Source organism: Cuculus canorus, chromosome 4 (assembly GCF_017976375.1).
Source record: "Cuculus canorus isolate bCucCan1 chromosome 4, bCucCan1.pri, whole genome shotgun sequence".
Classification (NCBI taxonomy): Eukaryota; Metazoa; Chordata; class Aves; order Cuculiformes; family Cuculidae; genus Cuculus; species Cuculus canorus.
The window spans coordinates 7,984,668-8,045,615 of record NC_071404.1 but is presented as its reverse complement, the minus strand read 5'-3'; the positions used below and the strand labels follow the sequence as shown (position 1 = coordinate 8,045,615).

At 36.6% G+C, this 60,948-nt stretch overlaps 3 protein-coding genes across 5 annotated transcripts; all 3 read left to right on the top strand.

The window, feature by feature from the left end:
* Positions 1–1,184: 1,184 nt before the first annotated feature.
* Positions 1,185–7,277, top strand: LOC104054930 (spondin-2). 2 transcript variants are annotated; one of them, XM_009556001.2, is made up of 6 exons: positions 1,185–1,693; positions 2,467–2,692; positions 3,054–3,277; positions 3,545–3,736; positions 4,754–4,928; positions 7,088–7,277. In XM_009556001.2, the coding sequence occupies exons 1-6, from the start codon at positions 1,553–1,555 to the stop codon at positions 7,264–7,266; spliced, it is 1,137 nt and encodes a 378-aa protein (XP_009554296.2). In that variant the 5' UTR covers positions 1,185–1,552; the 3' UTR covers positions 7,267–7,277. The 2 variants fall into 2 exon arrangements, with proteins under 2 accessions (XP_009554296.2, XP_053922418.1); XM_054066443.1 differs by having other exon boundaries at positions 1,187–1,693; positions 2,464–2,692.
* A 2,432-nt stretch (positions 7,278–9,709) lies between these two features.
* Positions 9,710–19,011, top strand: LOC104054929 (transmembrane emp24 domain-containing protein 11). Of its 2 annotated transcripts, none has more exons than XM_009556000.2 (5): positions 9,710–11,175; positions 12,072–12,172; positions 12,912–13,037; positions 15,237–15,383; positions 16,231–19,011. In XM_009556000.2, exons 1-5 carry the CDS (start codon positions 11,046–11,048, stop codon positions 16,378–16,380), a joined length of 654 nt encoding a protein of 217 aa, XP_009554295.2. In that variant the 5' UTR covers positions 9,710–11,045; the 3' UTR covers positions 16,381–19,011. The 2 variants fall into 2 exon arrangements, with proteins under 2 accessions (XP_009554295.2, XP_053922480.1); XM_054066505.1 differs by lacking the exon at positions 9,710–11,175 and adding an exon at positions 11,576–11,671.
* Positions 19,012–19,792: 781 nt separating this feature from the next.
* Positions 19,793–38,311, top strand: RNF212 (ring finger protein 212). The gene is made up of 12 exons (XM_009555998.2): positions 19,793–20,061; positions 21,838–21,899; positions 24,823–24,897; positions 27,634–27,690; positions 29,826–29,884; positions 32,005–32,069; positions 32,159–32,228; positions 33,027–33,072; positions 33,827–33,890; positions 35,524–35,596; positions 36,364–36,563; positions 37,978–38,311. Exons 1-12 carry the CDS (start codon positions 19,950–19,952, stop codon positions 38,013–38,015), a joined length of 921 nt encoding a protein of 306 aa, XP_009554293.2. The 5' UTR covers positions 19,793–19,949; the 3' UTR covers positions 38,016–38,311.
* Positions 38,312–60,948: the final 22,637 nt, after the last annotated feature.

Below are 60,948 nucleotides of genomic sequence, written 5' to 3'. Positions count from 1 at the left end.
GTTCTCTAAGGAAACTGTGAGTGTGGAAATTTGTGCATAGGAGGGAGTCAGCTGGATGTAATTCAAACATCATTCTTCAACAAATACTCAAAGAGCTGGTATAAAAGTGTCCTTGAAGCCTCTTTGCTCTTATTCTTAGAGGAGTCTCACTCCTGGAAAAGAAATAAATTATGGAAAACATTGCATTAACATCGGATGGAGGAAGGGGCCTTAGAAATAAAGGGCATGTCCATGTCTAGATGGCTTAACCTCCTGCAGAATTCCCCCAGTCTATCCAGATATACAGAAATTGTGATTATGGGTGCTGAATCCATCTATGTTGAATATTGTAATAGATTCCGTTTTGCCAGGAGAATAATCAATGGAAATTCCATTCAGGAATCCCAGTTGATTCATCTCTTGGCTTTTCTTTTTGATTTACCATGTGGTGGGGGGCAGAGGAGAAGGATAGGTCTCCGATTAAAGTGCCACAAAACTCAAACTGGTTGTGTGGTAACCCTGTCCTGGTGGATACTAGGATGTCACTCAAGCTATAGACCTGTGGTGGCCTGGCAGTTTAATCTGAACAATATTTTTTTTTCCATATGCTGTACCATATGAGATCTGTGGAAGTACTTAAGTGGCATTCCTCACAGTTTCAAAAGAAGACTCTAGGAAAGACTTTCTTCATGGTTTATTGTAAACTGTGAATTTAACTTCCTTAGCCACAACAGCATCTGTTAACCTTACAGGCATGGCTCAAAGCCCTTTTTTTCCCTTATTTGAAAGGTAGTAGGGAAAATAATTTAAAATAAATATTAAACATAATTTCTTAATTGGGACACTATGTTATGCATAATTTTTCATAGACAACATAATTCTAGTGATGTAAGTATAGGTACTGTGCTACAGAGGAAGGGTGATTTAACTGTAATAATAAGATTTTTATTTGGGATTTTCACTCTGGAGACAGCTGAGAAAAATCTCAGAGCTTCCCAAAACCACTCTTTCCAGAGAAACCACAATGTTACAGAGCCCTTTCATCATCCAGCATACGGTACTGTAGAACACAAAAAAATACACTGTGCTACTTTAAATCAATTCATGTTTGCAGGAGACACAGTCTGTGTGAGTATGTGCAATTATGAAATGTAACTTTTTTCCTCTTGACTTTTTTTAGCTGCCTCACCCCTTTTATTTGAACACATACATATGGTGTGTGAGAGTGAGCAAGCTCTCTGTAAATGTTTGGAAAGAGCATCTGTCAGACAATAAAACTTACAAGAAAACATGCTTCTCATTTAAAAGTGTATTCACTAGAACCGATCCAGCATTGGAATCAGTTCATTTGTGTAGCTTGGAGGCATTAATAAAAGCAGAGAACTGTAAAGGCAGCAGAAAACTCAAATTGTTACTAAGAATCCAAGGTATTTTTTAAAGGATTTTGTCTATTCGGCATCAAGGTCTTCTGACAGGAACTTAAACCAGTTGACAGACAGGAAACCTCTGATAGACCGTCCAAAAAGATTGCAAATGAGAAGATGGCATTCTTTATGCAAACCTGGAAAGTCTAATGATTACAATAATTGTTGGACCAAAGGGACCCTCTTCAGGCATAAATAGCAAGACTCCTACTGTCTTCTCTTGCAGACCAACTCAGCTGCCAGCAAAAGCAGGTGCTCTCCTCCTACCAGTGCTCCAGAGGAAATATTTAGTAAGTATTCACTGCTCTTTTTTACAAAGTAATGTATTATTAACATTTTAGCTGCATTTGTATAGTTTTCTCAAAGGAAAGAAGCATTTAAAATATGTTTTTAAGCCTGTTATTTTAAACAATTGCTGAAGTTCAACAGTCTGATGCAATTACTGTATAAATTTAAAAACAAAATTTGCACAACCTGTGACAGTAACTTTTAAGAATATCAGTTTTTAACAACTGTATAGCTTAAACAATCACAAGCAATTAGAATCTTTTTTAAAATGCACAGTTATGACAGCAAAGTAATTTATATAAATATGAAATGTATTTGACTTTAAATGTTATGCTACAAAACAGCCTTTGTAGAACACAAATTTTAAATAAATCATTTCTTTCGGCAAAATAACCTGCAATTTAATCTTTAGAAGAATAAATACACCACTAATGTTTTCCACAGAAATAGTTGCTACTCTAATTAATTCAAGATGTGGCTCTAATAAGATTTCAAAAGAAAATGAGAAACAGATTTTCTCAAAGGTAGTACTATGGACTTTTTCATTAGAAACACTTGTCCCAGGTAGAGTTACAGATTTGTAGTATATAGCATGGAAATATCAAATCTGAAAGCATTATGATATGTTTTTAGAAGCATAACAGTTTTCAGTGTTTCAGACATTTGCTTTCTTTTTGGTTATAACTTATGGTATGTGACATTTTATTAGGTAACTCTTATTTAATGTTGAGTTTATTGACTAATATGCCTAACATTTTTTCTTTTTGCATAGAAGGGAATGGAAAACCTGATGTTTGTCTACCACTCCTGTAAAGTTATCTGGACATTACTTGTAACAATACTAGGTTATGCCAGCAGCTTGCCTGTCGGTGATGATTCTATTTGTGCAGCAGAGGATCTTGCTAAGTACAGCATAATCTTCACAGGGAAATGGAGTCAGACTGCTTTCCCTAAGCAATATCCACTTTACAGGCCCCCAGCACAGTGGTCATCACTTTTAGGTAAGTGAAGTGTGTACAGTTTTTAGGAACAGATAAAACTCCTGACTGCTGTGATTGTTTTTCTTCTTTAATAGTCAATTTTGAGATAACTAATGAAAAGAGAAAAAGATAGCCAAAGTTATTTAGAATGAAATTCAGAAATTGAAGTATGCGCAATGCTTTCAAAAATCTACATCTGTTTTCAATTGACTTCTGTTTTCAGTTGGCTGCAGCTGACATAAACAGTGATAAGCCAAATGTTTTAGTGCTCACTCATTTTTATACGCATTTTTTTTAACCTCAGAAATAAAACAGAGAAATTGAAGAAATAATGACAATCTAACCCAGACTTTTATGTCATGCCATGTATTCACTCAAATAGGTGTTACTCATAGTTCTGACTACAGCATGTGGAAAAAAAATGAATATGCCAGCAATGGTGTACGTGATTTTGCTGAAAAGGGTGAAGCATGGGTATTAATGAAAGAAATAGAAGAAGCTGGAGAGAAAATTCAAAGTGTACATGGAATCTTCTCTGCTCCTGCCATTTCCAGTGGTACAGGACAAACCTCCACTGAATTAGAAGTGCATCCAAGACACCCCTTAGTAAGTAAATATATATATTACTTTGAGTGCTTATTTTATATCACTTGCACCCAAAATTAAATATTTGAGTTCTCACTTGTAGGAACAATATAATGCAAAGATTGACTTAAGAACATGCCACATTGCAGGGAGCACTGTACAGGTTCTATAAAGTAGAAGAGCGTAGCAACATTCCTTTCAAAAATTTTAAGTTAAAATTACTATAAACTGGACTGTATAATTTCAAAATAAGTGATGAAATCCCAATGGATCATTTTGTTTCATTAGGTTTCATTTGTTGTACGAATTGTTCCAAGCCCAGACTGGTTTGTAGGCATTGACAGCCTGAATCTCTGTGAAGGAGACCACTGGGTGGAAGAAGTATCTGTAGATCTATTTCCATATGATGCTGGAACTGATAGTGGTTTCACATTTTCCTCCCCAAACTTTGCCACTATTCCACAGGACACAGTTACAGAGGTAGGTGTATATACATAGTTTAATATGTCATCCCTATATGTTTTGAGTCCTTCTTTCGAAAGGTAATTTTCTTATGATTACACAGACTCTTGTGAAACTTAATTCAATATTTGAGAATCTCTCTAGGTGGATTTATTACGTAGCTGATAACCCTACTGCTTTTGTTTATTTTCTGCATCTTTCAAATGTATTAGGTAAATGCATATGTTTCATGAAAATCTGAAGTATTTTCTGTACGAAGTTGACTAGGTGATTTTTACAGTTGTTAATAGACCAGTAAAACATAAATACTTGTAAAAGTCCCAGCATTAATTAATATGTATCTCAACAGGAAAATTCTTAGTAATGAATACTGATGTGCTGAGGAGCTTTCAGTTAAAATCATTGCTGAAATCTGAAGCAGTTTCATTTGAGGGAAGGGAGTTAAGGGAAAGCAGAGAACTTTGCTTCTGAGGTGACCCCACTTTCAATTTCTTTTGCTCTCTCAATACTCCATATGCCTTCTATTTTCCTTTTTGTCATTTAAGAGTGGCAGGGAACAGAGGATTTTGATTCAGATGGTTTGAATACTGTAAGCATTCAGTTAATACTTTCTTTAAGGTCAGTTTTTCTAGAGTCTGATGCTGTGCTGATGAGTAATGGGAAAAGGAACAAAGAAGCTGGAAAACAATAAATTTGGCCTCCTATATCAACATGACAGCTGCTACAGCATACCTAATATTATCATTTAATACACTTGTATTCTTCCTTGTGATAACATCTACTTCTTTCCTCTGTGTTTTCAGTACTTCCCACCACAGTCCTCTATCCTAAGGTTGGCACAATTCATTGTACACAGTCTCAAAGTACTACAAAAGTTCTGGGATTACCAGTAGTAGTAGTTGTGTAAACTGAGGTTCATAGAAACCGGTTATGTGCATTGTCTAAAAGTATTAGCATTATGTGTAAACGTGATTTTTCACTATCTTCTTACTAATATGACGTAGTTTCTTTAAAGTCTCCATTTTGATTTCACAGATTACTTGTTCCTCTCCAAGTCATCCAGCAAACTCATTTTATTACCCCAAACTCAAAATTTTGCCACCTATTGCTCAAGTAACGATGGTGAAATTAAGGAAAAGCCAGCTGGGTCTTCCTGCACCTTATCTTAATGTTCAAGCTAAAAGCAATGAAATAATAGACACTGTCTCAGGTAAGTGATTAGTACTTTGATATGCTCAATTCTGTTATATCCATTCACTGAGAAAAATGGGGAAGTCTGGCAAGTGATATGGATGAAATAGGTGTTTAGGCAGAATATTCTCCTATCTGCATATGAATAGTTTGCAGGCTCACACATGGGAAATAAAACAAGCCAGTTGACCCAAAAGAGAACCCCCGAAAGACTAAGGGAGGGGTTACATGTTTAAGCTGTGGTTCAAAGGTTTTGGTTATATGTACAGTAAGAGCTTCTCAAGCCTTAGTATTAGCATAGATCAGCCAATTTTACAAGAAATAAACACCACTTGATCAGGGTCAGAGTTCCCAAACTCTTTGCAATTTTGAATTAAACGTTCATCCTTAAGATTTTACATGATGAAGCAGCAGAAGAATTATTATTGTTGCCTCTTCTGGATCAGAAGGCTCAATAGTTTTGTGTAACAAGAATTGATATAATTCAATTGATCTGGACATACTTGTAATAGAGACAAACTTCCTGACAAGAAAATAATGTTCTCTCTCATTTTTCTTTACTTATAAATATTAGCCAATAATCTTGTTTAGGTAGGAAGACATGCAAACTACTGAGTCAAGCCAGTCTTAAGGGTAATTTCCAAATCTCCAAATTAACAAATACATAAGGAACGTAATATTTGCTCGAAGGCAAAGATAGCTATTGGACGATGTTCAGTGAGATTTTATCTTTCCACTTTTTGGTGGTTTTTTACAAAGTGTAAAAGGAAGGGTTAAAAATAAGAAGACTGACATCCTAATCTAAATACTATTTGAGACACAAGAATGGCCTAAATGCTCAATGTATTCCTAGAAGAAGTGCCATGTTCCAAGATCATCTCCAGAATATCTGAAGATTGCATGACTCTAACTCTGTACTGAAGTCACCTCACAGTCACTAAAATAATGGTCATTCCCTACACAGCTATTAACTTGGTTTATACTTTAATAAATGTATTTCTCTGTCAATTTATACCGTTTTCATATATTTCTATTAGTAAGCAAGACATATTCAAAGTGAGTATGACATCTCTCATTTTCAGTCACATGCCTTTCCCACAACATTTAATAGGAATATTTGGCCCTCTTTAAGATACAAATTTAAAAGAATAAATATAAATTATGCTATTTCATTAATATTTTTAATAATTTATCCCCACTTTACTGTATATTAGCCAGTAAATCAATCTACTTATATACATGCTCCAGAATTAAAAGGGCAGATTTAATTACCAGAGATCAAATTGTTCCCTCATTCCTTCTAGAAACATGGGAATGAGTGATCACAATAGAAGTGGTGGGTTACAATGTAAACCAGAAATTTACACCAGAGGTCAAAGATTTAGTATGGCATTTAAAGCTTGTTTTGTGCACAGCTATTTTATCCACAAATCCTGTCATTCACAGTTTTCATGCAATTTCCTGCGACAAAAAATATTTTTGTTTTCCCAAAAAATAGTCACTTATATTTTTATGAGCAATATTTGCAATCAAAGTACATTGAAATCCCTTTTTGTGTTAAAGAGCTTCTAGTGGCAGAATATCTTTGTAAGCAAAGGGAACTGTAGTGTACATACTAAAAAATAACAAGATGATGTAATGATGAAGAAATGGGACTATTCTTTATTTCTGAAGCAAACTGAAACAGAAGTTAAATGGAATATGATATGAATAACTATAGGGACAATATCTGCCTGCATAGAAATATAAATATATGTAAATAAACCAGAGAAAAGCCTTAATTCTGTTGGTTTTAGTGAGTCACAGAAAGGCAAATTGCTTATAAAATTTACAGTGTATGTTTTGTCATGCAATCTTTTGAATACAATTATTTTAAGCATAGTTTTCTTTGATAGGAATTCTGTATTTTCAGTTCAGTAGATCGTCTACTGCACTACTGTTATAATACCTAAGATGGTCTCTAAACTGCCATGATAATAATAATATCAGTGTCAATGCTTAGGAGCATAAAACAAATAATTTTATTTACAAGGCAACATACGGATTTTACTAGTATCACACATGATTTTGTGTAAAAAAGGTCACTATTCGATCATCATGCCTTCACCCTTTGCCAACTATGTATTTGCCTTAAGCACAAATTTATGTAAAGTTACCTTTTTATTGTGTATCTTGCAGAAACACCACTGGACTGTGAGGTTTCACAATGGTCTTCCTGGGGTCTCTGTAGAGGTGTATGCAGAAAAACAGGGACCAAGATCAGAACTCGTTTTGTACTTCTTCAGCCTGCCAATAATGGAATGCCTTGTCCAAATCTGGATGAAGAAACAGGATGTGAACCAGAGAATTGTGTCTGAAGTAAAGAAATGATAATTTTAACTGAATCTAAACTACATGTCAGTGAACTTTCCTTATAAATTGAGTATGATGCACTATTTTGCTGAAAATGTGTATTAGACTGGTTTTGAAAGCTGTCGTTTAATATTAAGATTTTAGGGGCTTAAGTTCCTAAGGTTTAGTATGACAACAGTACTTGATCGTTTACAGACCAAAAAAACCCGAATAAATCCTTGCTATAAACATACTGTAAGTTCTTTGAGTACCCTCTAGTGGCAGAAAAGAAGACATTTGGAAAGATTATACTTCATGTGTGTAGAATCCTTTCAGCGATGAAATCTAATCTAATAGTGTTCTTAAATATTGTAATTTGTTGATATACAGCTATTTATAACCAGAAATTAATTTTTTCTCTAAATTATGTTTATATAATTTATTGGCATTTTTGTTATCTTTCTGAACATGTTTAATGTGCATTTCTTCAGAAACTACTTACATAAATCATCATGACTAGATGTTTGCAGTATGGTTAAGACAATAGTATAACTGAGTAAACTTGTCTTGAGACTTATCAATATCTGAAAATGTCTTTTTCTTTCTTTTTTCTTGAAAGTGAGAAGAATATTTGTCATGAGGATATTCAGCCAATAAAATTACTAGAAAAAATTCAGAAGTGTGGATACTAGTAGGAATCCTCTGAACTTCATTAAGTGTTAGCTGAGATTTACAAACTGTTTAGTTGCTCGTTGTGCGTTCCTCATGAGATAAGTCTCTCAAAGTTAACAGAGTTGACTATACATAAATTATATCATTGTCTTAATAAATGCAGTAAATGTGTAAATGTTTCTTTAAATGTTTGCTGCTATTTTTGTCGTCACAAATTTTTACAGAGAAAACTTAACAATGTTCTAATATTATCTAAAACTGAGGTACATACAGCTATACCAAAACCTATTATGTCAGTAACTGTTCCTGACTGCAAGTTTTAATGCTTAAATAACCATTATGAGTGTAACATATGGCCTATAAAGAATCGTGGCTACCAAGTAGGAAAATAATTTTGGAATAACACTGTTCAATAGATGTTTACAGTCACCCACAAAACTTTTACTGCACACTGCAATTTTACACATACTTAACGCAGATATTGAACAGGACAGCTGATTTGAGAAAGTTCTTTTTGGAATATGCCAAATATCAGAAAATTTATTATGTACTTAAAGGAGCACATTGTATTCCTTAGGGCTGAAACATTTAAAAGGTTCTCTATATCTTCTTTCCAGGTGATAAATCCTGCAAACACCTAAGGAAATTTGAAACTTAATCACACTAGACTAAGTTGGTCCTGCAAATGCTGATAAACACGCCATTGTTAGAGACAAATGTAGAAATTTCTACATCTTGCATTCTTCATATTCCCACATTTGCTTGTTTTTCAAAATTGTTTCACCTACTCTTTTTGTTATACCAATTTATTTCAGATTCTCCTGTTTCCATTCTATGACAGAAATGGTGTTATTACACTATCAGTTTGATATTTTGTTTTTTAGTTAATTTTGTCACCTTTTGAATTTTTTTCTTTCTACAGTTACACGATTACCACCTCAGGGAACATAAGTGCATATTGAAGTACACATTTGAATATTTTCTGAGGAAGGGAACTAATTGCAAATTGATTGATCAATGACTGCTAAACTAAACTCGATAAAAGTCTTGGGCAGAAGTCAGATGCCTGTCTAAATTATGACTGACGCAAAATAAATCCACAAACCACAGTGTGTTCTTGGGGGAACCTTTCTGGAAGTTCTGTAAACACTAGAGTTTTTCTTCTTTGCATATTTGGAACAACTAAAGTGCTTGGTCCAGTAGAAGAGTTATCTGCATTTGTAATTGCATACATGAATTGAATCTCAGATTTCAGTCCTACAAGATACGATTTGATAGTAGAACAGTCCTCGTGTTGACTTACACTCCTAAGGCCAAAAGTTTCCTAGAGGACACTGAAGGAGAAGAGGTGAGATGGAGAGGTGGCGTAGAAAGGGAAATGAATATGTAAAAGGTCAACATACTTCAGGAAATTCAAGTTAAAGATAAATAATTTTCTGTTTTAGAGTGTTTACATTCATGAATATTCACTGCAGATTCCTTCAAGAATGTTCCTATCCAGCCTGTTACCTGGATAGGAAAATTACACTTTGCAAACAGCAGGGATGGAGACATTTATTGGCAAAACTGTGGATAAAGTGAGTTCTAGTGAAGCACATTCTAGTGATGGAACACATATTTCATAATGTATATTTATTAAACTGATTAATGAGGTACATGATACTTGTGTGGGTATGGTTAGGTCTTTGTGGCTTTTACTTTCATCACAATCTTGAATTAGTCTTAGAAATTTTGGGACAGCAAAGAAACAAATAGAAGTTCTTTCTTCCTTCTCCCTTACATCCAGTGTTAGCGATGGCTGGCAGCCAAGATGTAGTGATACATGAGATTTAGGTAAGGAAGTAAGTAAATTAATTTATGGGTTAAACTAATCTCAGAAAACACTTTGTGAGGAAACTTGAAAGTGATTCATAAAGAAATCTTTTTTAGCAAAACCGTTTTGTAGGAAGAGTCATCTTTGATGCCTTGGCAGATATTCTCACAGAATGGAAGACACGGCTAAAGATAAGTGTATCAGCAACAGAGTTACCATAGACTTGAACTGTGGTCCTTCAAAACCCATGAACACCAAACTCAATTCCTGTAGAGCCATAGGTTACCTCATTACTGAGAACAGTTTGTCCAGTACCTTAAGGAATTTAAGGACAGTCAGCTGCAAACACATGAAAGATCTTTCTATTGTCTCTTAGTAGGTAGGAACACCAACTGAAGATGTGGACATAGCTATGCTTTTCTATGGGCTGTGATTTCTCTGGAGACACCCAATATAACTCCTTGGTGGTTACTGACTAGGAAAAAAAAATAGAGTACTTCTGCTGATAAGTCAGGATATAGGAAACCAAACTGAAGAGAACTGAAAAGCTCTCCATGGTACCATAGCATAGATAACAGATGTGTGAACCTTAGGTGGACTAAAGGAGAGGGCAGACATTTTATTCTACCTAATAAAGATGAACCCTGAGGTCAACTAAGAGATTTATAAAAGAAACATTCAAGGATATGACTGAATGGTCTTATCTGCAAATGCCAAGTGCTGCTGAGGAACGTGGCTGGGTTGGAGAGGTGGTGATCAAACTATAGAGCCTTCAACAGGACTATGGCAAGCTTCTGAAGGAGGAAATGAGCTCAAAGGTGGTTCCTCCCTACAGGAAGTGATCCAATATGGTGGGTCTTCCCTGCTGAAAATGGTCATATAACCTCTCACGTTGAGGCCAACCTTTCAGACGCACAGGCATATCAGTGTATAGGACAAGGAACACTTGCGTGGTTGAAAACTGAGCAGTTTATGGAAAAAGATAGCCTGTGTGGTTGCTTACCATAACCTGGGAAACTGATCTTGAGTACCTGAGAGGTCCTTTGCAGTTTCATGGTCTTCCATGTGTACAAAGTAAAATTTTAATATAGGTGCTGGAAAGATAAAAGATTTTGCAAGCTATCTTTTCCATGTTATCTCACTCTGCAGAACATACTGTAGTTATTTTTAGATGCTTAACCACCAGCTGCCTTTTCTCATGTTTTTTTTTTCTCTCTAAAAAAATACACTGATAAGCAGCAAATGAAGAACAACCACAGGACTACATACATTTGTAAATAGTTACCTGCAAAAGCAGTACGACTGGTATACATAAAAACCATGAAAAGCCAATTAATAGGATTTCTCATGAACTTTTGGGCTTCCTTTTCACTTGCTTTATATTTTCACAGTGGAGAAAGAGAAGAGAAATGTATAATTGAAGACATTCCCAGTGACACACTGGTAATTGGTATGTACCTGTCAATGCTATACAATGACCTAATCTATGCAATAATAAAGATAGCCTGTAATGTATAAAGGAAATCTGTGATAGTTAAATATAGTAAAATCATGGTGACAAGAAAGAGGATACACCTAAAATAACTCTCCACAGTAAGCACTAGTCGTAATATCCTCACATAATGTGTGTATGCATCACACAAAGAAATGCAGGTTTCCAGAGTGCTTAACTGACTAGACAAAGAAAAAGACTGTCTAAATCTAGAGCTGTGGAATTGCTGCTTCCGTGTGTACTTCAGTACGTTCTGACTGATTTAAGCTGAACTGACTGATACCAGAACTTCTATAATGTGGTCTTCCTCATATGAGTGGGAGAGTTACTTTTTTGATTAATGCTGGTCTGGAAAAAGGCAATTCAAGATGTACTAAAGTTTCATTTCACCTGGCTTATCAGAAGCACATTATATTCATCTACAGGACTGTAAATACAAGATTGAAAGGGGATGGTAAAAAATAATATATCCTCAGCTTTTTTATAAATAATGTTATAAATATGAAAGACAATCCTGAAAATGTAATTTGAATACAGCACATTTATGCTTTTGGAAGTCTCTGCATGCCTTCTGTACATTAATCTTGCCAGAGCATTAGGAGCAATCCGGAACTATTACTTGTTAATTGACCATTTTTGTAGTATTCTAGAACATTTTCTATTGTAGTAAAAATTTATTGCATTTCACACTGTTACAAAGTGTCCCCTAAGCAATTTTAATCATTAGCACATGAAATACATACATTATTTTATTGCTAATCGTTTATCTTTATATTTTTGCTGGAAAAGCTATAAAAGTGTTTAATATTAAGCTATGTTTTATTTAACAGATTTTTATCTGTGTTTGCATTCAGGGAATTACAAAGTACAACGCTGGGATATGCATAGACAAGAATTTCTTGAATCTGCTCCTGGTTTGGGAATGTTTGTGACTGTTACAGCTCCTAATGGTGAGGTAAATATGCTTTACGAATGTTTCTGTAGGATATATGAATTGACTTTTTGGCACTGGCAGGCAGCACTACCTAAAAAAAACTAGATTCTTTTGGGGAAAACAGAAGTCTACAGTCTGCCATCTGGTTCAGTATTTTGATGCTGAAAAATATAAGCACATTGTGATTGCTAACAAAGTAAATAGAAATGACAATGTTGGATAACTATTTATGCAGATAATTTTTCCATTATTATCAGATTTGAAAGACAGTGTCAGTAACAGTAAGTGACAACTGAGAAAATAGGTTAGACTTAAAAAAAATGAAAATTCCTTAATGAAGTAAAATGGTACAGAATGTACACGAGTGGCAGAAAGGAATGCTAATGATAAACTAAACTGCAAAAGTCAAGATTACCATGACGCTGGATATAAACATCATGCATAGCAAGTGCCTGGTTGCCATGAAGTCCTGAGCTTTTCAACAACAGGACAATTTATTCCTGTGCCTAGATAAGTCTGGAAATCTTAAATGCTTTAGAGAACATTGGGTTTTGTACATTGCAGAAATCTATAGCATTTTAGTTTTCGTTATGAGTTAAAATTGTTGTTTTTCTCTAAATCTGTTCTGAAATTCAGATAAATGTTGTCATTTTAGGAGATTAATTGATTACTTTTTACATACAGTTCACAGTACTGTTTTTTATTGTTTTATTTATATTTATAACGCACACACTCAAAATATATAACAACCAAACTGCAGGTACTATTGTCAAAACTATATGGACCACAAGGAACGTTTTCTTTTACATCCTATCTCTCTGGGGAGCATGCTATCTGTTTACAGTCTAACTCCACAAGATTCGTGGCATTTGCAGGAAGTAAACTGGTAAGTGTATTTCTTAAATATTCTTTATTGTAGAACCAGCAGTTTTATACAAATGGCAGAGTTTGCATACAAACTTCTAGCTTAGAAGTTGGTCTAACTTCTAGCAGATAATTCAACACTTACTAGTCATTAAAGAAGACAAACATACAATTAAGAAGATGAAGAGATAGACTGTTCTGATATTTAAGAAGTGCAGTTAAAGAGGCAAGACTAATAACTGTAGAGTGATTTAATGTCTGTACAGTGCTTTAAATGTGAAAGATTCTGATCCATAAGAAGAACAACAAATTGGCTAAAAAAATAGACACTGAATTCCTAAAGAAAATGTAACATTTTAATTTTTGAAATATATTCAAAATAAGGCTATATTAATGCACTTAATGTTGTCTACTACTAACAAAGTTGTTCTTAATGTAAATTTGGGGAGGAGGAAAAGAAGAAGACATCAGAAGTGATATCATGTCTTTAATCTATTTCAGTAAACAATTTCACAAACAAGGTTTTGAAAATTTTATCTATATGCCTCTCCTCAAAAGGCTATTGAACAGGTGAGAAGAATGGTTCTCTAAAGGTGCTTTTTTTCCCAGTGGACTGCCAAATAGTTGTATAACCATCCAGAGAGAAAAATCTTGTAAATATGTAAAGTGAGTTAGGCCAAATTTCATCCTAGATGTATGCCTTGGGGACACACAGTAAAGTACAGATTTGAAAACTGTGATCAGTACTGAAGTGGGACTATTGCACTGGAAAAGGAATGTGTCCTTATTATGGATTGATTTATGGATACAAGTGAAAATTTAATCATAGACATTGTAAAAGCACATGAGTTGTTATAGTGAAAAAAGTTGTGGAGCTCATCAAATAGAGAGTGTAAAGGGGATAAAGCATTTGCTGGTCATAACTGCATACCATGAATAGAATTCAAAGGATACACTAGGAGATTTTTAACTGGTATAGATGGAGAGAAATTTATATCATTTTATGTGATGCATGCACCATGTGTAGTTCTGGTCATCTTATTTAGAAGAAGGGAATATGTGCAGGAAAAGAAAACATTAATAGCACAAATATTACATAGGATGGTTTGTTTAGCTGAAGAACATAGAAGTAAATAAGGAAAATACTGCTCTTTATAATTATATTTACAGGAATGAAGATCACAAAAGGAAAAACATTCTTCAGTTAAATTAAATCTTTAAGCAGTCTTCTGTAAGAATCAAATGCAGCGGTGGTCATCTGAACTGCCTCAAACAGAATTTAATAAATGAATGGACAAAGGCTACCATAAGGTTGCGAGTTGGATTTCTAGATGTTCAGTTCGCTAACTCTTAGGGAGCTGAAGGGAGATGTGCTCTTCATTTGTGGCTGATGTTTGAGTAGACTAAACCTCTATCATGGTAATACCACACTGTAGAAATTCAGAAAATTATCTGTTTGGCTAAACGTCTTTTGTTTTCTGCTAGATATAAATTGGCTTCTAGGAGAAATTCTTCCTGTTAGTTTTAGTAACATTTTCATTTATACCAAAACAAGTTGCATAATATTGCAAGTTACATTCTTTTCCTTTCTTTCTATGTGTCTATTGTTTGGCGTTTTGGGGCATTTTTGCTATAGATCATACAATAATTTATGGGATATTGGAAGATCTTTCATGCCACATAAATCATGTGTGGAGAAAGAAAAAAAAAAGATTATCCTATGGGTGGTTATGCTTAAATACCTCCAATAAACTGCAAATAATGATTCAGCTGGTCTACTTCCAGTCTTACATTCCTTACTGTTAGTGGAGGAAACCTAGATGTGCGTCTATAAAGTCCATACTCTGGTAGTACTGAATAATGTGATTTATGCAATATTCAGATGGAATGTGAAATACAATGAGCAGTCCTAATGACGCTTATTTTTTTAATTATTTCGACAATGAACAGAAAATATTTTCATGATGTTTGAATCAATGCTAGTATAAAATGATGCCCCAATAGTACTGAAGTTCTAAAATTTGTGTAATTAATTTAAAAATAAATTTAAGAAACACTTTAAATATCCTACCCGATTCTAATTTGAGGATAGATTTCTCTAAGCAAATAAAATTATTTTCCTGTAAACAGCTTAAAGAGAAATTATTCATTGTTTCTTTTTTCCTAAGGAATGTCAAAAACACAGAAGACACAGTAATGAGAATATTTCTTCTGTTTGCAGCGTATCCATTTTGACATTAGAGTTGGAGAACATTTTTTGGATGAATCCGTTGTTCAAGCCAAGGACAAAGTGAATGAAGTTAACGTTGAACTAGAACATCTAATTGAGCAAATTCATCACATATCGAAAGAACAAAACTATGAAAGAGTATGTATGTGCCCTCATGGAAATGTTAAAAATATTGTATATATGCTTATTGATTGATAAAGTATTGTGATGTTTATTATTTAATTGTGGTGTTATTTTTAACTAACTCATGAAAATCTATTGGCATTTAAACAACACAGTCTACTTTATCAGGCAAAATATTTTTAGGCTGCAACATAAAAACTAATTAATCACTGTGAACTCATGCTTATAGCAACAGGTGATATTTTAAAGCACAAATTTCCAAATATAATTTTCTTGATCAGAGCCAGTAACAGTAGCTGAGCAGGTGGCAAGTATCGTTGCTATTGATGTTACCAGCTGTTGTTTCCATGCTGGTCTGCGTGCATAAAATTTATTGGAGTAGGTAAGGAAATTACTGAGCATATATTTATACATCTCTGTGCAGTTAGAAATAAAGCTCTCCCTCAAACAAGTGAACACTGTCGTCCTCACTTTTCTGTATGTATGCAGACACTCAGACCATGTTTGAAATATATCAACTAGTCACCTAAAAAAAGGGACTTGGTTGCAAAAAGGTTCTTTACTGCAATATGAAAGTGACTGTAAAGCTAAAAAAGCTTAAGCCTGTACTGTGAGAACTTACTTACCACAATATATATTTTGTGAACAAGGGAAAGTTCTGCTTCCCTTTCTGCTTCAGGGTACAGTGTATCTGCTTCTCAGATTTGATTCGTAAAGACGGATAAGAAACTTTCATTTTTATGAACATGAAAAAATGTTTTTTCACTGCCATGCAGAAAAGGAGTGTTGTTTAGTTACCCGGAAGGCAGCATGAAACATAAGGATGGAAAAAGTTAATTAAGATTTTCCTCTTTTTCTTCAGGAGCGTGAAGAAAAATTTCGGAAGACAAGTGAAGAAACCAACAGCAATATTTTGTGGTGGGCTGTTGTACAGACATTAATCCTCATCTCCGTTGGGATCTGGCAAATCAAATCTCTCAGAGATTTCTTCATATCTAAGAAGCTTGTTTAAGCCTAAAGTAAATGCACAGATTTGAAAATTCTGCACCATATAACAACTGCATATGATTCTCGAGCTTCTCTCATCTTCTGCTCTGGTTCTTACTCTGGCTGGTTTCTCCATCTATACTGCAGCTTCTAGCATACCCTTATATTTTTTTCTCCTTGAAACTCATCTTTTATCCATTTCTTTTTCTCTGCAGATGTAAAGTTAAGTCTAGAAGAAGGGCTCAGTGGCTAGGGCAACATCCAAGTTCAACTCAGGATTGTGACATTTAACACAGAAAACCAAAAGAAGTTTCCTAATTTTTCAAAGTTCTTCACTGTCATAGTCTAACCTTGGCCAGTAACTAAGCACCACAAAACCTCTCACTCATGCTCCTCCTGCCCCCAGTGGGATGGGGAGAGAATGGGCAGGGTAAAAGTGAGAAAACTCCTGGTGTGAGATAAATATATTATGGTCTGAGTTTAACATATTGTTGTTACATTAATATTAATATATCGATTTATTTTTACATTAATATATCAATGTATTATTAAAATACTGTAGTAATAATAATGTAACAATAATAACATTAATGTAATGATAAGTTGATCTATTAATGCAATAATGCTATATTAATGTAATGATGATGGTGATGAGGATGATGTAAGGAAAACAGGAAAATACATCAAAGAGAAAGACAAGTGAGGCAAATGAAAACGTTTGCTCACCACCAACTGTCTGACTTTTAAAGAGCCCTTCCAGCCTGAAACATTCTTTGATTCTGTGATGTCCAGCCCATTCCTGATCAGATCCCTCCTGCCAGCCTCCCAGCTGCTTTTATTGCTGAACGTGATGTTATGTGATAGGGAATATCCCTTTGGTCAGTTGGGGTCAGCTGTCCTGGATGTTCTCTTTCCCAGCTTTTTGTGCTCCTCTAACTTAATCACAGGCAGGGCAGCGTAAAGAGCAGAACAGGTCTTGATGCTGTGTAAGCACTGCTCAGCAGGAACGAAGCCATCAGTGAACACACTATCAACACTATTTTCAGCAGAAATCCAAAACATAGCCCCATGCCAGTTACTATGAAGAGGTTTAACCCTATCCTAGTTTAGTAATCTTATTCTGTACTAGCATGAGCTGTTCAGGATTACAGACTGACTAGGACACTAAGAGAAAAAACTGTCTACCCCCACGGTGCTTAATTTGGTGCGTCTTGAACTCAGTCTTTGTATGTGCAACAAGTGGCTTTTCCTCAATTACAATTGTGACTGTTTTCTTTAAAAATGTTCGAAGTTTTAAACGGGAGCGGATCATACTCTTAACATTACAGTCAGTGGTTGCAGCAATTACCACAGAAGAGAGAGACTCACAAACAATTTGTAATTACTTTTTGCTCCCAGATAAGCCCCAAATATTACTCTATAGAATTGAGATCTGACCTTTCTCACAGTTGTTTATGTAAATTAGAGTCTTTATTTACCATCGTAAACAACATTACAGGTTTCTTGGTAAGCACTGGATTTATGCCTATCTCTTTTATTTTAAGTTATTCTGACACTAAAATCTTCAGCCTGTTTCGCTGTTGCAGAATTATTTTTATTTCAATTATTCACCAACCATAACATGACTGTCTGAGGAACTTAATAGTTTTTGGCTTAACCATATATTTCCACTTCATTTGTTGCAACTTTGTTGAGTATATTTCTATGCCATAATTTAGCTAGTTTATATACAACTACAAGATAATTTAATTACAAATCAACAGCTGTCATTACAACTTCTGATAATTAGCCTGACAAGGCAGCAGTAATGTAAAGAGGAACTGGAGGTAGTTACAATATGACCCATCTCTGCGCTTGGTTAACAGGTAAAGGGAAATTCTTGAAAAAGTTTCTAGAGAGCACTGTGATAGCAGAATATCATGGTTTGGCTTCCTCTTGTCTTTCCAGACCCTTTGCTAGCCGAAAAGATAGTGAAACCTAAAATATCTGTAGACTATTTATTTTTTTAAAGCCAATGCTTTCTTTCTGTTCTCTATTTTCTTACCTTTCATTTTCATTAGCAAGGAAATGACGTTGCCCTTTAAGTTCACTTATCTTTACATTATGGGGGTGAAAATACAGCTGTGAGTATGTAAGAATCCATAAAGTTGATAAAAATTAGAGACAAGAAGCAATGCTCTACAGATCAAACAAATCAAAATAAAATCTTATAAAGGTACTCACTGACTTTTATCCTAAATTTAAAAATTCTGAGACTTTAAAACTGTCACTTGAAATGCCCAGTAAATAAGTGCTATTAAATTCACTTCTATAAAGCATTCATTTACAACACGTCTTGTAATAACATCTTTGGTGGTGGGAAAGAAGGAAAGATGTTTTACATCCATATGGTATGTGAATTCCAAGAATAAAGTTTAATAAAGGGTTACTATAAGGTTGGGGTTCAGACTTTAGCCAGTAGTCAGTGTAAGGCTCGTAACTTCATCTCAATGTCAAATTTATCTCACTTAGAATACACTTAAGCTTTTAAACCAAAAAGGGCAGGCACCGTGTCAGAATTTATAGAGGAGCTAATTATGCTCCTCAATATTAATTAGGTCTATATTCAAACCACCACTGAGGCTTGGGGCATTGACTGTGTCTTGAGAGTGCTTCATACTTTACCTGTAGTAGTAGTAACAATAACAATAACAATAACAATAATAATAATAATAATGTAAAATAAAAGATTGTGATGTTGATGATGATGATGGGCAGCCTAATCTAGTGGGAGGTGTCCCTGCCCATGGCAGGGGGGCTGGAACTAGATGATCTTTAAGGTCCCTTCCAACCCAAACTATTCTATGATCCTATGAATCTATGATGATTATGATAACAATAATTAATAATACTAAGAACAATGCAATGACAACAAAATGATAATAAAATGGTGATAATGACAATCATAATGATAATGAAAATATCTTTGTTTTGATGAAATATTTTCTGTTTCCTTCAAGATTTTGAATTAAATCTATAAAGCAGAGTCTCAAATCATTGCTCCTTTGGGAAACACTTTAGGGAAAAATAGTCTTTTTAGAGCTAAAATTCAGAGATCTGTGGCTGTGTGGCTCTGACATACTCAAAGCTACAGCCTGCACAGCAAGGAATTTTCTCCTAAAATTTTCACTGGGGGTAATTAGCAAGCCCTGGGGTTTTTTTCACTGTTAAAAATGAAACTAAAAATTCCTTGGTTTGCACTTTTTTTCCCCACTGAAGAAAAGCAACAACAACCCTGTGACAGTAAAGGAATAACCCTCCCAGATTTAAAAGAGGGAAAAGCCACTCTGTTTTCCCCACACGGGGCTCGTGGCCAGTTCCAGAGCTCAGTTCAGCTGCCCACGTGTGGGGAAGGGAGGGAGGAATCTCTCTGGGAGGTTCCCCTGTGTGGGGAGCAGTTTGGTAGTGAAAAGCTTGAAAAACCCCATTTTTGGGGGTGTCTGTTTCGAACCCTCTGCCCCCGGGTGGGGGAGGGGTGCTGCCACCTCGACATGGCTGCGGGAGGCCCGTAGGCCTCGAGGAGGGTCAGCAGCTGCCTCAGCCGCCTCCTGCCCCATGGCCTTCGCAGTCTTTTGCAACAACTGCTTCTGTGAGCCCCGCAAGCCCACGCCACGGTTCAGCCTGACGAGCTGCGGCCATGTCATCTGCGAGCTCTGCCTCCAGAAAGGTGATGGATACTGCAGGCAGGGCACACGCTCGCCAAGGCCATCAGCATCTCTGACTCACTCTGCAAAACAGAGAGGCCTGAGCGTCTCCTTTAGTCGGCCTGTGGATAAACTTCTTCAATTCTTGCTGTTCATATCCTTTAAAGAGTAAAAAAATACACCTGTGGCTGCTGCCAGGTGAATGTGGGTGCAGTGATGTGGACGAGCCTGAGATGCTGAAAACCAGAGGCTTTAATAAAAGTTGAGGTTGGGTGATTATAATCTGTAATCACATTTTAAGATACCAGATGTCATGAGTTTGGATGCTTAAGCTCTATGACATCATTGTAAAATATAAGATGGGTTGGAATCTGTAAGGCCCCTTCTAACCCAAACTATTCTGTGATTCTAAGATTCTTTGATTTTAAGGTTCTATAGTTCTAAGGTTCTGTGATTCCATAATTCTATGATTCTAAGGTTCTGTGATTCTGTGACTCTAAGGTTCTATGACTCCATGATTCTATGATTCTACACCTTTCTGTCCTGTCTAATTTTGGAAAGGCTTTGTATTTTTTCATTAGTGAAATTGCAATCTGCAAAACACAGCTTTTTTTCAGGGCAGGTTTTGCTAATATTCTTAAGTCATTTAAATCTCAGTATTGTCACTGAAACATCTGAAAGCTTTCAGCAGCATTAGAAGGAGTGGAGATGATGTTTTGAAGCTCTTGTGTGCTGTATGCAATTCCTGAGTCACATTCTGGCGCTCCTGTGATGTGTTTAAGTGAAAATCCATGGAAAATATGGAATAAGGAAGCTGCTTTTCAAAAGAAAACATAGTGGATAAATATCAATGGTTTTCCCTCTGAGTTGATACTAAGTGACCTGTTTTTTGCAAAGGCACACAGAATAAATGATTGTTCTGTATTTCAGAATTAAAAACTTTTCACCACAAGTTTTCACTGGGTTGCTGTTGGAGAGAAAGGATCATAAAATGAAGCCTCTAAGTATAACTTGCAGGCTGCTAGAATCCAAACAATAGCTTCCCTTTCTGCTGTTAATATTATATGGCAGAAAAATGGACTGAGACATTATGATTGTTTTTCTGTGGATTCAATAATAATGGTAACATCAGGTTTAAAATGTATTTACTCCGTAAAGATGTTTATAAACATTAATTCTTGGAATCAGAAATGAAGCAGCTAATAAATTTATCAATTGTAAATACTGTAGTCATATGCATTTACCAAAAAATATTTGTAATGTGTTTGCAAATAATTAGAGGCATTTTAAAAAATGATAAAGTTTTTGAAAGTGGTGTGATGAAGTAATCACTGGAAAAATTCACAAGGTAAAATTATTAATTCTTTGAAGTTAAGGTTTCATATATTTTATGGAGAGAACCAGACTGGTGCCCAATCTAAAATGTCATATATCTGGTTGACTTTAATTCATTAACACACTTCACCATACATTTAATTAAACCAGGCAAGTAGTCCTATTTAAATCAAAGGAACTAGAGTCACCTGCATCCAGTGATACTAATAATATTCATAAAATCATCTACATGAATACTTATTTGCAAGAGTGAGACCTGATGACATTCACACACATTTTCAATGTGCAAATGTGCATCATGATTAGAGAATCGGATTCTTTATTTATGTTTATTTGCATTTCTTGTATAACCTTCAGATTCCTTCCGCAAGCTACAAAATAGGCTTAGGCATCAAATTCTATTAAAAATGTATTCAGTATCTATTGAGTTTGATATATATTTTAAATGTGTCTTTACTTCGCAGGCAAAAAAGATGAATGTTTGATCTGTAGAACTCCTTGTCGTACATTATTCCTTTCAAAACAGGTAAATGAAGCTTTAGTATTGTTGTATTACATTAATTTGTAGTTTGCTTAACAGCTAAATTATTTACATTACAAAATACTTCCGTTTTGTTTGCCAACTGACAGGAATATTCATTGAGGATAGGTTGCTAAACTTAGATACTTAAGCTCTACAGAGCTTCTAGTTTTATGGGTTTCTTCAAATAAAAACCTACAGAGACTTTTTAGATTTTCAGATTCTGCTGGGCTGTAAATTACCTAACATTTTCAATAAATGTCACTGGCTACTGTGTAACATCAGTGACTACTCACAAAATGTGGAAATGTTTACTGGTGTTTCTACGCCAAGGAAGGTGGACCGTGATTAATTCTTCTATATAAAGAACTGAATGTAAAATCTACATGGCAGTTCATCAGTGTTCCGTAGTGTGTTTGGCTTATTTCCCTGTTTTCTCTTAAGCTCAAATATTTTCCTTATGACCATGTGATTAAGGGAGGATCTGAAATATTGTTGGGAATTCTCATTGTTCACTGGAGAGAGGATAGCTTTTAATTCCCTTTCTTGAGAAATCATTAGAAAGATTTAATTTTCCTATTTCTCCAGGGAACTACTTCTCCTTAGCTGATTTTGTAGATGGGTTCTGAAAACGTTTACACTATCCTAGACTGATGCCTACCTAAGAAACAAGCCTGTCTTACAATTATAGAAAAAAAAAGAAGTACATTCAATACAGCTAACACAAAGTCCTACAAGGCTATAAGACAATCATACATATAAAGTACAGGTCAATTTGGGACTAACCCTGTATTGCTGACCTTGAAAGAAGGCATGGTTTGTCTACATATATTTAGAACTGAGCTGATGTAAACCTAAATACAGAATTCTTTATCCCTCAATATTGTATAAAAAATATTGTATATTGTATAATCCATATTTGTGAACACAGAATCTTGCAGAACTGAAATGGGGTAAAGACGATAAATCTACCAAAAAAAACAGAACTACAGCAAACCGACAGTATGCAAACATAACAGAAAGGAACAAAGCACACAGTAATCACATAAAACCCCCAAAAAGCTCCTTGTAAATCTTACAAAAGAGTTATTTTAATGAGCTTTCAATATCAGCCTGGCCTGGCTGCAAATTTTTAATAGTTTCAGTAACAGTATAATTCAGGTTGTCAGAGATATCTGGAGGTCATCTTGTTCAACACCTTGCTCAAAATAAACCTGATTTTGAAGTTAGATCAGTGTTAAATTGCAGAATTTCAACAGAACTTTATAGTTCACTTAAAAAATACTGGGGGAAAAATGCAATTATCGAGATACTAACAAAATTATTAGAATCATTAGAACCTGCCACTGCTCTGGAGGACTGGAAGGAAGCAAATTACCATATTCTTTAAAAAAGACATTAATGATGATTGCTTAGCCTTGATTAAGAATAGATAAAATGATTGGAGTGATAATTAAAGATGCATATAAAAAAGTCATGGCTCTATAATTCAGGAACCTGAGTGGAAATATACCAGGTAACCTTTATGAGCCTGATGCTATGGAAGAATTCCCAATGAGGAGGAGGTCCTATAAATGTGTTAAAACTCCTCATTAAATTGTATATTGGGGCAATCAACATCTACACATTAAATATTCTCATCTTTACAGTAATGCAACCTTGTCACCTTTATATCTTCCTTCTATGCCTCATGATCCCTATTTACTTTTCCCCAGAGGACGGGTAAGTGTTGCGATAAATCAGAATCTTGCTGTTCATTATTTCAGAATACCATGTTAACATCTGCCACTCCTCCACACAACAGATAAAATATAAATGGTGTTCTACAAACCTTTAAAGAGTTTTTAAATCATCAATTAATCTGCTTGGTATTTATTTCCCTCAGACCTGATTGGCTCTTAAACCAAGGTAATTTCTTTGCTAGGACCCTAAATAGGTTTCTAGAACTTGCCTCCTCTGAATATGTTTTAAGATATTTTAGTCAGGCCAAATCAATCTTTATGACTACATTAAATTTTAAAGATGAAATTTTATTACTTTATTTGTATTTTATTTACTTAAATACCATAGCCAGGTTAGACTGTGCAGTTTATCTGCTTTTCTCTTTCTCAGTTTGCCAGTTCACACTCTAGAAATTTGTGAATGGCTTCATTTAATGTAAACCAAATTCAAAAGAGCAGAGGAAGTTTCAAATGCAAATAATTTCCTCCTGTGAATTTTATAAAACGTAGTAGCTGGGGAAAGCAGGGAAAAACATTTTAGTTCCCCTGGTGAGAGAATTCCCCTGAATTAGAATCATAGCTTAGGTACAGAGCTCTTGCTCAGCATTTTCTGAAAACACAGATGGCCATTTGTGAGGCCACATTATGATCTCTGATTAAAATTCGCAGTGAAAAAATACTTGAAAAATTCAACTATAGTTTCAAGGCTTTTTTTCTTACACTAGGGTAGCATTCTGCTGCCTATCAGGCGGGAGAGATAAAGGGATCCCAATCAGCAGTGGAACCATTCTGAAATAGGAGTTTGAAACAAAACTGATTATAAGATGCATCCATGTGTCTAGGGACAGTGATAACTAACAAGCCCAGAAAGGGATGACCAGAAACCAGGTTGTTGGTATGAAGGCAATGCCTCTTCCAAGGGATCACAATATCTTCCTTGAATGTCCTTTGGAAATTTGTATTGTTTTAGTTACAATAAGTATACGCATATGTAATATATTTAAATAAAAGCACAAAAACGTCCAGATGGTTAAAAAGGACATTATATAAAACTGTGCTTATTTTCAATTTCTGTGCCATCCTAACCTTGATCTGTCCACTTTTTATTTACATATGTCAAACAATTAAGGAACACTTCACAAAATGCTGTATTAAACATAGCTTTCAAATAAAAATACTAATATTGGTATACTTTATTTTCTTAACAGACAAGTCCTGATATTCAATCACTCTTCATGGGAGTAGATACCTTATGCAAGAAATATTCAGAAGAAATAACACAGGTGAATCTGCCTTATGCCTTTTTAACTTTATAAAATACTCAGCAACTTCCTCTGATTTTTATTTTATAAAACTTTGTTCTGATTTTTTATTTCAGAAATGGGAAAAATATACATGAAAAAATATAAGTGAAAGTTTGGAAATGAATGTATATCCGTTACTATCTTTACTTCCTTAAATCCGCAGTTTCAAAGTTCTTAAGATAGCATAAATTATTCATCATGGACACTGCTCATGTTTTCAAACTCCCTCTGAGGACCACTAGTCTGGTAATTTTAATGATGTAAAATCACTTTCAATGCTGTGTAGTGAAAAATTTGGTCTGCCAGAACCTCAAACGTGCCCAGATACTGTGCCCTAATTATAGCAATAAAAAGTTACATAGTGTAAACCTGAGTCTGTTAAAGCCCTGTGCTGAATTCATTCTCTATACCACTCTTTTTACCTTTTTTTTCCATCGAAGTCAGCAAGTTAACAAAGATCCCTGATCACAAACGGTAGATTTTATTAAAAATAAGAACAACATAATTCCTAAAAAGAAAAAAAAAACACAAACAGGTCTGCTTTTTTTCAGACAGATGCAATAAAAAATTTCAAGGTGAATTTCCTTCCTTCAGGTTTAGTTTCCAATCCAGAACTTCAGTAGCTGTCCAGGTTAAATGAATACCTGTAAATTCCCACTGCTTCCTTATTTTCTGCATCTTTTCACCTCGACCTTGGGACTTGTTCTTGTCCCTGTTAAAGAACATTCCAGTGGCGGTTTCACCACTCTAGGTTGAACTTTAATAGTACATTCTCTCTGAATGCAGCTGCAGACTTTGTTGTGTATTCTCGTCTCACTGGGGCTGATATTTCTTTGATCTTGTGGTGAGCTTGCTGATCCAGCAGAAATGTAAGCCAGGGAATCACCTGCATTCTTCAGTGGTGATTATGAACTCACATTTGCTCTACTCTATGCTTCAAACTTCTCCAAAGCTGAGCACAGTCCCTTTCCTCAGCACTCCTCCTCCTAAGATGCGTAGGTGACACAAGATAAACAAGAAGCCTTCCTCCATCCTTCCATACACACTTTTTAACAGCATGTGCAATGATCTGCAGCTATTCTGTAAACTAAATAAATTCTGACAGCTGTACTACCAGTCACACCCGACTGCAAACTTTGGTAATGTGTCAAAGATAGGAAAAAGAGGATGCAATCTCAGAAGACTACGATGGGTTTCCCACGGCCTGAGATAACCTGTGGGAAATGTGCTAAAGTGTAATTAAGGCATTAAGGTATGTTCAGAACTTCTGCTAGCATCAAAATTCATAACAGCAGCTTGTGCTCTTTTAGGGCAAAGGCTTATCTAATCTATTATCCTGTCACTACAACGGATGCTTAGGAAAGCATATGAGACCAAGTCTGGTATATAGAGATATGTCTTCAGAAAAGCATCTTAGTTTTCAACAGTTTGTTGTGCACGGGCTGGTGCCTTTGCATACAAAAGCTTTCGGTGGATTTTTTGCCCCATGTAATTGTCAAGTTGTTTTCTGAATATTTAGCATCTGTCACATACTATGTAAGAGAGGCCCACATGGTGTGATGATGAGTTCCTTTTTCGGGTTTTAACCTGCTACCTGCTAGTTTCATTTGATACTCTTGAATCCCATTCTAGAAGAAAAAGTAACCATTCCCATGTACACAATCTATGCTAATCATTAGCTTCAGACTGCTAAAGCATTTCTTCTTTTACTGTCTTTTTTCATCCATGAAGACATATATTCAATGTGGTCATTCTTTTAAAGGAACTCTTACATACCTCTGATTAATCTGAACAATTTCCAGACTAAATTTCTAAGATCTGATTTGCTTTTTTGTCTGGAACTTAGCACTGAATTGACTTTTTCACAGATGCTTCCTTTACAGACCCAAGACCTCATTTCTGAGAGGTGGGAGGCAGGTAAGAGTCATTGCTTTCTGAGTGGCTCTTTCTTCCGTCAGTTCTCCTAAACACAATTCTGAACCTTTGATAACTATCCACTGGGAACATCCCAGGCTCTTCTACAGTGAATATAAAATAGCTATTTCAATTAGATACTCCAGCAGGGGTTTTATATTCTCAGAGTGTTTCTTCTTAGTTGTCTCTATGCTTACACATTTTCTGGCAGTTTTCTTACACATGTTAAGGGAGATTTATTAGTAAGTTATTGCCTTTTGTAATTTGTTGCTCAAGCTCTTGTCTTGCCTGCCTTGTATGTTTTTACTTTTAACCTGTCATGGTTTATGATCTTCATCTGGACACAAGAAGTGCTTACACACCACCAGACAGTGTGTCAAACAATTATTTTTTAATTAACAGGATATTTTTACAAGGCAAGTTATAATTGCCAGCAAGGCACATTACTTTTTATGCTGCCATTAATTTTATGTGTTTGCTTAGCATTAATGAATTAGAAAAAACACAGCTAAACTGTTTTTCCAATGTCTTCAGCTTGTTATTGAACGTAATATTAAAATATAAATTCAGTGAAATAAATCTATCAGGTTTAGAGCAGGTTATACAAGAGTAAATAAACTTTATAAGACTTTCTCTATCTGTGATAGTAACTTAATTTTGTTGGAGAAATTTTGAAGAAGATATGTTAAATACTGAAATAAAGAAAAATTTTAATACTGTGAAATAGTTCATTATTACTTTTTTGCTGACACAACATAAATGTAATTAGGTGAAGCCTGATACAACTTTATATGTTTTTAGGTTTCAGAATTTCAAGAGAAACATCGTAAACATTTATTAGCATACCACAGACAAAAGGTAAATCTAATTATGAATTTCATATTTTTGGTTATTATGTTTGCTTTGTTTTAGAAAATACATTCACCTTTTGTTGGAATAGTTAGAATAATTTATCAGTATTGCCTCTTTTCTTCCATTATAAATACTAGTTTTTAATTGTCAAAAATCTGTGAGAACTTTATTAATTATGGTTACTGTAATTTAATTAATGATTTTAGTCATTGTGTGACTGAGGTGAAATGGAGAGTTGAAGCAGAGGAAGAGAAGAAACCAATTCCTTGCATGAAGGAGAAAGTGGAAGAGGTGGGGAGAGACTCGTTCTCAGGAGAGATTGGTCCTCAGATGATAACCCTAAAGGAAAATAAGACTAGGGCCAACAAACTAAATGAGAAGCTTGAGGAATGGGGAACAAGGCTAAAGGCTAGTACAACTAGGGATAGCTCAAAGGGAAGTGGAATAGGACTAATTATCCTGTGGAGAACAAGTACTGCATTTGTGACTATGCCTCTTCCTCTGTAGGCTAGAAAGATAATTCCCCTTTTATTTCTCAGCTGACTTTAAATAGTTGATAAAATATTTGGCTGTTTCATTTATTTTCAAGGACATGACCAGGTATATTATTTAAAGCTACTTGGCAATACTGGTAAATCAACACATCAATAGGTGCCCTTGTATGAAAAAACAGAGATAAATTTGGCTCTTTATGGTCCCCTTCCTTACTTCTAGTATATTATCCTTGTCACTGTCAACTAATGGTCCTCATGACCTTGATAAATGCTTCTTTGTGGCTGTTTCTGCGAGTTGTACAGATACTGAGGTGCATATGACGGTGTGTGGTGTGGGCATTTGATATCCATATTCCTGGCAAGTCTAGACCATGTATTGTGCTCAAACCCAAAGATATTGAAAACCAAATAGTTAATCACCATCTTTAAGGCATTTTTGCCTTAAAATGGTCCAGTCCTATGGAGTGACAGATTAAAGTACATTGTTCCTGACGTCTATACTGGTCACTTTCTTAATGAAACCTAGTTCTCATTAGTAAAAAACAAAAATACAAAACCACTTACATAAATTAAATTTTGTCTTTAATCTGTTTTGCAGCGTTTCACATCTGCAAAAAGAGCATAATGCCTCCCACAAACAATATGATTTTATAGAGGTATACCATGTAATGTCATTGAAGAGTTCAAATCATATTGTGAGGAGAAACGTGAAAAGTTAACAAGAAAATCCATAATAAGTCTTCAAATCAAAACATGAATAGTATCAAGTAAAGAAGGACTAAGGTTGCACAATGGAAATGAAAATAGAAATGCAGTATGGAGGCTATTGAGTAAATTTTTTGCATTCTTCATAAAATATAGTCATAGAATTATAGAATAATTTGGGTTGGAAGGGACCATAAAGATCATTTAGTTCCAACTTCCCTGCCATGGACAGGGATACCTCCCACTACACCAGGCTGCCCAAGACCCCATCCAATTTGGTCTTGAACACCTCCAGGGATGGGGCATCTGTATGATAATGTGATGAAAAACTGTAAAAGATACAAGTACTAGGTAGCTGACCTAATGTTCTTTATCTTAATCTTTTTCAATTTTGCAAGTTCTTAACATTCTTTTATGGAGATATTTTTGTTTGTGTCCATAATATAATAAGAAATCTCTTCATATAAGTTTCTTACTAGTAGATACTGCAAACAACTGAATAAATTTTGAATCTGAATTGAGAAATACGGGAATATGGTATTTGGTATTTTGCACAGTTGTTGGAATCTTTCCCAGATAAGTCCATCTTAAATGCAACATAGCTTTTATATCATATATGGAAAAGACTAAGAAAAATGAAAGCATACTATTTTTAAGCACTTTTCTTGGTATTCTTTTATCCAATATAACCAGCACACTTAACAAAAGATAATCAATCTAGGTCCATAACTGCCAAAAAAGTAGCATGTCTTTTTCAGACTGAGTGTTTAATGGGTCCATATCACAGCTATAGTCTTGCCCCAATAAATTTCGAATAGTAATCATATCTACGATTAAAACCAATAAAAACCAGCCTTTCAACACTTTATAATGCTAGTTGCATGAAAATGAAATTGTAGATCACAGAAATAGATTTTGTTTAAGTCTTTGATTATCCCACAGATAGTAAAGTTGGAAGAATCTCTCAAGAAAGTAACAGAACAAATGCATCAGATACAATGGTAAGAGGTTAAATGCAGCAAAAGTAAATGAGAAATAGTAAGAAAATAGCAAGTTTAATTGATAAAATGATAAAGAAGTCTTGCTTTGTTTACCTTTGTTGTATGTGCTGTACAAATAGAAAAAGCATATTTTAACAGAAATAAATGGACAATGATTTCTGTCATCAGGTCCATTTTCCTTACATTAATAAAATCTTTCAGGAAGGAATCTTTTTGTTTTCAAATGAAAGATGGAAGTTACTCTAAAAATGAACTTTTAGCGTTATCTGTCATATAGATATTCAGTTTTTAAGTTTTTATCTGTATTTACGTGAACATATATTTTTCCCAGTGGGCTTCCCAGCATAAGCCTGGAAGGTATCTTTCCTAGTATTTAGACCATTTGGAAAATTACCAGTTTTCTAAAGTTATTTTCATCTCATAGTAAAGAAGAACTTTTCTCATCTTAAATAACTCTTTCTGAAGAAATGAATCAAGGAGAAAGCCAAGTGGAAAATCATCACCATCTCCCTGCTCAATAACTCATAGAGTTTAATCTTCTCATCTTATTTATTTCCAACTTAAAACCAAAGATCTTATTGGCACTCTGTAGTATTAATTTTCATTTCATTAAATTTTATTTCAATTACTTGTTTGAAAACTTCACATTTTTTAAGTCATTGTGTAGCTCTCAGTATTAATGCAACTTCCTAGTTTCATAGCTTTCTGTCTTCAGATTTCACAAGCTGCAGACTATCCCCGAATCATTAGAGAATATATTAAAAAGTATCAGTTGCAAGACTAAACTGAAGGCAACGTCACTAATAACTGCACTTTCTTCACCCTTTATTAATTGATGTTTATCTTTTGATATTATTTATGGTATATAAGTCTGAATTAATCGCTCTTATGTCTGCTTTGAAGTCCACATGGCCTGTAAATCACTCTAATTGAATTACTCTCTAAGTTGATTGAATTACACTCTACGTTGAATTACTGCAGAAAACTGTATTATCTTTCTACTGTTTAAAAAATAAGAAAAAACCAAAAAAAGATATCGATTGATCTACTGTGATCCACATATGGTGAAATTGTTGCATATTCCATATAACTTTTGTTTCCATGTCCTTTTTCATCCTCCACATTTTGTAAGAGCTCAAAAACTATTGGGAAAAGCCACCTAACATGCTTGGTCTGCTTTTCCCTTTTAGTGAATGTAGGTATTAAGAGTCTTTAGTATATATTTACAAAGTACTTCTCCCTACAGATTCATCTTCTTGAAAGAAACCCTTCATTAATGTGACTTTATGAATACCAGTGTTCAGCGATGCTGAAATCTTAATAAGCCAGTTCACAAAGCCAAGAAATTTAATTACAAAATGTTGTTGATTTTTCTTCCTTTTCTGTGTTTTTTTCAGTATAGACTTTAATTTGATTCCAGCGTGCACATAATACTGTATTATGCTCTTTTATGCTGCTTGGTGTAATATAACTGAAAGAAAAACAATATAAAGGAAATTATGTATGTGATGGATGATCACAGTTTATATATTTTATCTGCTGCCCACTTTTTCTTATCTGCATCTCAAATAAATAGAATTTGGTTATACTACATGCAGAGTTCTCACTGAATTTCAGATTTTTCACAGTTCTACTAAAAAAGTTTGACCTAGGACTTCCCCTTCTAAGCTCAGTAGACATATTTGTCCTAGGTATGGTTATTGGCAAAAGTATCAGTTTTACCTGTTGGTAATAACATAAATATGCAGACATTTCTTTTGATACTAGATTTTTTAAAGTTTTGGACACTTATGCATAAAAATTAAGGTTTTTTCACTCAACTGTAGTTAATAGCTGTATTTTAACATCTGTTGTTCCATAAAGTAATTTGCCGTAATGTTATCCTAAATTGATATCACTGTGCATGTAATAACTGATACAGGCATTATGTTAGAGAGAAGAAGTAGTTAATAGCTTGTCAAAGAGATTGTTATTTTGCTTCATGGCAAATAGTATTATGCTAACACCAGCTATTGATGGATAAAATGTTTTGATATTATGCTTTATTGACCAGCTACACAAATGAACTAACCAAACCAGCTTCCAATTTATATCTGTTGTTTATTCTCTTTCCGCTTTAGTATGAAACCTCCTGAACAAACTACACAACTACCATTTTCCAGTACAAGTAGAAATCCACTTTCGAGTAAGAAGTGTTGGTTTAAGATACTAATTGTACAGTGCATATCACTGGACATAGCTATGTTCTAATATTAAATTTATTAATGACTTTAGTTCCTTCAAGAAAACAGAATGGTTATTCTTCATACTCTGTTCATCCTAGTCATCCATCCGCTTCTGAAATGTAGGTACAAGTCTGTTAATTTTCAATGAAAATCCTAATAATGACAACATACTGATACTTAGTGCACAAAGCCATTTTGTATGTAGTCAGTTTAAAATAAGTGTGTTTTCTGATGTTGTGTTTTGTTTCTGCAAACTATGTGTATGAAAGAACTGTGGAGGGTACATAGTAAATACTTGTATAGTTTGCCCTTGTACTCACTGGAAAAAAATCTAATGCATGATGCGCCTTGTTCTGAAGACTTTCTGGATGCATAGGTTGATTAATTAGTGAGGAATTTTTCCCATTAACTGCAGGGGAAAAAAACCAAATTACTTGTAGAGACACCTGTATGTACACTGTAATCGTCTAGAGTTAGATAGGATGAACTCCAGTAAGGCTCATTAAATTTTAAACAAATTGAATATACATCTTGCTGAAGCGAAAAGATTTCTCTGTCTGTGACTATGACTTATTTTTTATAAAAAATAGATTTCAAAACACCCTTGTTGTAGAGGTCACATGACAAACATATAAATATGCATATTAATTTTGAATTATATACAAGAATATCAATGATAGTTGTAAATAACTTCCTTTGTAAATGTCTGAAAAAAAATCTCAGGATCAATTAACAGGTTTTTGCTTACTGCTAGTGGCTTTTGGAACAAATCCTTAATACTCATATGTATTATACATTACGTATTAGGCTTTTGCACTATTAGTTAAATTTAATGTGAGAATATAATGTGATTTTAGTCATAATGAAAATTTTTTTTTTTACTACAATGTCACACTTATTTTGTCCTTTGTTTTAAGAATGGACTCAATGGAGATAGATCGTGGGCCTTCACCAATGAGGAAAGTAAGTGGTTTCTTTGTATTTTTTTATATGTGTTTACATATCAAATACTGGAAATAAAGGGATTCTTTACCCTTCAAAACAATTGTTATATGCAGTCTGATTTCAGCTATGCCTGATGCTTAGAAGAAGTCCGATGCTCCCTAAAAATAAACCAAAAGGAAATAATCACAACATTAATTTCTGGATTTGTATCCTCCACATGCTTATACAGGCTTTTAAACTTCTGATGCTAAATAATTGACAATTTCTTGAAATTAACGTGCACAGAGTATCTTGAAATGTTGAGAAAAAGGTAAGTGTAGAAGTCAATGATCTGAAAGCAGATTTAGAACCTGATAAATTAGTAGGGAATTGCAAGCTTTGAATGATGTTTCTAAAATGAGGATGAAGGCAGGAGCTTTTCCCTGTATTAGTATTCTGATTAGAATAGGTAATATCCAGGAAGAGATGCTGGCTTAAGAATGGAATCTCACCACAGAAAATGATGTGTCTGATAGTTTCCTTACCTGAATGTGACAGATGGGACTTCTTGGAATAAAACTTAAATACATGTACTTTGCTCCCCTGTAGATCTCTAAAATATAGAAACTTAATTCTGAGGGTTTGCATTTCAGTGCAATGAACAAAACTGTCAGTGGAGAATACCAGAAATCTGCAGACTTTATAGATATCAAAAATGTAGAACTATTACTTAAAATACCTTAATAATTAATATGCTTATTATACTGTAATTAATACCTTGCCATTCATTCAGCCTGAGACACTGACTGGTCCAACAAGATTATCACTGATAACTCCACCACAAGATGGACGTATGGGTGAGTAGAAAAAGATTTTGTATCTGAATAACATTTGTATTACATTAAGAGGATTAATAAGTTAAAATCCATGCATTAGCAATTTACTGAGCAAATCTGAATTGTGCTGAGGCATAAGGAGCTTATCATGTAGACATCAATACAGCAGATGGGAAATGGTTGAAAATGAAGATGAATTAAGTATACCTTAAACTTGCCTACTCTGTTCTGCAAATAATTATTTGTAACCAAAATTATTTTTGCTGAGCAGTCTGAGTCAACAATTGCAAAGAAAATGCTGTAATAACGTGTATGGTTGAACAGAACAGGCGTTGCTTATAGTTACTAGAGATTAACATAGGCTATAACGGCATGTTAAGAATCACTTGAGGAAACAATGGGAAACTAAATGGTCGTTGCAAAAGTATTTCATAACAAATCATTTATAATTAAGTTGAGATCAAGAGTTTATTCAGAAAAGTGATTTTTTTTTCTGCCTCACAATATCACTGTAGTAGGGTACGAGACATTTTACCTGCCTGTACTTTCTTTCATTCTTGGGCTGTTGCAGACCTTGGGTATCACTTTGATGTAAATAAGACATGAATAACAGCCTACAGAAATTAGTGAAGTCTTCTTGAGTACTGTTTATTTGTGAGGAGTTTCCCAGAAGTCCTGATGGTCCACAGGTCTACCAGTCATCTGTCCTTCCCATTCTTGGTTTTACATTCAGCATGTTTCTGTAACAGCCCATTTGCAGGCAGTCTTCCACCTGGCTTCAGCTTTTAACAAAATCCAGCTCTGGCTACATAAGGAACTATTAGCACTTTGTGTTTTCACATGATGTAAACAAAACCAATTGTGATAGCAACGCCATTACAGTGAAGAAGCAAAAATTGCTTTTTCTATATTATGGCTTATTTATATGTTCAGATCTTTCTTAAAAGCAGGCTTGCCTATAATTTTATGGATAACAAGACAGCGAGAGTTGAGGTTAACTGTTTTTTTAGCGTGTCTAAATATAAAAAGATATTTAATTAGATAGTAAAATTGTATGTAGAATAGTGAAGTGTTCAGCACATTTCAGAATCGGACCATAAAGTTTTGCAGTGGGTGAAGCTGAATGAATCAAAATTGAGGGCAAGCAGAAACAATGAATTAATGGTGCACTAAAGCAAGATTCCTTCCCAGAGATGGATGTGACAAAAAAAAAAATGTATAGCTGAAGAACTGGAGCACCTCAGCGGAGCTATATTGATAGTCTAATAATAGTTTAATAAATGAGAGAAGGAGAAACAAACCAACATATATGTTTAACTTCACAAAGACGCGAAGGAACCAAGCAATATGACGCATTCATGACAGCTAAGCTCTAAGTAGAGTTAATCTGTTGAGACTAAAGACTATTTTTCGTCTTTACCCTCTGCTGGAGCACTGCTGAGGACTTTTGATAGCTTTCACTTTCGCTGCATCTCCTTCCAGCCAGTGGTACTCGTGCCTCAGCAAATATCTTGTCTGTGACAAATTACAAAAGCACACTATTAATTTTGTTCCAAATAATGGAATAAAAATATTAGTCTTTGCTTCCAAAGTTATCTCAAAGTAAAACAGGTGGTACACATTGGTCCTGTTTTCAAAAATTTGATTCTTACAGGCAGTGTATCCTACAGAAGTTCTCAGTCATCTGGAATAATGTCAAGTCAAAATAGTAAAGCAGGATCCGTAAGGTAATTAAATGCACTTTCAAGATGTTACCATCCTCTATGACAGACTAAATTTCTCCTTTGACCTGTATTAATCTGTACATTTAAAAGATTATATTCTGTATCTGAGAAGTGTTATCGTGCAGGCTAGCTGTCACCTGTATGCATGTGTTTGTTATTGTTGGAAACTTCTATTTTGAAATCACTTTCTTCAGAAATGTGAAGAGACAATCTGAGTTTCTGTACCTATGGATATCTACAGTCATCATACTTTTATACAAAGGGTAGTAGTTTTATAGTAAGGAAGGGCAATGACCTGTCTGCTTCACAATTCTTCTAAAAATCAGAGAAGACAACACAGTATCTGCACAAGAGCTATATTATGAAGCAGCTGAACACTGAACATCTTCATGTAGCAGGTGTTTCAGGTTTTTCACATAAACATTGCAAAAGTCTCAAACTGTGAGAATTATTAACATCAAGAAAAGATTTAATATGGTTCCAGAAAAGGTAAACTCTTGTTCTCTATAATCATTAAGCTAAATACATCTTTCTAGCAGAAATTTAAAATTTATATAACAAAATATGTATCTTTCTTCCATCTGTGATTCTCATATAATTTGTTTTGTCCTCCTGCTTTTTAAAATAAAAATCCTAAAGAAGTGAATATTTAGAACACAATAATTTATAGTATTTTCCATTAAAACATTAGTGCTATGCATTTAAAGGTTTTGAAATCTCTTGTATAATAAAGTAGCCTCAAATCATATCTATGAATTATTTCATTAAAGGTCCACACCTATAAGGCTACCGCATAGTGGATGTTCACTCACGTCATCATCATCTGGATCACAAAGCAGTAGACGAGGGTCATGGGCTACTTCTGACTTCAGAACCCCTCCGTTGTACCCATTTACATCACCTTCCCCACAGTCATCTGCAACAAGACATCCAATCACCATCTCTGGACTTCTGCAAAGACAACATTTAGGCAAGTGTGTTTGATAAAATAATGGCATTTAACATTTCCTGAAAAAAATACAGCACAGCAGGTGCTTATTACTGATTTAGTGGATAACAGTAAGTAAGAAATAAATTAAGCTACACAAAAATGATATTTCCAAATTGGAAGTGGGATATCTATCAGCAAAGTATGAAAAATGTTGATCATCAAATGTTGATCAGTATTTTGTCTTAGCCTTCCATGTAGTAGAATATCTGCTGTGAAAACATGTTCTTGCTTCACCTCAAAATGATATTTTAACAGAGATTTAAATCTGATAATTTCTGCAATTGTTTTCTAGAAAAAATACCAGTTCAAGATAATGAAAAGCATATAATAATTTGGCAAAGACTAATCTTGCAATAAGTAGAGGAAAGAAAAAACATGATTGGGGGAAGTGCAGTGAACTCAGTGGGAGCTATAGCAAGACCAAGATAGTAAACTGGAGGCCTTTAATAGAGCAGGGAAGTTGAACTGACACATGGGAAAGAAGGAAAAAAGGTCTATGAAAAGAATGAATGGGAGACAGTTTGTGTATGGCTGAACAGTGTGTTGTGGAAAGTGTGTGACAGTTGATATCTCCCTGTGTCCAGCAGAGAAAACTGCAAAGATGAAACTGCAGTATTCTGAGAGTAAGAAGTGAAGCATTAGTTATTGGTTATTAGGAACTCGGGAATATTAATGGAAAGGAACAAATAAGTGAACTCATTCTGAAATTGGACAATAGACAGGGAATAAGCAGATGATGGGACAAAAAAAGAGGGAAGAAGGTGTGTTAAGAAGTAGAAAAAAAAAGTGAGTGTATGAAAAGATTGGGAGCAGAAAAGGAGCCTAATATATTGCATGGAACAGAACAGAGTTTATAGAGGAAGCAGATTAAAGGATTCATGAAGAATGGAGATAAGAATGCAGATTATTAGTGTAAAAAAAGAAGCAGGATGGACCAAAGTAAAAAGATGAAAAGACAGTAAAGGCTATTTTTCCTGCAAAGCAAGAAAAGCAGAAAAGAGACATTCTGAGTAGTTATAACAAACAGACCAAGCTGAAAAGCAAAGAATAAGGAAATTATGGGAAGAAAATCAAAGAAGACAAAAGCATTTTCTAGTCTTTTGTTTTTATGTTTTATAAGTATTATTGTTTATTTCATTGTACTTCTCTGTTGTGTGCTCTGAATACTCACAGTTTGAGAAGAGGAACCAAATTATTTTATATAAACAAAAAGGAGCATATTTAGATTTGTAAGAAGAGCTATACAAAAATTCTCGTCAAAATGTATGGGTTTCTTTTTAAATGTTTTGATATATTTTACCTTGGAATAAGTGCCCCAAATAATCTATGAGAATAAAGTTTTCCTCTAGTCTTACTAATTTTTTTTTCTTTTGTACTTGTATTCTTATTCTAGGATCAACTAATTTTGGAGGACATTCAGCAGAAAGATAAGAAAACATCTGTGAAATATTTTGGTCAATAAGTGTCTGCAGAAGCCCTACATAGTCTTTGGATATCAAAGCATTTGTAATTTCTATAAAATGTCAAATTGGCATAAAAAAGTTAACTATTCACCAGGGATAATGTGTTTGAAGCATCACAGATCTTGCTGATTAACATCTAGAGTGGTCTTAAACAGGAGTAGAAAAACCTCTTGATGTTTTTAGAAATTTTGTCTTACGATATATTGTATAAATAAACAGCCTTTATTAATTCAGTGTTAAGGCAAAACATGACTATATACTTGATTACCATCTTTTTTTTTTTGCTGTGAACGCATTGAGATGTAGCAGAATTCTATTCTTAAATGGTTGCGCCTGTACAGTATTAGAGATGAGCCCCAGTCCTAAATAAATTTTATTCCAGAATTCCAAATTTTGGTTCTCACTCAATAGATCAATTCCTGCTTGCACTGTTGAAAGGGCTAAGGGTTGAGGGATATTGCATTCTATCATGTTCTGTTGAGGTCATAATACAGTACATATTCCATGCTTCATGATGTTTACCATTTGATTTCTTCCCAAAATCAAATGAAATGGGTGAACTGATATAAAGAAACAAAATACAACAGAGACTACCTTTACACTCACAGTGGAATAACAACTGGAGACTCCGAAAGATTCCATAAGGCAACTGTTTTCTTTTGAGAATAACTCTTAAGTTTACATTCTCACAATTACTATGCCTAGCAAAATTTTGGTATGAGTCATCAAATATGCGCCTTTGTTTTGATTTGGCCATAACTTTACCTGAACTATTTCTAAAATAATAAAAATAAAGCTGGGGTTTTGTTTTGAGGTAAAGTGCCCCAAGTACATGATAAGTTTATTTGGGGTTTAAAAGTTTTGCTTAACCTAAAATTTAGAACAGAAAGGGAAAGATAGAGGAGGTTTTTTGTGATTCTAAGACAAAATGTTAATTAACACAGAAAATAGAATAGTAAATAATTGTTTTTATTATCTCTGAATTCAATTTCATCATTCTTAGCTCCTCTTCTTTCAACATCCTATCTAGCTACTGCCATGAGTTTTAACTAGCAAGTGTGATCCTTGAATAAGAGTAAAATAGATGGAGAAACAGCTGTCTTGTGAACATCTCTGGAGCAGGGGCTACCATAAAAATTTTAAGCTTCACATTTCCCTTGTTTAAGTATGAAACTGCTTTTACTTTTTACCATGAGAATGTTTGTGTGTTTTCTCCTCCCCAATGTTCTTATACTCCTGATTTTAGGTGGGGTTTCTAAGTAAATTTCCTTTCAAGCAAACTTCCATTTAAAATGTTTAGCCTTACGATACCATGGACATATATGAGTAAAAGAGTGTGGTGTGACTTCTTAAAATTCTTACTCTTCTTTAGTTCCAGATGTGCCAATATAGCTTCAAAAATGAGGCTACTAAACCAAGACTGCTGGCTTTCCCAGTAATTGTGTCCCAATGGTTTTCCGGTTGTTTGGATCATACGACAGCATTCTTTCTCATTTCTGTTTTATCACACTGCAGAATCATTACCCAAATCTGCAACGTCACACTAGAGCTTTATAATTGCTGAAAGTTGCATTCTGCAGTCAAGTGAAGTATTGGGGTTTATTAGTTTTGTTTCTCCTTCCTCTCTGCCTCACCCCTGTCAATGACACAGTTCTAAATGAAGACAGAATTTGAGGCTCATGAAGTTGTAATGTTGTGTCTATAAATCGGACTTGTCTGAAGGCCCTCTGGAAGGAATTGAATAGGAATGATTCATACATGCTAGTTCTACAGAAGTAAAATTAATAAAAAATGTGTCCTGTCATTCAAAGATGCGAATGAGTACACCCAGAGAGCTGAATGATTTCTAGTTTGCTGCTCACCACAGTGGTTTCCACACAAATTCAGTAACAATCTTCATGGCTTTGCTAAACTTCACCTGTTCACTGAATCTAGTAGTATCGTCTACTTAACAGATACTATCTAATCTCTTTAACCCACAGTCCAATTGTGAAGGAAAAAAATGCTTATCCTCAGAGAATTTACAGATTTGAAATGTATTTTAAAAAGAAAACAGAATGGAATTTGAGTTAAAAGAAAAGGGACAGGAGCTGTACGTGTTTGAATTGCACCCTCTTCCCTGCCAGTTCAGGCAACACGAAAATTTGTAAAACACAAGTTTAAGAACTGTGAACTTTTTCAAAACTCACATCTATATGATTCCCGTTTCATGTAAAATAATTGCTGGAAAAAAATAATTAATAAGAAAAAAAGCCATTTGAGGGATGCAATTTGCCAAATGCAATGCCTTTTGTTCAAATAAAAGCTGAACAAATTTAATTCAGTATTTTTTCTTTAAGAAGGGGGGAAGTAAGAAAAGCAAAGTTTCCTCTACCTGCCGATAAGCACAGAAGTTTTTATATTCATCTTCCAGGCATCCATCTTCACTGAATTATTCTTGCTTTCATGGGGAACATCTTTTACTCTTTAAGAAAATTTGCAGTGCACTAATGATACACCAGAGGGTGCTAACTTACCTTGAAACGAATTTATTTAGTCATCCCACTCTGTTGAGTAAGTGGAGTAAAATCTGTGCTGTTCTGGCCTTTATAGTTTGACATTTCTCTAGAAAAGCTACAGATAAGCAAAAGAAGGGCAACAAACTGATTTAGAGTCTGAAGATAAACCATCAGACAAGCATCCGAAGACGAACAGCAAAATAGGGGGACTGAATGAATTAAACTAGAAGCTAAAACTCTAATTCAGATACAGTACGCGAACATGTGAAAGGTAGAAATGGAAGTAGAGGTTAATCACGCTGGTGGAGTAAACAGTTATGATCTGAAGGAAGTGAGGCTTGATACCTGAAAACTATTTTAACAGACTACTTTGGTAACTCACTTGTCTCTTGGGGTAGGGTCAATGCACCATCACAGAAGCTATTCAAGACTTCGGAATTGAGATGCCAGCGCTAAAAGTGCAGTGTATAGCTTTGAGAGACACAGAGACTGAACTGGCCTCAAGTTCTTTTCAGTGTTTCTGTCTGCATCTTTCTGGCTTTAAGTCGTAAGAGAGCACTAATTTACCTTTTGCAGTTTTCTGGGAAAGAACACGAGTATATATTTCACTACAAGACTGTTTTATGCACACACAGACAATAGAATAAGATTTTATTACAAGTCAAAATCATGCTATTCATGCAATAGGGTCACCAGTAATGCTGAAAGTATCCTTTTGTTTGCATTACCGTTGCCAACTTCGGCTTCATTTCACAGTCATCACTTGTCTTTTTCACAAGGTGACTCTTATACCGTATAAGGTAGCATCATGTCTGTTTATTGCATTGTAACACAAAGGAAGTCTGTTGCAGACAAATGCTTAGTCTGTTAGACATAATACCTGATACTTGCCAAGTAGCATTTTGTACAATTGTGCCGGTTAAAATGCGAAATTGCTACCACTTATTTTTGAACTCTCATGTTCTGGCAGTCAGGAAAGAATGCTATAACTCATCAAGATGCAGCACTGTTGGCTTATCTACGATAGTCCTATTTTACCTCCAGAATTTAACCTGCTCATGACCTGAGGGAATGCAATTTGAGGATTCTCTCCTTCTGTGGTCTCTGTGTCAAAAGTGCCAACATACTTCAGTCTGTAGATCAGCTTTGTATGCCTTGGAGCGCAGGCTGTTTCTGATAGTCAGACATGCTGTTGTGCCAGATTGTTCCTATAAATCTCTTCTGTACTGCTACAAACATCTGTGTGGATAGGGGGACACTCCTGGGTTTTTTTTTCATGTTGTTCCTTTAGGATTGCTAGATTTCCCATGAGCTCCAGCAAGCTTTGGCACTTTGCACGAAATCATCCGCACCAGTAGAACCCCTGACTGCCACAATACTTTGCATGGAAAATTGCCTGATTTGCACCAATATGCACCTGCACCCTTCATAACAAAAGGACCGGCCTGTTCAATGTCCTCCTGGAGAAGGTTAGTGTCTTGCCCTAAGGATACTTTGGCTGATATGCCCCATGAGCTCTGGTTAGCTTTTCCCATGATTATATCACAGACCTGCCCATAGCAAACACCATCGCCCTGACCTTGCTGCCACACAGCTATTCAGAAGCCAGAGCTTGAAAAGAGGCTGTTCTATGTCCTGGTACACCTTGCAATACTCTGCAACCAGGCACTTACCCCAGCTGTGCTACCAAGGCCCATATGCAAAAAAAAATCTCTGCAGAAATCAACAAACCTGAGAGAATCCTCTTTAATTCTGACACTTCAGAGAATCACCCCATGAAGGTGGTATTTTATCCTAACAAACACAGGGCCTATCTGAGCTGCTTCCATAGCAAGATCAGGGGCTGTCTGTCCCATGTTAAGTCATCTGGAGGAGACAATACAAAAACGAAGAGGAAATGAATCCCGCTAGACATCCCTAAAGGCTTTTTCTGGCACCTGCCTTAACCAAGCACACATTTTAACCACGTTTGACATCCTCGCCCGGCTCAGTGTTGAGCCAAACAGAAGCTGACTTTGGAGATGGTCTGAGTACATCTGCGTCTTTATGCATTTGGCTGTGCAGAATATGGTGAAAAAACATTTCAGCAATCTCTCTCTGTTCTGAACTCAACTGATTTGAAACAGGCAGGACAGAACTGAGAGTCATAGCGGGTGATGACAGGCAAGATTTTGTGCAATGGGTGTGAGGAACAGATGGGCCACTTGGGATTACCCAGTCTAGTCTCAGCTATGGTTGGTTCACAAACTGGACCCAGCCTGGGAGGGGGACAACTCGCTGTGGGTTAGCTGTTAATCCAGCAGTGGGAGCATTATAAACTGTGGATGGTGCAGGGAAGGGGAAGGAAAGCCTAGATGGGTGATAAAGGGAGGGATGAAAGGAGGAAGAAGAAATGCAGACAGGAGCACCAAGGAATATTTTCAATGTAAAAAAAAATTTGTTCCAGTTTTTCTCAGGTTTTCTTCTTGTGTGTACTCAGATGTTCATGCCTGTTCTCCTTTCAGCTGTTGACCATGCATCATTAGCAGTGGATTAATCCTGGAAGGGGTTTAAAGCATGGAGAGATGCTGGAATACCCAAAGAAGAGATGGTTGAATGTCCCTGGTCTAGACTTCTGCTGTTTTGTGCTTTGATATGATTCTTCTTGGAACAGATATGCAGACCTGAGCTGCCTTATTTATTTCTTCTACTGAAGCTCTGAAATGGGCATTTCCAGCTTTCTTGGCATTTATTTCGCCTTCCATTAGAATCTCTTCTGTTCCTAGTAAGCAGCTAGCAGGTCTTTTACAAATCAGTCAGCTTTTCTAACTAAGGAATAAATAGATAAAGGGGTAAGAAGCAAGAAGAATAACCTTCGTAATGCAGAGGACTTCCACTTTTTCAACAGCATAGTGTAGTTACTGTTAATTCTTGCACCGTTTCACAGCTTACCAACAGAGCCTGTAGAGTGCATGGGTAAAACTAACACAGCCTAGTAATGCTACAGCACCATACATTAAATCTTTGCTGAAACATAAATAGAGAGCTCTAGTTTGTGAGTGTGAAATTACCAAGTTTGCAGATTATTAGCATGAATGTAAAAAGCTTCTAGCACAGCATACGGTAGATACATTAGCGCTACATTCCAGAAAGCATCATTTTCCCAAGCTATAGCTCTTACTGACATATGTGATGGAAAGCCTAGTGCTGCCAATTGCCTGCTTCCTTCATATCCTCCAATTTTGGTGCAAGTTTAAAGCAATATGCTTAATAGCCTTAGTCTAACATTTTGAAAAATTGCTTGCTATCTATCTGTGTGGAAAGTCACATATCAATGACATTTGGTTGGCACAGTTGGTTTTCAGAAAAATGGCAAGGGAAACAGTTGGCACTGAGTTTTAAGAAAAAAATGTATCAGAAAGTGTGAGTCTGCATGCAGTAAACTCACATTTTATTTGCTCATATATCGCTTTGTCAGGGTTTTTAGTAGTTCTTGTGGAAAATGTGTAAATTAAATATAAACCAGCTTTTATATAGAGTAAGGATTTTTCCTCTAACCTAACTGGTCCTCTCACTGCCTCTGCAATACACAATATGCTGGGTAGTACAATATTGTCCTCCTAAAGTAATTATATTACCTCCCAAAGCAGTTTCTTTGCTAAAGAGCCCATCTACTCATATTTTGCAGGACATGTATGAGGCAGGGGTGACAGTGCACGTGCATTGTCTGAATCACTGGTACCCTGCCATAGACGTAAGCGGAAACAGTGGATCTGTATCTTAGAATCATAGAATCATAGAATAGTTTGGGTTGGAAGGGACCTTAAAGATCATCTAGTTCCAACCCCCTGCCTTGGCAGGGACACCTCTCACTGGATCAGGCTGCCCAAGGCCCCATCCAACCTGGCCTTAAACACCTCCAGGGATGGGGCAGCCACAACCCCCCTGGGAAACCTGTGCCAGTGTCTCACCACTCTCATGGTGAAGAAATTCTTCCTAATGTCCAGTCTAAATCTGCCCCTCTCCAGTTCATACCCATTCCCCCTGGTCCTATCCCCACAAGCCTTTACGAATAGCCCCTCTCCAGCTTTTCTGTGGCCCCTTTCAGGTACTGGAAGGTCGCTATAAGATCTCCTCTGAGCCTTCTCTTCTCCAGGCTGAACAACTCCAACTCTCTCAGCCTGTCCTCGTAGGGAAGGTGCTCCAGCCCTCTGATCATCCTTGTAGCCCTCCTCTGGACCCGTTCCAACAACTCCATATCCTTCTTACATTCAGGATTCCAGAACTAATCTTCATTTGCTCATGTAAATGTCGATGCCATGGTTGTAGATTTAGAAGAAAGCTGCCTTGTATTTCCACTTCAGTTCCAATTGGTAACTAGCAAGTCCCACTAGCATCATAGCCCTCTCCCTCTCCTTCACACCATGAATCACGGCCAGATAATTATAGTAATAACACTAAGGAGTCAGACTGCTGAAACCTTTTTGCACACTGGATGAGACAGCAGACTTTGGGGGTTTAGGAATAAGGAGTTCCCAGTCTCACTGTTGGCCCGAAATTGGCAGTCTTTGCAGGAACGTGTGGATGGGGCAGAAAGTCGTCTCCATGCTGGCTTATAGAAACCCCTTTGGAGTCCTTGCAGAGAGATGCCCATGCATCTCCTCCCATAACACTTAAGAGTGACTTTTTGCAGCCTATGATTAATCACTGTAACACTTCAGCAGTGAAATCTGCTCCATACATCCTGTCTCCATAAAGCAGAAAAGGGGTGACTTCAAAAGTATTTTTCTTATGTGCAAATATTTTAATGCATCAGAGCTTGAGCCCCCTTTCTTTGGGCCAATCTTTGTTTCACGCTACTACTCCCTCAAAACTGTTACCTCAGTTGATGATAGAGCTACAAATATTCACACTAAAGATACAAGCTATAAAATAAATGTCACAAATATATGCACACTGTAAGTAAAATGCATGTAGATTGAAAGCCTTCCCATTGTTTGCAGTGGTTGATTCATATGCTGTTCCTTGAGAATCAGTGAAGAAAGATATAAATCAGAAAATCAGCTCCTTACCATACGCTGTTGAGGTAATTGCAGATTTTCTACACTGATGGTTAACAGGGAAACAGAGTGTTTGAGAGGTAAAAAAAGGGTTGGAGAGAAGGGAATAATTCTTGTAAGACTGTGCCTGTTAGAACTGTTAAAAGAGTAATAGGTTTGTTAAGCAGTAAACTAGAATTCCTGCTGTGCTTCATTTACTTTCCCAAAATTCATAACTGCAGCCTGTGTCCAAAAAATTAATTAGCTCTTGAAGGAAAAAAAAAAAGAAAGTTTATGCAGAATGGTTTAGAGCTTTCTCATCATATGCTAATTGATATTTTACTTTACGTGAATTACCATTCGACAGTCTCGAACTGTTTTGAGTACCCCATATATAATGTCACATCACTGCATGTATCACATTTAACGAGTTATTGCTATACTAGCTATATATTTTCCCCAACTTCACGTAGTGTTTAATCCACATTCTTCATACCTTAAGACATTGAAAATTGTGACTATTCAGGGAATATAGCCTCTTACGTTTTCCTTTTAAGCAGCAATAAGCAGATCCTGAAAGAGTATATTAATACAGCACAGCTAAAACCAAGTCAGCGGTCATGGGCCAGATTTTGCTATCAAAGAGCCCAGCACTCAGTGGTGAATTAACTCCAGCACGGACTGTCAGCAAACAGCTCGTGAGCCAGTGGTCTCCCACTCATGCTCCAAAAATACTGCCAAGAGGGGCAGAAGTGACACATGAGCCCGACCGCCTGAGCAAGAGTGAATTTTATTTTTCATTACGTTCTTTGGGCAGAAGTGCCTGGAATATAACTATTTGCTGCCAACAATTACTTTTAAAATAGTGTAACAAGTCTCTTTCGTACTGAAGGGAGAGAAATAATTTCTATGAAAGTCAAGCAGGGGTGAAATAGAACGAGCCATGCTCACAGTTCCTACCCACATCCCAGGTTTTGGTGTTTTAAAAAGAGATGCACGCATGTGTTTTGCCACATAATTTTATAAATTACCAAATTCTGACAATCAGATTGTTATAACTGGTAACGTAACAAATACAAATGCTTACTTGACAGTTAGTAGACATTATATTTAAATTCTTTTCCACAAACATGACTGTTGGTTTGGTAACACGAAGTATATCTTTAATGTCTGATTATTTAGCCTAAAAATAACCTTAAAAAAAAAAAAAAAGGAACAAACCCCCACAACTAACTGACATTAACTTTACAATTTATTTAGAAAAGTCAGACAAAAATTTATACTAGATGGTTGTAGCTCTGTATATTATAGATTCATAAAATGGTTTGGGTCAGAAGGGACCTTAAATATTGTCCAGTTCCAACCCCCCTGCCATGGGTAGGGACACTTTCCACTGGATCAGGCGGCTCAAAGCCTCACCAAGCCTGGTCTTGAACACCTCCAGGGATGGGGCATCCACAGCTTCTCCGGGCAACCTGTGCCAGTGCCTCAACATCCTCACAGTAAAAATATTCTTCCTAATACCTAATTTAAATCTCCCCTATTTCAGCTTAAGCCTGTTACCCCTCATCATGTCCCTACGCTCCCTCCCCAGTTTCCTGCAGTCCTCCTTTAAGTACTGGGAGGTTGCAGTCTGCAGCCTTCTCTTCTCTGGACTAAATAACCCCAACTCTCTCAGCCTGTCCTCATATGGGAGGTGCTTCAGCCCTCGGATCATCTTCGTGGCCTCCTCTGGACTTGCTCTAACAGATTCACATCCTTCCTGTGCTGAGGACTCCAGAACTGAACGCAGGGCTCCAAGCAAGGTCTCATGGCAGTAAAGGTGGAAAATCAGCTCCGTTAACCTGCTGGTCACACTTCTGATGCAGCCCAGGACATGGTTGGCTTTATGGGATGCAAGTGCTGGTTCAACATCCTTTCTTGAGGTCCCAGTTACACCTCCTTACACTATTCTGATATAAACATTTATGTGACATGTAACTGTGATATTTTTAACAGCGTTCTCAGTGATTTTCCAGCAAACATTTTGTACGAACTGGGAGCGGAGGGACAGCACTTATGAGGTCAACACCAGGAGAAACCACCGGCTGGATGTAGTAGTGTTCAGACAACAGAGAAGCCCTATGGGTTGGTGACAGTAAAAATCCACTCCTGTGCAGCTCAGTCGTATCAGAGGCACAAGAATGCACTCCACCATCAACACTGCTTTGCTGTGAGGAGACAGGGATGTCTAATTAGCTTTGAACTCTGTCTGAACTTCTCTTTGAGCTTAGTGCTACATTGTGTAGCTGCCCTAGTGTCTAATAAGGGTGAAATCGCACTGCAGCACTAATCTAATTCAGGAGAAAGCAAACAAAGTATGAGATACCTGTCTGCTGGAGGCTAGTGTATTGTTAGCTCCTGTACTCAGAGAGATGCTTGTATATTTAACCCAAACTAGCCCTTTTTACCTAGTACTTAGTTCAAAAACAAGCAGTGAATCATTTGCAATCGTGATCTGCGAAATGACTGAGAGAAGTTCAGTGAGTAGGTCTCATGCTACAAACTAGTAGTACTACATACTACATGCTACATACTACATGCTTCATACTATTAGTATGTGGTTTCCAGCAGCAAAATTGGTTTTGAGTGAAAGAAGTGAGTCCCAAGGCAAATGATATTTTAAAAATTCACAGATTTTCATATTTTTCCACTTGTCAACTAAAAAAGTGATATCGTAAACACAAAACATTTTACCTGAAATAGTATAGTCTCTTGCAGAGGATACTAAACCAGGTACTCTGGCTGCCTCCTCTCCCATCTTTTTCTTCCTGGAGAGCAAAGAGAGCTAAGAGAGCCGGGATGTGACATAGCAAAGCTTGGCCAAAGAACTACTCCCCCAGCCCGCTGCACATAAGGATTGGTAGAAGGACACTTTCTTGCCCAGCTTCCAAGGTGCTGATGTGGCATCTTTTCATTCTATAGTACTGGATTTTCCTTCTGAGGATGTCCACATAACATAAACAGAGGAATGAATTCCACCATTTGTTTTCAGAAGCAAAGAAAAAGTTTATCTTGTTGCTCTTACATTCGTGAACACATAGTGGGATCATGTAACAATAATGAAACAAGATAGATGAGAAATAAAAATATATTTTATTATTAGCATAAATAGCATTTCTGGACTAATTTTCTTATCTAATCAGATGTTAAACATATCTAATCCTTGGGCCTGTTACCATACAGCACAAAGTGAGATTTTAGGAATTGAAGTGAAACAACCAAGGAATTTACCTAATTTTCAGTGCTCTTAATTTAATCCTTATATTTCTAATATTCAGTATAGCAGAATGGAACAAGCGTGAAACCACCTGAAACCTTCCCAAAACCTTTTACACAACTCAAAATATGAATTTGCTGCCTGGTGCAAATCCGAATATGGCTTGCAAATCCTGCAGTAAACAGGAACAGCATTTCCTTGTGGCTGTGCTAGAGATAGCAGTGTTGAGTTGATGTAAAGGCAACAGGCACTCTAAATAATGAACTGCTGAGTAAGAGCGAAGTCAGGGTTACAGTACATACCTTATGGCTATCAGCAAGCAATACAGTGAATGGGAATGGGTTCTGAAAAATGCATTCAATCAGGGAAATTGCCCCACCTGTAGCTCATTACAGGATTAAGTCCTGATACAAAGTGACAGTCTTATTTGTTTAGGCAAAAAGCTGCCTCTCTTTGTAGTTTTTGGCATATCCAGCTGGCTTTAACAATATGGATGGGGGACTCCTAGTGTAGCTTTAACGTTAAATTAGCCGGAGTTAAAAGCCTGCCAAAGCCAGGCAAAAACAAAGTGTTCTTTTTTGCAAAGTTGGCACATGGGGCTGGTTTCATTTCAGTAGCACCCATGTGGTAGGTACTCCATTTCCCACATCCACAGCAGCACTGTTCCAGGTATTAAATGTCTTTTTCTCACCAGAGCTGCACTCTGTTGCAGTGGGAGAGAGAGATCAGGTTCTCTGAGGCCAAGGGAACCATCTGAACACGCCACCGCTTATTTGGAAATGGACCTCTGTCCTTGCTGGCACTCGGAGTGGCCGAGCAAAAAGGGACAATCCAAAGATCAACCTTTGTTTAGAGGAGACTCATGCTGCAGAAATCTGAGTTCTGTCCTGAAGTCTAAACGAGAGATAAAAGCTCAAGCCCTCAGCTGGGAAAAATTAGTGCCGCTACTGTGAACTTCTAGAGCTGCTGCGGTTTAGTTTATTGTAAGACAGCTGAAGCGTGGTCTGCAGCGTGTAACTGATTCATTGCTGTATCGTTCCAGCTTTGTGCGGAGGAACTGGTGCTGGAGAGGTGGATCACGCTCCAGTGTTTGCTAAATATGGCTGGAAGTCTGGATTTAGCTTTGGAAAATAAATACCAGAGACTATTATAACAGTTATTACTCTGCTGTTTTAAAGTCAAGCAGGTAGTAGTTTATCTCCCTTTCTGTATTTGGAGGCTAAAGTCTGTATTTATGGATGGTAGACGGCAGAGGTGGTGTCATTGTATTTAGGGGAATTATGTCACAGTATGGTGTCATAGTATGGTGTCATAGTATAGTGTCATAGTATAGTGTCATACTATAGTTTGGGTTGGAAGGGACCTTAAAGATCATCTAGTTCCAACTCCCCTGACATGGGCAGGAATATCGCATTGGATCAAGCTGCCCAAGGCCCCATCCAACCTGGCCTTGAACACCTCCAGGGATGGGGCAGCCACAATGTCCCTGGGCAACCTGTGCCAGTGTCTCACCACTCTCATTGTGAAGAAATTCTTCCTAATGTCCAGTCTAAATCTGCTCCTCTCCAATTTATACCCATTCCCCCTGGTCCTACCCCCACAAGCCTTTATGAATAGCCCCTCTCCAGCTTTCCTGGCCCTTCAGGTACTGGAAGGTCACTGTGAGATCTCCTCTGAGCCTTCTCTTCTCCAGGCTGGACAACCCCAACTCTCAGCCTGCCCTCGTAGGGAAGGTGCTCCAGCCCTCCGATCATCTTTGTAGCCTCCTCTGGACCCATTCCAACAGCTCCACATCCTTCTTGTGTTGAGGATCTCAGAACTGGACACAGTGTTCCAGATGAGGTCTCGCAAGAGAATTTGTGTATTCCTGTACAGTAGCACAACATCCAAAATGCAGAAATGTGTTCATTATTAGTAATCAGTACTGACCTTCCCAAATGCAACTGCCATGTGATTTTCCCTTGCTTCTACTGCCACTAATATGCTACCCAAGGCCAGCGAACACCTCTTGCACTGAGAAAGTAATATGGAACTAAAAGATAAAAAAAATACATTTCTCATTCTACATAATAATTTGCTATGCATCTTTCTCAGAGCTTAATCTGACATCTAAGCCTGGTGGGTTAGGAAGAAATTTCCTTTCGAGGTTACCTTTAATCTGCTCATTTGTACTTTTTTCTTTTTTTTGGGTGCAGTGGCTCGTGCAGGAACAGTGTCTACAGTGCTTCTGTCTCGGAGTGCTGCAGTACTTGTGCCTTTGGGGCCATCCAGCTTAGTGATGCTTTAGGTAATCTAGGTTTGAGAACTACAATTTAATGTGTTCAAGAGAAATTGAAGTTAAACCATTTAATATTCTGCAATGTCAGAGCATGATATACTATTATCTTAAATAAAATGTGAAGTAAAAATTGTGATTGAAAATCTATAAACCACTGTGAACTTTGGTATCAAGGAGGCAGAAGATGCTGGATAAGTTTGCTCATGTCATGGCTTAGCTAAGTCCTGATGATTAAGAATCAGGCACACAAGATAAAAGGAACAGTGTTCAAAAAAGAGAAGATTCTCACAATCAAAAATTTAATCAAAAAGCAGAATACAGTACTTGCCAAAAGGGAGGCTGAGGTAGATGTGTGAATCACGCTGTACCAAATCTTTACAAAACAGACTTGTTTTGTATTGTTCTATTGTTCTAGCTCTGAAAGCAAATGGTCAGTATCAATGTATAAGGCACTGAAATCTATTGTTGCTTTTAGCCAGAACAAGGCTATGGATAATGGGCTATAATGCAATCTAAGTAACACTGCCATGAAAACAGAGTAATTTCATTTAGATCAGAGGATTGAGTTTGTGTGGTATGGATTTACAAGTATAGTAATTCTTAGCCAGGACAGATTAGCCTGTCGATATGCTGCAGCAGTCTAGGCTTTTACACAAATGCCATCCTCAGTTACAGGTTTTGTTTTAGTCTCTGCCCTGTGATATGTATTAGATTTGTTATATGTATGAACCACTAAGAGCGAACTTAAATCCCTAAATCCAGTATAGTCTCAGAGATCATAATATAAGCTGGCCAAAACAACAAAAATATTGTACCATTAAATCAGAGGATATAAGGGAGCAGAAGTATTCTTTTGAACAAGTAAGAAATAAAGTTATGAAAGGTCCAAGGAACTCGGGAGAATTATCCCTGTTGGAGGACAGTGTTCATAGTTAGCCAAGTGAACTAACACCTTTCTTGCAGTACAGTGTATTTAAAAGTGCTGGAGAACAGTGATTCCACACACATTTATTCTTAGGTATGGGAAGCAAGTAGGAAAAGAGGAAAATTTCCTTCACCCTCTAGAACTGTTCTATTCCAGATCCTACAAGTGTTAAAAAGCTAACAGTTACCTTTGCTTTGCTCGTCTTTGTTTTGTATTAGCCCTTGTTAAGATGTTGTCTGTCCATCTCATTTTGTGTAAGTCTCATAACACTAAAAATTAAATAAAACTTAAATCTTTGTAGGCTTAAATATTCCAGCAGGAAGGATGGCTGAAAACCTTCACCTCTGCCTTGAATCCTCTTCAGGAAGTTTTTAAGTATTTTAAACTACCTTAGGCTGCCTGACAAGTGTACTTTGAGAACCTTTGCAATCCTGGTCCTGACCCGGGCAGTGATCTTGGTGTACCTTTCTTTGGCTTCCTTTCAATCCATATGCCAGAGTCCCAGAGGCTTGAAAATGAGGGTGAACTAGGTGAGGGTGGAATAAAGAGATGGGGAGTGGAGCTTCGTACCTGTGGTCCTCCTTGCATGGGAGCTGAGGTGTAATTAGAGCTACACAGATATAGAGCTGAAGAACTACTCCAGATTCCTGCAATTCATACTCAACCCCGATTACTCCATTCCTAATGTTTAGAGAGAGATATCATTAAATGCAAGCTGACATTTCTCAGCAGTGTCTTTCTTTGGAGTGTCAAATCAATTCATGGTTTTAAGTTTTGCGCAGAAGTATAAGGAAGCCATTAATGCCCATATTCACGTTTTATCATTGCAATTGTCCAAAGGTTTTATAACTAGAAAAGAAAAATCTTGAGGGACCTATGGCTCACATAGAAAAGAAACCATTTGGATTTATTTAGCTACTGCATGTTGGCTCATTGAATAGAAACTTGATAGTAGCGCAGGAACGTAGTAACATCTTTTTAACTTGTTTTTGTTCCACGTATTTTAACTCCATAGAGATTCAGAATACAAGCATTGTAACCCACAAGTGTAGTTAGTTCTCAGCTTGTAACGCATATGTGAAAAAAAGTATTTGTCTGCTTAGCCAAAGTTCACTTGCATTCACAGCATATGGAGCCCAACTTTTCCTGTTTTCTTTTCTGGCCAAAAAAGCATCGAGTTAAACTTATATCTGTTGTAAGAGTGCTAATTTCTGTTACTTCAGCACTGAATGAGATCCATAGCTTATTTTTAGGCCAGATAATGATACCAGTAAAACAATGCTGATGACGGTAAGTTTGGCTCACGTTAATAGATGAAATGTGGGTAGATGCAAACAGATGGCATTGGTTGCTTTGTCGCTTCCTGGCAAAGCTGCCCTCATTAAACCAGCAATTTTGCTGAAGCTTTTGTGCCTGTGATTAAACTTGCCAAAACTTTTAAATAGGCAGAGTTTCAAAGTGATAGTTGGGAAGGTTTCCAAATGGATCTGGCATAGTACAGCACTAGCACTCCACATTAGACTTGTAAAGCTGGATGTTTTTGAGAATAAAGGAGATCTTTCATTTACCCAATAGGCACTTTTATAATTTCCCGTGTCATCTGTTGTATTTGTAAGACTGTTTGTTTCCCTCCAAAGAAAACAGTCAGTGGGATGTAATGAAGAGTTATTTAGTAAACAGTATTCTAGATGGCTGTGATAGCACTGACTCTTCTTCTCTGAGCTTTGTCAGAAACAGAATAGGGTGAAAATGTTCTTACAAATTAAAAATCACAAACAAGTGTGGGCGAGAGGGAGAAATAAATATTTTGAGTCTTGAGTGCAACTTCCACTTAAGTAAGGCAGAGTGCTGACAATTACCAGCTTTTATTCAAATGTGATTTGCTTCTTTTGCAGTGAGAAGTGGTGCTGCTGGCAAGAAGATCAACTCTGTTTTCAAGTTGAATTTATGGTATTCGCAAAAGCATTAGTATTTGTTGCCCAAAGGAAGGGTGGCTTTTAGTACTACACTGGCACTCCTGCAAGACACCTTAAACACAGAGCTCCAGTGCAACCATGAGCAAATTGTTTGTTTTCTTCACTGTCAAGGTGGTGTTGCCTTTTTTATGGTAGAGGCAGAGTTATTCTGGAGATAGAGGATATAATGTTGCCTGGAGATTAATTGCTGCAGGAGGTTAAGAAGATAAAACTACCTGCTAGGGGCTGCAAAATGGGTGGATATAAGGGCAGAGGAGACTAGAAGTGGCCTGACATTTATGAGTTTAGGCTAAAGATGAAAGATGCTGTAATAGCAGAAAATACTTTGTCTACATGCAATTTTGAGCAAGCTGGGAAATGCGAGGGGTATGTTTTGTTGTTAATCAGCATATTAAGGCTCGGATCTGATGGCAGAAGGTACTGAATGAAAACTGAGATGAATTTGTTGAGTAGCAAACATTCTGCATTTGGAGAATGAACTTTTAAAGGTCTCAAATATATAGCGATCCTTTAATTCCCTCAGTTCCAAGAATATTACACACAAGCCACATAGAAAACCCTGAAGTTTGATATACAGCATCTGGCTTTAGGAAGGAGATTCTGCTTCCACATGTGTTGGGTCTACCATAGTTAATGACATATGAGAAGCACAGTTTTAATGGGTTGACAGATTATTTGTTACAGAAGCAGAACATCATAAATCTGATAACCAGGTCCTACTAATTTGCCAAAATATGTAAGAAACACATTGATGTAATTGTGTTTGTACTGTATTCACTTGTGTGGAATAGTTTTATTTATATTTATGGAAAATTTCCATTCAAAGGCAAGTCATGCAACAATGTGTCCTTCTGTGTCCTTCTGTGCACGTATATACAAGGTCTTACACAGATAGGCAAAATTCTACTACAAAATACTAAAAGGATTATTTTACATTTACAGATTACAAACCAGTTACAAACTGGCAAATCACCGAAATAAGTGTTTTAAACACAATTGTGTTTGTGCAAAATAATAAGAAATTATTGCCACAGTAATAAAAGTAGAAACTAACAATACATCTGATGAGAATCTGTTCCACTGGTTTATTAACTCTGGTCCTGGAGATATGAAGATCCATCTGTCAGATATAATTCTGTCCATCACATTGTTTGATCCATCTTCTAAGCAAGAAGTGGGGAGCAGCTCAGGATGAGGGAGCTTTTAAATGCTCTGCGGAAATTTTCTATCCTGTAAAATAAAATCAGAGACTGATTCTAGCTGTAATATGAAAGGGACCAACAATGCCAACGAAAGGTAGCTTGTTGCTTAAATGACTCATTCCCACAGTACCTTGTTTTCTTAAAAATAACAAAAGAATTAATGAATGGCAAAAGCATCTCCAGTTTTAAACTGAAAGCAAGGATCCTACCCAAATTAGTGTAATGAACCGTCAGTAATAGATAATCTCATGAGATCATTGTTTTAGCTCTTTTTGGGAGGATCTTGCTGCAGAAGGGGATGGAGGAAGGAGCTCAACCAAGCTATGAAAAACCTCTTGATTCCACAAAATGAGTGATTCCTACATCTGATTCCTTCCTCCTTTTGCAATAGAAGTTGCAAATTATTTGATTTGGACCATTAAGGAATAACTGTGGTGTCTTCAGGAAAGACCTCATGCTCTCCTCAGGAGGGATGTTATTTCTCTCCACTCCCTCAAATCAATTTAACTGGTTTACTGGATACATGTTGAACAAAATGATGGCATGCAGGGTGTTTTCCCCAAAGAGGAACAGATTTTAATGTGATGGTATATAATCACTGTTGCTACTCATCAATTTCTGGCTCTTTTCCATAACTGATTTTAATGAGCAGATATGATGGCTTCCCACTTTCTTCACACTAGGAATTTGCAGTATTTTCTCTCTAATGAGAGAAGGGTGGGAACTCAACCAGATTTAGATGGTTCAATGATCTCAGGTCTAGATGTTATCAACTGGGTCTTGGGCCTACATTTCAAACCTGTTTGGCAGCTGATGCTGTCATGGTGTCCAACCACCCACTTGCCTATGGCAAGAATAGCACAAGTGTGCTGTCACCAGCACAAGATGCTTCCAGATTTCAAGAAGGAGATGCAAGTGTTGGTTTTTTTTTTCAAAACCATAAGACTAGCAGAGACACAGCTCTGAACGATGCGACTCCAACTACATGGCACCACATAGGGATGTGCGTCGCTCTGATCTTGGATCCCAGACTTGGGCTTGCTTAGAGAAGGTGATTTGTTATAGGGTGCAGATGACCTGCTCATCTTTTCATTGTATTTTCTTTAAAGTTTTACACTGGACAAAAACCACAAAGAACTTTCTGTAAGGTCTTAAAAGGCCATAGATAAGATGTCCCCTTCATTATTTGGCTCCAAAAGCTATGAAAGTACTAGCAATCGGGGAGCTCAGCTGTGATCTGTGGGGTCTTCAGGGAAAGAGGGACCAGGAACATGGTAGCATTCCAGGTCACTGGAAACAGTAAGTCCGGTCACAACATCTGAAAACCTGAAGGATTTGTTTGAGTAGTATTTATTTTGCAAATAAGCTACAAATAATAATTGCAAATAAAAAATAGACCAGAAGGGAGAGAAAAAGAAGCTGAAAGACAATTTTCAGTGCTCCTTCATGCTTCCAAAACCCCTTCAGTTTAGGAACCTTGTGCTTCCTTTGATCTTCGACAGCAAATGTCCCTTGATCTTTGTGTTGTTTTGTTAAGCTGCTATTTTAGATGTATAGTATTCCAGTAAAATGAATGGTCCAATAACTTTCTTACATTTTCTTTCCTAGAAAATATGATGGTTCATTTGACACATGGATACGGTTACCAGCAGCTATTATACATTGGATTTATTGACTGTGTTTTGAAATGATTGACTGAGTTCAGAATAAGCCCCTGTGTTGTTCTTCCTTACAAAGAGAGAAATTATAAGTCTATGCAAGTAAATTCAATATTTAAACTCTTTCGCATCTAATTTTGCCCCTCAAAAACCATATGTCAGCTTTTCCTTAATAGGAGGTTACATTGTTTTATCTCAGCAACGGTCTGCCTGAAGTACAGTTTGGAAGCAGAAGGGACAGCTGCTCATCAGCAGCATTTCAGAGCTGTTAATAGTCAGTCACATAAGGGATGGGTTGTGTCTCCACCTTCCTTTGACCAGGCACAACCATGGCTTGCCAAAGGAACACAAACACACCATTGTAGTCTGCCCGAAATAAAAACATTTTCTAATGGGGAAATAGAGCCCTTAGTGGAAAAATGAGACAGAAACAGCAGTCAGCTGTACAAAAGCTTTAATCCATCATTATTCTGCTGTGACAGGGTGCCAGGTCAAAGACACCAGTGAGGTATTTGTTATTTGGAAATGCCCTTCCCTGGGTGACTAAACAAGAAACAACCCCACCCCACCACCAAAAAAACCCTGCTTTTTAATCATATCAGTCAGAGACCTGCAGATTTTTTTTTGACACTGCTGGGCATTTGAAGAAAAGTAGTTAAAAAAATCCTAATCTTGGAGGAGTGTAATGGTGCGATGTCTCCTCATCCCAGAAGATGTGAGACGTGAGCAGTGATCAATGTAAGGAAGCCACGGCTGGTCTAAATAAGTTTCCACAGCCAGTATAGCAAGTGCCAGATACACTGGTCTAGCCCAGCTGCTTTGCACTGCTGTTACAGTGATCCTAAACCTTGTATTTTTAAGCTAACATAGGTGCTTTGCGTCAGCATAACATTATAAAGCCACTAGTGTACACCAATAAAAAGGAAATCCACCTCCTGAACACCTAGGCACTTAGTTTATTCAGAGAAAGCCCTGTCTCAAGCAGTATTCTCTTTATGAGGATTCCTTTCTAGGTGGATTGACTTTCATAGGAAGTGAAACATTTTTTCCAGGTTCGCTTCCATTTAATTCTATGCAGGAGAGAGGGCATCCAAAGCAACTTTGCAATAATGTGCATATTAAATACTTGTTCACACAAAGGTCCTTATACATGCTGGGAGAAGTCTAAAGAGCTAAAAATGGATGTAATCCCTCTCTAAATTGCTGGAACAGTGCAAAGGGCCTCCATGTAATTAAAAATCAGGGGACAGCTGGCAAAATCCTGTTTCAAGACATTCCTTCCCAGAAGAAACCCTTGGTCTGCTGAAAGCACCAGAAGAGGGGATCTTGGAAGAAAATCAAGAAGGCAAAGAAGGGAGAAGAAAAGAAACATTTTATAGATCAATATTCCTGTCAAAGGCAAATATTTTCTCCTGTTTTGTCTGGCACAGTCAGTTTTGGAGGGGATATTTTTAGAATACGTTGCATGAATTTTTGATTACCTGAAGAGATTTATTTTCTGCCAAAACAAAGGCATCATATTTCTCTAACCAGAATGTGGCACTTACTGTGAGGAGGGCCAAATCTTGCACATAATTATTGAGGTCATATTCAAATAAAAGGCACCAAACTTTGTGTAAATTCCCATTTTAGGAATCCTTACAACATTTCTCATTTATAATATTGTAACTATTTTATGAAAGGCTCTCTGAGATTAGTCCATTAAATCATAACCTGCCTATTTTCTTTCAGCTCCTGCTGAGGAACTGCCTTCAAAAGATATTTGGAAATTTAAAAGTAATAAAAAAATTAAAAACATTTTTTAGTGATGTAGTTTGAACCCATCCTTTAAATGCAGTAATATCAGCAGTATCTTCTTCACCTGACACTGTCATGGTCCAACAGAGTAGTGATGGTATTTGTAGGGTGGGAGACACAGGAGGAGGTCCCTGTGTTGTTGTTTCTGCTTCTTGTCCTTCAAGTGAGCAAATGCTACCATGTACTGTGAAAAAAATAGGATGCCATAGCCCTGCTGATCCTTCTGTACAGCCAGTGTATTTACTCACCACTTTATCACTTTCCATTCCCTCTCCTTCTCATCTCCCCTGCCCTAGCCTTCGTTGAATTTCCTCTTTTTTGTCTTTTATCTGGAAAAAACCCATTTGTCTGGCATGTTGAAAGACTCATGGGAACTGTATTGTCTCATGTATTTGTGCATGAGGAATCCAGGGCAGGGACTGCTGCATTATAACTATATTTCTTGTATGAAGAAGAATGATATTGTAAGAATGATATGCTGTAGTTATGGTATGGCATGTAACATTGATAATATATTCTGATTCCACTGCTAGGCTAAAAGGCATTGATATTAGGTCTGTCACTAAAGACGTTCAACTTGCTGTCCCTGCTAACTCTTTTCTTCAATGTTATGTTACAAAGCTTCCTACTGCTTCTCTGAGCCATCTTGTTCTGGCCACTCACTAACATCTAGCAAAAGAAAGTACTTCAGCAGGGAAATTAAAACCAGCTTTTGTGTGTAATTTGAAGCAAATGATTGCCCGTTTTAAAAAGGTACCCAAAATATCTCTTTTTTTTTACCCCTGTGCAATAATAGGTCTAGATGAGGGTGTCGGGAAGATTTTGCACACTTGGTCTTGTGGATTTTTAGTGTCTTCTATTCTACACAAAATCTTATAAATTATTTTTTTTAGCTACCTGCCATCTCTGCTTTGTCTTTTAGATGATGTTTCCGCAAGACCCATTTCAGAAATATCTCCCCACCCATACCCCTCTGCTGCCTTGACTCTTGCCAAGTTGCAGACCCTCAATTAGGCTGCACTGTTGCCCCCGAGCTGGACCTGGTTCTTTGTCCTTATCTGAATGGCAGGGCTCAGCAAGTTATTTTCCATGTCATCCTGCACCGGCTGCCAGCAATTCCAGTCATCACTGTTCATCCTGTTTCAACAGAATTGACAATAAAGAAGTTCTGGCTATCTCACTGTAACTGATAAAAATCTTTATTTCATGGGTAACAGTAAGAAAACTGCCAGATGAAGTTAAACACTTTCAGAAGAGTGAAAAGAAACCCTTCTCGAATAACTTGAATGACAGATCCACTTTCTTTCTGAGACAGATAGAACATACTGCGCCAATGCCATCTGGAAGGCGCTCAAAAGCACCTGGCCCAGTGCAAGGCAATCCACTGCTTTCCTCCCGAGCTGCCACCCCTTCTTGCACACACAGTGGTCAAGGAGCATGACAGAAGTGGTTTTAGATAGGTAATCACTGCTGTCATGCCCAGTGAGCAATTTGTGACTTGTTTTCCTGATGTGATCTGAGACAAGTGGTGCCTCTTCTTGAAAGGTACCCTATATCCATCATTAGAATAGATTAGAACAGAGCAGAGCAGAACAGAACAGAATATTTCAGTTGGAAGGGACCTACAATGATCGCCTTAAAGGGAACCCACAGGAAAGCTGGAGAGGGGCTCTTTGTCACGGAGTGCACGGATAGGACAAGGGGGAACAGTTTTAAACTGAGAGGAGATTTAACTTAGAGATTAAGAAGAAATCTTTTACTGATGATGATGGTGAGGCACTGGAACATGTTGTCCAGAGAAGTCGTGGATGCCTCACCCCTGGAGGTGTTCAAGGCCAGATTGGGTGGAGATGATCAAGTGGTAGTGGGGTTGGAACTGGATGATCTTTAAGGTTCCTTCCAAGCCAAACCATTTTATGATTCTATTCTATGATTCTATCACCTAGTCCAACTTCCTGACCAATTCAGGGCTGACAAATAGTCAAAGCATGTTAAGAGTATTGTCCAAATGCCCGTTAAGCCCTGACAAGCTTGGGGTATACACTGTCCTTTTCTGAGCTGCACCTTCTTTTCTCTTTGCCTTGCTTTCCAGCCATAGTCAGCGTGGCAAAGACTTAAGAGCATCTGAGAATATGCTCATTGCGTTCCACTAAGTGCAGCCATTCTGCTCAAGGGACAAAGAACTAAAAGACAAATGTTTTCCTTGTGTGCAGCTGCCTTCTCCTACTGATGTGAGATTACAAACCCTTTCCACAACGGTAATAAATCCTTGGATTCAACTGGATTATGA

What these genes read in the sequence shown, in the direction of transcription:
- RNF212 (XM_009555998.2), top strand. Translation starts at nt 19,950, where the DNA reads ATGGCCTTCGCAGTCTTTTGCAACAACTGCTTCTGTGAGCCCCGCAAG. An exon ending in AAGTAGAAATCCACTTTCGA is followed by an intron (nt 32,070 to 32,158) that starts GTAAGAAGTGTT and finishes TAATGACTTTAG; the next exon opens with TTCCTTCAAGAAAACAGAAT. An exon ending in TCTGCAAAGACAACATTTAG is followed by an intron (nt 36,564 to 37,977) that starts GCAAGTGTGTTT and finishes TTCTTATTCTAG; the next exon opens with GATCAACTAATTTTGGAGGA.
- LOC104054929 (XM_009556000.2), top strand. Translation starts at nt 11,046, where the DNA reads ATGAAAAGCCAATTAATAGGATTTCTCATGAACTTTTGGGCTTCCTTT. An exon ending in TTACAGCTCCTAATGGTGAG is followed by an intron (nt 12,173 to 12,911) that starts GTAAATATGCTT and finishes ACCAAACTGCAG; the next exon opens with GTACTATTGTCAAAACTATA. An exon ending in AAGAACAAAACTATGAAAGA is followed by an intron (nt 15,384 to 16,230) that starts GTATGTATGTGC and finishes CTTTTTCTTCAG; the next exon opens with GAGCGTGAAGAAAAATTTCG.
- LOC104054930 (XM_054066443.1), top strand. Translation starts at nt 1,553, where the DNA reads ATGATTACAATAATTGTTGGACCAAAGGGACCCTCTTCAGGCATAAAT. An exon ending in TGCATCCAAGACACCCCTTA is followed by an intron (nt 3,278 to 3,544) that starts GTAAGTAAATAT and finishes TTGTTTCATTAG; the next exon opens with GTTTCATTTGTTGTACGAAT. An exon ending in AATAATAGACACTGTCTCAG is followed by an intron (nt 4,929 to 7,087) that starts GTAAGTGATTAG and finishes TGTATCTTGCAG; the next exon opens with AAACACCACTGGACTGTGAG.